This window comes from Sarcophilus harrisii, chromosome 2 (genome assembly GCF_902635505.1).
Source record: "Sarcophilus harrisii chromosome 2, mSarHar1.11, whole genome shotgun sequence".
NCBI classification, from domain to species: domain Eukaryota; kingdom Metazoa; phylum Chordata; class Mammalia; order Dasyuromorphia; family Dasyuridae; genus Sarcophilus; species Sarcophilus harrisii.
In genome coordinates this window covers 74,983,781-75,055,869 of record NC_045427.1, presented here as the reverse complement: position 1 = coordinate 75,055,869, position 72,089 = coordinate 74,983,781, and the positions used below count along the sequence as shown (strand labels likewise).

At 34.7% G+C, this 72,089-nt stretch overlaps 1 protein-coding gene across 1 annotated transcript; it reads right to left on the bottom strand.

Moving 5' to 3' along the window:
• Positions 1-32,581: 32,581 nt before the first annotated feature.
• DYNLRB2 (dynein light chain roadblock-type 2) lies at positions 32,582-62,826 on the bottom strand. The gene is made up of 4 exons (XM_012540674.3): positions 62,114-62,826; positions 59,101-59,176; positions 45,162-45,329; positions 32,582-32,658 (listed from the first exon to the last, which is right to left on the bottom strand). Exons 1-4 carry the CDS (start codon positions 62,114-62,116, stop codon positions 32,615-32,617), a joined length of 291 nt encoding a protein of 96 aa, XP_012396128.2. The 5' UTR covers positions 62,117-62,826; the 3' UTR covers positions 32,582-32,614.
• Positions 62,827-72,089: the final 9,263 nt, after the last annotated feature.

Genomic DNA, 72,089 nt, shown 5'->3' with positions numbered 1-72,089 from the left:
ACGAGAGGGACTCTGTTTCAAGACAATGTGAAAATTTGACCAACTCTTCAGGAGAAGATATTTATTGACCTCTGGTATAAACAGAGAGGTGATAGTTTTTCCTCAGGACAATGCTTATATAGTACCAAGAATCTCTCCCTTAACTGCCCCTACCCAAGCTCTCAGAAAATTATTTCAAGATTCAAGGTACTCTAAATTCCTCTTAGAACCATAGCTCATGTGCTTCTACTAAAATGTTTACTTTTACTAGCCCGAGTAATATTAGTTCAAGGCAAAAGAATTTAATTAAATATGATATAAAATTAAGTGGGACAATCATGCAATCAAAGCCCTATAGGCACTAGAAATGCAAAAAGAAAAAAAAGGAAATGTTATATATATATATAACTTTCCCTTAATATTCTCAAGAGAAATCAGTATCCTCCCATGCACAGATACATATACACTCCCAATGGTTACATATACTACTAACAAGGAAGGGAATTCATACAGAGAACATAAGTGTACATGAAATATACATAAATGTTGAGAAAGATGGAGAGAGGAACATATTCCAGGAATGAATAAAATCAAGGAGAAATCACATTTTTGACTCTGAAAAGTAACTGATGTTTTTCTGGTGATGTTATCAGGATACTTTCTTCAAGATCATCTACTGTTCTTTTACTAACTACTAGAGTGAAGTGACTTGTAAGCCTCTCTCTGACAAAAGTAAAATAAAATTGTTATTTTAATTATATGATCTAGGAATATCAGCTACCACATATATACTCGGTCATATAACAAAAGCTAGCAAAAGATCCCAGATAAAGCTTAAGTCTATTCTTTTGACCTTTGTTCTCCTGGTACTTATTACTAGTCTCTGCTCTCAGGAGACTCTCTCACTTGAGCTTAGAGAATTCCTTTTCATTTAAAAAAAAAACTCATCTTGACAATATGCATCTTTAAAATCTATTTTGAGAGCTCTTTCACCCAAGCCCCACAGGAGCTAAATTGGGATTGGGCTGATAATTCTTTGCTTTTTGCCTGATGGCCACATCAAGAAACTTATTTTGCTATTGCTGTTATTTAGCCGTTTCAATCCTGATCAATTCTTTGTGATCCCATCTGAGATTTTCTTGGCAAGGAGGACAGAGGAGCTTTTTTGGAGCTCATTTCCTTCTCCAGCTCATTTTACAGATGAGGAACTGAGGCAAACAGGGGTAAGTGACTTTCCAAGGGTCACACAGCTAATCAGAGTCTGAGGCTGTATTTGAACTAGTAATATTTGATGCTAATATTTGAACCAGTAAAATTCGAATTTAGATCTTCTTGACTCTAAGTCCAATGTCCACTCTCTCTTCTCTGAAGTGCTCCCTTATAGCTTTTCAGTGCAGCATTTGATCAAAAATACACTTAGATCAGCAATGCAACAACTAACCATTATCTGTCATATTAAAAACATGATATGAAGGGAAAGATAAACTTTAAAAAATACATTCATTCACTTTTAATAATCATTCATTGTCCCTCCCACTGCTCTTCCAATTGAACAGTTTGAAAAATAAAAAATAATAAAGCCTTCACAACAAATACGAATACTCAAACAAAACAAATTCCCATATTGATTATGTTAAAAATTAATTGTAGATATTATTTTTCTTCATTTTAAGTCCATCCCTTTTTTGGAAGGAGATAGATATTGTGCCTCATCTTCCATCTTGAGAATTCATAGTTTATCACTGAAAATAATTCTATACTTTTGTGTTTTTCACTGCCCCCCCCATAATGTTATTGTCATTATACATTTGATTTCCTTGTTTAGCTCATTTTAATTTTTATAATATAGCTTTAGAAATGATATAGCTAGGCTACCCTACTTTGCATTTTTCATTAATTCCCTTGACATTCTTGACTTTTTATTCTTTCAGATGAATTTTTTTATTATTTTTTGAGCTCTATAAGATAAAGTTTTGGTGGTTTGAATGGTATGACACTGAATAAGGAAATTAATTCAGGTAGAATTGCCATTTTTGTTATATTATCTCAGCCTACTCATGAACAATTGATATTTTAAAATTGTTTAGCTCTAACTTTACTTTGTAATAGCGTTTTAATAATACCTGAATTTGTCTTAGCAAGTAGACTCCCAAATATTTTATATTGTCTATAGTTGTTTTAAAGGAATTTATCTTTCTATGTCTTGCTGCTAGGCTTTGTTGGTAAGATATAGAAATACTGATGGTTTATATGAGTTTATTTTATATCCTGCAATTTTGCTAAAGTTGTTAATTTTTCAAAACAGTATTTTAGTTGATTGTCTGGGATTCTCTAAGTGTACCATCATATTATCTGCGAAGAGTGATAGTTTTGTGTCTTCATTACCTACTTTAATTGCTTCAATTTCTTTTTCTTCTCATTTCTATAGTTAATGTTTCTAATAGAATATTGAATAGTAGTAGTGATAATGGGCATCCTTATTTCATCCCAGATTTTACTAGGAAGGCTTATAACTTAATGCCATCACATATAGATACAATTTATCATTTTAAAGAAAACTCCATTTATTCCTGTGCTCTATCATTTAGTAGGAAAGGGTTCTGTATTTTATTAAAAAGTTTTTCTGTATCTAATGAGACTATCATATAATTTCTCTTACTTTTATTATAGGTGTGGTCAATTATGCTGATAGTTTTCTTAATACTGCATCAGCCCCACTTTCCTAGTATAAATTCTAGTTGGTCCTGGTTTATTATCCTCATGATAAATTGTCACAATTTCTTAGCTATTTATTTTATTTAAAATTTTTGTATCAATATTCTCTAGGGAAATTGGCCTAGAATATTCTTTTTCTGTTTTGACTCTTCCCAATATAAGAATTAGCATAATATTTGTGTCATAAAAGGAACTTAGTAGTACACATTCTTTGCTTTTTTTCAAGTAGTTTATATGGTATTGAAATTAATTTTTCCTTAAATGTTTGGTAGAATTCACTTGTAAATCATCTGACTCTGGAGATTTTTTTTCTTAGAGAGTTCACTGATAGTCTGTTCAACATCTTTTTTGTAAAATGGGGTTATTAAAGTATTTTATTTCTTCTGTTAATCTGGGCAATTTATATATTTTTTAAAATATTCATCAATTTCACTTAGGTTATAAGATTTACTAGCATACATTTGGACAAGATAGCTATTCATTATTGCTGTCATTTTTTCCTTATCAGTGCTGAATTCACTCTTTTCATTTTTTATTTGGAAATTTAGTTTTCTTTTTTCCTTTATTAAATCAAATTAACCAAAATTATATGTATTTTATTGTTTTCCATAAAACAAGTTTTTTATTTTATTTTTTAGTTTGTTTTCTCACTTTCAATTTTATTAATCTCTCCTTGAATTTTCAGAATTTCTCATTTGGTATTTAATTGTGGATTTTTAATTTCTTCTTTTTCTAGTTTTCTAGCTTTTAGTTGCATGTCCAAGTCATTCTCTATTTTATTCATTCAAGCATTTGGAATTATAAAATTTCCCCAAAGAATTGCTTTGGCTGCTTCCCATAAATTTTGGTATCTTTATTGTTCATTCTCTTGGATAAAATTATTGACTGCTTTTATGATTTGTTCATAGAACACTCTATTCTTTCTTTAGAGTTATTGTTTTCAATTAATTTTTAATCTATTTTTCCATGGCCCTTTACTACATATAATTTTTGATTACATCATGATCTGAAATAGAAGCACTTCATATTTCTCCCTTTTTTGCATTTGATGGTAAGGTTTTTACAGACAATTTTTGTGTAGGTTCCATATGCCACTGAGAAAAAGACATATTCCTTTCTATCGCTATTCAGTTTTCTTCAGAGGTCTATTATTTCTTTTCTAAATTTTTCTTTTTCTAATTTTTCTTTTCTAAAATTTTATTCACTTACTTACCTTCTTTCTTCTTTCATGTGTGATGATATTTATATAGTTCTGAGAGGGAGAAGATAAGGTCTCCCATTATTATAGTTTTGCTGTCTATTTTTTCTTGTAATTCATTTAACTACTCTAAGAGTTTGGATGCAATAACATTTGGTACATATATGTTTAGTATTTATATTACTTCGTTATCTATGGTACCTTTTTTCAAGATGTAGTTCCCTTCCTTATCTCTTGTTAAAAAATATTTTATTAAAGAAAAAAAAATAAAACAGAACACTATCAAGTGCCCACAGAACATCAGGGAGGATTCAAAATATGTAACAATAAATTACCAGTTCAAAGGATATATAATAGCAGAAGGAATTTTGAGTGTCCATTTTTTGGTTCCGTGTAGATTATTCTTTTGTTCTCCACTGCACACTTTTTTTTTTTTTTTACTTTATTTCTGGTTCCACTTTCCCCTCATGTTCTATCACTCCAGGACAATTTTCTTGTATTATTTCTTGCATTATTGTATTAAGGTTATTTTTTTTTTTTGGTCACAGCTTTAAGGTGGTGCAATTATTCTTATGTTTTCTTTATTTGTTCTCCAAATCTGATATTTTTCTTATGTTTCACATTCTGTTCTATTATTTTATTCTTTATATTCTGTTTTGTTATTTCTTTGTCTCTTATAGCTTCATTGCCTTCTCTTTGTCCAATTCTAATTTTCAATGGATTATTTTTATCTTTAAGACTGTATCTCCTTTTCAAATTAGTTAACTTTTTTTTCATAACCTTCTTGGGTTTTTTGGGGGGGTTATTTTTGTTTTTTCTCAATGTCTGCCATTTGATTTTTAAATTCTTTTTTGAGTTTTATAAATTCTCTCTGGGCAGGGAGTCATTTAATGTTACTCTTTGGGGCAGAAGAAGCTTCTTTTTTTATTTCAGTGGTCACTTTTGAAAATGAACCTGATCTTCCCTATTCCCATAGTAATTTCTTTTGGTTAGGTTTTTTCTTCTTTGCTGGTTCATTTTTTAAAATGAGAATTATTAGTGTAAGCACTTCTAAATGTGGGGCGAGAGGCTATTGCCTCTGGCTTCACATCAGCTCTTCGTCTGACCAGAAATCTCAAACCAAGAGCTCCTCCTTTCTGCAATTGTTCATAGCCAGCAGCATCCCTGCCCTGCTGCTTCTGCACTTACCCGGTGCTGCTTCCTTCTCATTAAGGGCTATGTCTCAGTAGCACAGCTGGGTCTTGTGTTCCTAATCAGCTGAGTTTCACACAGTCTTCCCCTGGATTCCCAGCTGATTGGGAAGTGAGAGTTCCTGTGGTTTCTGCTGAGGCTCCAGCTCACCCCAGGGGTACCCATTTGGTATTTCACTGGAACTAGCCTGAAGGTATCTGTACTTCCCACTTGTTAGTCCCAGCCTGGGTCTTTATTTGGGTCTTTTTGGGTTGTACCAGAAAGATTCTGGTTTTCTGCTCCAAGTCCTCTTGATCTTTCACCAGTCTATGTTCATCCTGGAGTACAAATTTACTCTGTTTGTGGGGAAAATTTGGAGAGTTTGAAATTTATTGACCTACTCTGCTGGACTCAGAATTCTCCCCCTTATTTCTTTTAATTAAATCTATTTTTGCTTTTACTTTGTCTGAGATCAGGATTGCTACTCCTGTACTTATATATTTCTTCATCTGGAGCATAATTTATTTTACTGCAGTCTTTTAGTTTTACCTTTACTCTGTAAGTATGTCTTTGCTTCATTAGTGTTTCTTGTAAACAATGTATTGTGGAATTCTGGTTTTTAATATGCTCTGCTATCAGCTTCTATTTTATGGAAGAGTTCATCTCATTCACATTCACAATTATGATTACTGATTGTGTATTTCCCTCCATTCTATTTTTTACAAAACTGGTTATTCTTTACTCTCTCCTTTTATCCTGTCCTCCCTCATCATTGTTTTGCTCCTGACTTCCTCCTTCTTCAGTCTGCACTCCCTCTTATCAGCTCCCCTTCCCTTTTCTTTCCTATTTCACTTCCTACTTAGGCCCTCCCTTCTATCTGCTGCTTCTGCTTCCCTGTAAGGTAAGAGACATTTCTATATCCTACTGATTGTATTTTGTAATCCAGTGACAACATATGTAATCCAGACAAAGGCTGTCCCTCTTTGACTCAAATCTGATGAGAGTAAAATTAAAACAATGCTCACCTCCTTCTCTACTTTCACTCTACTGTGATGTTTCTTTCCCCTTTCCTCTTCTCCTAGTATGATCCTTTTATCAAACCTTAATTTTTTTTATATCATCAAAATCAACTGACATCCACACTCTGTCTATACATATTCCTTCTAACCACTCTAATACAGATACAATTCTCTGTGAGTTACAAGTATCTTTCTATGCAGGGATGTAAACAATTTAACTTTATTGAATAATTTCTTTTTTTTTCCTTTCTACCTTTTAATACTTCTCTTGAATTGTATTTGAAGATGAAATTTTCTGTTCAATTCTGTTTTTTTTTCATCAGGAAAAAGTTTGAAAGTCCCCATTTTCATTGAATATGTATCATTTCCCATGAGAAATCATGCTCAATTTTTTTTCTAATTATTTTTTGGTTGCAATCCAAAGATTTTTGCCTTCTGCAATATCACAGTTTGCATTCTGTGCTGGAGCTGGACGCCTCACAGTTGGCCCCTGTGCCACTGGTCTGCTGAGTCTGGACATTGGGGTTTCAGTTGCTGTTTGGTGCTGTGGCTAAGAGTCTCCTGCAGACTTGCCAGGACACTACCTGTGCTGGGACGCACTTTTACCCAAGTGAGACAGATGTTTCCTGAAGTCTTTCCAAGTGATCTTAAGTTGGAAAATTGTTTTAAGCTGTTTTTTTTTGATTCTGTCACTCCAGAATCCATTTTGACACTTGGCTTTAATATTATTTCCAAAGTAAACTGGGGAATACTCAGACAACTTCCTGACTTTTTTCCACCTTCTTGGCTCCTGAACCACCATTCCATGCAGGATCGTGCTCAAACTTCACCCCGGCTTGTCTTACTCTTTGAATTTGTTCCCTTCTTCAACATCAGCCTCCTCTTCCCCACTCTTTATATGTTGTCTTCCTCCCTTAGTATCCTGGGGTAGCATTCAAGTCTGGTTCTCCAAATGAGAAACCATTCAAATACATCCCTACTCCACAGTTCTCTTCCTCAGAATGCATGCCTCCTCAAGATCATCAAAAGCTAGATGAAGACAAAAAAGGGAATGCAGTATGGGAACAAAAGAAAAAAACTCTAAAACTGGCCCATCAATAAACATTTACTAAGGCACCTTCTATGTTCCAGGTGCTGTGAGAAGTGATAGTGGTCTTTCCTATCTGAATAAAGAAGAGGAAAGAGGGAAGAGAATATAGAGCAAGAAGAAAGGATAAATAAGAGAGAATGATCATCTCCAATGATCATTGCTTGGCCAGCACCAGAAGCTGGGGTTGATTTCAAACTTAGGATCTCTAGCATAATATATTTCTCTAAGATTTGTTTTATTTTTTCATGTGATTTCCACAACAACCTTGTTGTCACTGGATTACAAAATAGGGGTTGAGAACAGTTAAGTGACTTGCCCAGGGGTTACACAGTTAATATATTAAATGAATCACTTGATAGTAGCAGCTTTCTGCTCCTCGTTATGGAAGGCACTCTGGTTGTTGTCTCTGACCTCTGCCCAGCTCCAGACTCACTAATGTCTTATCTTTTCAGCCCTGACTCTTTCTGTTGAATACACATCTGTTATACTGAGGCAGCTTAGTGACATACTGGACACAGTGAAGGATCTGAGATCTGGAAGATCTGAATTCAAAACCTGCCTTAGACACATACTAAATGAGTGATCTGGGGCAAATTATTGAACCTTGCTCTAGCCTTATTTCCTTGATCTGTAAAATAGGGATTTTAATAACACCTCCTTCAGAGATCAAATAAGATGACTCATGTGCTTTGAAAATCTTGAAATTTTCTGTAAATTCTAGCTAATGTTATTACCATCTGCCATGACTGATTATTTCCTGACTCATTCAAGTGGTCTGTTCTAATAAGGAGCCATATAGTCCTTTCTCTCACATTTTCTGTTCCCACCTTCTTTCTTCACAACCTGAGTAGAATTCCTGAGATTGGTCCCCACTTTACCTGAGCAAATGTTTCCCTAAATTTTGATGAGAGGAAGAAAAAAGAGGAACACTGGGTAACATCACTGAGATAATACTTCCGTTCTTCTTCCCCCAACTACTTACCATTAGAAAGTAGTATTTTTTTTTAGTATTTTTTTTTAGTTTTCCTCTCCCATCAGGTATTTAGCTTCTTTGGATAGATCTAGGCATCACAATTCTTGAATATACCATTCATTATTTCTCTGCCTATTGCTTTTAGGATTGACTTGAAATGGTGGCTTAGAGTAATAAGAAATTTTTCTTTGCCAACTGTTTTAAAAAGTCCATGTCTTTTATATAACTAAGAAATTCTGAACAAAAATGTTTTATATTATTTTTTAAAGTTTTATTGATATATCAGTTATTTCTAGATATATTCATCCTTACATTCCTCAAGGAGCCTTCTTTTGCAACAAAGAAGTAGCAGTTAAGGAAAAGCAACAGACAGTGGCCACATCTATCAAAATCATGCAACCTTTCATAGCTATAGAGTCTCAGCTTTCTAATATAAAGAAAGATATTAATTTCATCATCTTTTCTCCAGAATTTCTGGCTTTTTACTGTTCTTTTTGTTAACATTATTGTAGTCATTGTAGATAGATACAGATATGTCATATTTATACCTACAAATTATATGTGCATACATATTAAAGATCAAGGATTTTTATTAAGAAGCAAATTTCCTTTTTCATAACTCCTAGATTGAGCTCATGTTGTCTAGAAATCTTTCACCAAAAAAAAAATGATGAAGGATTTCTCATTGCATCTTTAGAAAATTGCTGGGCTTGGCAGCAGTAGGTAAACATGTTCAGATAGCATCGCCTTTCCCATCCTCCAGCCCTTACTGACAACGAGCTGCTTTTCAATTTAAACCAAGCATCCTACTGCCCCTCCCCCGCCTCCAGATAGTATCAAATGCCCAGTCTTTCAAAAAGACTCAGAAGAGAGGGAACAAGTTGATGTTTGTGCAGATGAATGTTGTGGTCAAATGTGCTCCTCGGGGGCATTTCTGCATGATCAAGTTGGCACCAACCACTCCCTCGGGGCCGGGAACTTGTCTGTTCCTGCTTGTCCCCTTTGTACTATATGGGGTGCATCTGTGTCTTCAGACACTTGCCTTGTTTTCAGTCCCAGCCTCCAGGCCTCTGGTTGATGAGCCTTTTACAGGGCTAGCCCAGAAGTCTCTCTTTTAGGAAACTTTGAAGTAGAAATCTGCATTAGGAGTACTTTGGAGAGACAGGAAAAAAACTCTGACTTTAATATATTTTATCACCTTAAATTAAAATCACCAAGGGGCAGCTAGATGGTGGACAGAGCAGCAGCCCTGAAGTCAGGAGGACCTGAGTTCAAATTTGGTCTCAGACACTTAACACTTCCTGGCTGTGTGACCCTGGGCAAGTCACTTAACCCCAATTGCCTCAGGGAAAAAAATAAAATCACCAATCAAGGTAAGAAATACATCCACCTCAGAACCCATCTAGCTTCACCATATCATTTTACACAAGGGGAAACTGAGGCCCCGAGATGTTTATTGTTTAAGATGCCTAAGATCATTAAGCATCAGAGATACTGTTTGAAGATAGATCACAGAGTAATCACCCTAGAACTCTGAAGGACCTCAGAGGTGTATCTCAGCTCTACAAATGAAAAACCAGAAACCCTTGACTAAATGACTTGCATAAGGTAAATTACACAGCTACTAAGCATCAGAGGTAAACTCTAAACAGACTCTCTGACCAGAAATCAGTTCTATTTCACTATAAATCTCAAGGTCTATAAAGTGTCAAAAGAGTCTTTTTCTCATGAGAAAAGATTCTACTTCTGTCATTTACTTCCTGCATGATCTTGGACAAGACGCCTCCAATCTCTGGGTCATAATTTCTTCCTTGATGAAAGGAGGAATCTTGGACTAGATGTTCCCTAAGGTCCTTTGTAGTTTTAAATTCTATGATCTACAATGCTGGGATACAGTCTTCTTCTGATTGTATAATACAAGTGGCACAGATAACATCCTCCCCATTTTACAATTAATAAATTGTGGTATCAGGGAATGGGAACTGACTTACTTAGAGCAAAAGGATATAAGATTTAGAACTGGACAAGACCTAAAAACCTATTGAGTTCAATCTTCTCATTTTATAGGTATGGAAACCAAAGTTCAGAGAATTAGTGATGCAAGCCACACAAGAAATCAGGACAGAATGAATATCTAAACCAAGGTTTTCTGGCTCCAGTATTTACACTTTTTTATACCAGCATCCATCTGTTCAGTACTACTGATTAATGTTCATCTTTTCTAGTAGAAAAAATAGACCTGGCTCTCCTGCCCAACAAGATAATTTTTCTAATGCAAGACAACTGAAACACAACCACTAGCCTGAGCCTCTGGGCATCAGTCATATTGAATAACCTTGGGATTCTACCTCCTAACCTTCAGAAGAAGTAAAAAAAAAAATAAGACTCTTTATGTCTATATATAAATAGAGGAAGGGTTTGGTGCTCTTACAGTGGGGGGCAGCCAGATTTATTGAAATCTGCCAAGGCAACCCATAGGGCAGAAATTATTTAGGATACATCAGAGATAGGTGGATCATTTGAAAGGAGAGCCAGATCCCAGCATTTTAGATTTTAGAGTTTAGAATTGATAAGGATCTTAATGATTTTCTAGTCCAAAGTTCTCATTTTATAAATGAAGAAATTAAGTCCCAGAGAGTACTGGTGACTTACCTAATAGGACCATATAAGTAGTAAGTGACAAAGCTGAGGTATGAATGCAGATGCTCACACTTTAAATCCACTGCACCAGTGTGGCCACAGAATGGACTATACAAAACCCAAATGGAATGCCTAACCATTGTTAAAAAGGTACAGAACAATTCTATATTGATTTTAGAAATAAGAATCAAATATAATTATAATATAAAATAAAATACATATATATCAATACTAGACAACCAATAATACAAATATTAATCAATCACAATGTTATACAAATATATTAGCATTAATCAAACAATATATTAATCAATTAATTGATGTTAATATAAAATATAAAAGCATTTTAATAATGTTTTTTCTTTCTATAATGGATAATGTCTCCTTCTCCTAGGATAATTGCCTTGGAGACCTGGTGGAGGAAATGAAGGCAGTGTCCAGAGTTCATCCAAGTTTCTAGGACTTCTGACCTTGGAGGAATTTTCTTTTCCACTGAAAACCCATGCTGAGAAGATGCAAAGAAGCTATTTTGAGACATGGATGAGAAGGAAAAGAATGATCAGTGCTGTTCTCTATCTTGATTCTTCTTCCCTATTGAGCCTCTTCAGAGGTGAGGGATAGGAGGAAAGAGTTTCAACCTCTTTCAAACACATTATAATCTATTATGCCATATATTTAATGCTTATTTTTGTCCATATGTTATTTGAAATTTATATTAAAATAGAAGGTCATTTGTATCATTTTACTTCAAGTAAAAAAGGGAAAACTTGAGATTGAGAGGATAAACTTTGTCCAGCTTAGATTTAAGAGGGATAAATTGACCAGAAAGAAAGTTTCTGTCCTTTTTTAGCTAATCTCTTAGTTTCATCATTCCCAGATTGCTGTTTAAATCTGGAAAGAGACTTGAGTAGGGGTCTATAGCAGTGAAGGTTTAGAGCTGGTGTTGGACTAGGTAATCAAAAAACTTGTACACAACACATAGCCAAACTACTACCAGACTCCAGTTGTTTTAGGTATGATAAATTTTATAATTGCTTTTATTTTTTTCAGCTGTCTGTCTTTAATATTTCTCCTTTTTATGGAGTGACTAATTTCTATTGGGTGCGTTCTAATTTTCTTTTTTTTTAATTATAACTTTTTATTGACAAAATATATGCATGGGTAATTTTTGCAACATTGTCCCTTGCACTCACTTCTGTTCCAACTTTTCCCTTCCCTCCCTCCACCCCCTCTCCTAGATGGCAGGCAAAACTCTAAAATTTAAACATGTTAAAGTATATCCTAGATAAAATATATGTGTGCAGATCCATACAGTTCTTCTGTAGCATAAGAAAAATTGGATTTTGAAGGTAAAAATAACCTGGGAACAAAAACAAAAATGCAAGCAGTCCACATTCATTTTCCAATGTTCCTTCTCTGAGTGTAGCCGATTCTGTCCATCATTGATTAATTGGAACTAAATTAAATCTTCTCTTTGTCGAAGATATCCACTTCCATCAGAATGCATCCTCATGCAATATTGTTGTTGAAGTGTATAATGATCTCCTGGTTCTGCTCATTTCACTCAGCATCAGTTCCTATAAGTCTCTTCAAGCCTCTCTGTATTCATCCTGCTGGTCATTTCTTACAGAATGATAATATTCCATAACATTAATATACCACAATTTACCAAACCATTCTTCAATTGATGGACATCCATTAATTTTCCAGTTTCTAGCCACTACAAACAGGGCTGCCACAAATATTTTGGTACATACAGGTCCCTTTCCCTTCTTTAAGATCTCTTTGTGATATAAACCCAATAGAAACACTGCTGGATCAAAGAGTATGCACAGTTTGATAACTTTTTGAGCATAATTACAAATTGCTCTTCAGAATGGTTGGATTCATTCACAACTCCACCAACAATGCATCAGTGTCCCAGTTTTCCCACATCCCCTCCAACATTTATCACTATCTTTTCCTGTCATCTTAGCCAATCTGACAGGTGTGTGGTGGTATCTCAGAGTTTTCTTAATCTCTCTGCATTTCTCTGATCAATAGTGATTTGGAAGACCCTTTCATATGAATAGAAATAGTTTCAATTTAATCATCTGAAAATTATCTATTCATATCCTTTGACCATTTTTCAATTGGAGAATGGCTTGATTTCTTATAAATTAGAGTCCATTCTCTATGTATTTTGGAAATGAGGCCTTTATCAGAACCTTTAACTGTAAAAATGTTTTCCCAATTTGTTGCTTCCCTTCTAATCTTGTTTGCATTAGTTTGTACAAAAGCTTTTTAATTTGATATAATCAAAATTTTCTATTTTGTGATCAATAATGATCTCTAGTCCTTCTTTGGTCACAAATTCCTTCCTCCTCTACAAGTCTGAGAGGTAAATTAGCCTATGTTCCTCTAATTTATTTATAATCTCATTCTTTATGCCTAAATCATAAACCCATTCTGATCTTATCTTGGTGTACGGTGCTAAATATGGGTCCATGCCTAATTTCTGCCATACTAATTTCCAGTTTTCCCAGAAGTTTTTGTCAAATAGTGAATTCTCATCCCCAAAAGTTGTGATTCTTTGGGTTTGTCAAACACTAGATTTCTATAGTTATTGACTATTTTGTCCTGTGAATCTAACCTATTCCACTGATCAACTAGTCTATTTCTTAGCCAATACCAAATGGTTTTGGAGACCACTGCTTTATAAATATAGTTTTAGATCAGGTACAGCTAGGCTGCCTTCATTTTTCTTTTTTTTTCATTTCATCTTGACCTTTTCTTTTTCCATATGAATTTTGTTGTTATTTTATTCTAGGTCATTAAAATAGTTTCTTGGGAGTCTGATAAATAGATTAGTTTGGATAGTATTGTCATCTTTATTATATTTGCTTGGCCTATCCAAGAGCACTTAATATTTTTCCAATTGTTTAAATCTGACTTTATTTGTGTGGAAAATGTTTTGTAATTTTGCTCATATAATTCCTGATTTTCCTTTGGTAGATTCCCAAATATTTTATGTTATCGACAGTAATTTTGAATGGAATTTCTCTTTGTATTTCTTGCTGTTGGATTTTGTTAGTGATATATAAAAATGCTGATGACTTATGTGGATTTATTTTGTATCCTGCAACTTTGCTAAAGGTGTGGATTATTTCTAATAGCTTTTTAGTAGAATCTCTGGGGTTCTCTATATCATCTGCAGAGTGAAATGTGGTTTCCTCATTACCTATTCTAACTCTTTTAATCTCTTTCTCAACCCTTATTGCCAAAGCTAGTGTTTCTAATACAATATATTGAATAGTAATGGTGATAGTGGCTAACCTTGTTTCACTCCTGATCTTACTGGGAATGGTTCCAGTTTATCTCCATTGCATGTGATGCTTACTGAAGGTTTTAAATAGATGCTCCTGATTATTTTAAGGAAAAATTCATTTATTCTTATACACTCAAGTGTTTTTATTAGGAAGGAATGTTGGATTTTATCAAATGCTTTTTCTGCATCTATTGAGATGATCATATGGTTTTTGTTAATTTAGTTATGGATAACTATATCAATGATGCTAATAGTTTTCCTAATATTGAACCAGGCCTGCATTCCTGGTATAAATCCTACTTGGTCATGGTATATTATCCTGGGGATGATTTTCTGTAATCTTTTTGCTAATATTTTATTTAAGATTTTAGCAACAATATTCATTAGGGAGATTGGTCTATAATTTTATTTCTCTGTTTCCAACCAACCGGTGTAGGTATCAGTACCATGTCTGTGTCATAAAAAGAATTTGGTAGGACTCCTTCAATCTATTTTTTTCAAATAGTTTATATAGCATTGGAGTTAATTGTTCTTTAAATGTTTGGTAGCATTCACATGCAAATCTTTCTGGTCCTGGGGATGTTTTCTTAAGGAGTTGATTAATAGCTTGTTCTATTTCTTTTTCTAAAATGGGACTGTTTAACCAATTTACTTCTTCCTCTGTTAATCCAGGAAAGCTATATTTTTGAAGGTAGTCATCCATTTCACTTAGATTATCACATTTATTGGCATAAAGTTGGGCAAAGTAACTCCTAATTATTGTTCTAATTTCCTCTTCATTAGTGGCAAGTTCTCCCTTTTCATTTTTAAGACTAACAATTTGATTTTCTTCTTTCCTTGTTTTAAATCCAATTTACTAAGAGTGTATCTATTTTGTTGATTTTTTCATAAAACCAACTCTTAGTTTTATTTATTAATTCAATAGTTTTTTTTTTACTTTCAATTTTATTAATCTCCTTTTATTTTTAGAATTTCAAGTTTATTGTTTGGGGGTTTTTAATTTGGTCTTTTTCTAGCTTTTTAAGTTGCAAGCCCAATTCATTGACCTTCTCTTTCTCTATTTTATGCAAGTAGACCTCTAGAGATAAAAAATTTCCTCTTATTACCACTTTGGCTGCATCCCACACATTTTGGTATGATGTCTCATTATTGCCATTTTCTTGTGTGAAGTTAGGGTTAGGGTTAGGAATTATGTCTATGATTTGCTGTTTACCCAATCATTCTTTAGGATGAGATTATTTAGTTTCCAATTATTTTTTGGTTTATTTTCCCCTGGCTTTTTATTGAATGTAATTTTTATTGCATCGTGGTCTGAAAAGGATGCATTTACTATTTCTGCCTTACTGCATTTGAATTTGAGGTTTTTATATCCTAATATATGATCAATTTTTGAATAGGTTCCATGAACTACTGAGAAAAAAAGTCTACTCCTTTCTGTCTCCATTTAGTTTTCTCTAAAGATCTGTCATATCTAACTTTTCTAGTATTCCATTTACCTCTTTGACTTTTTTCTTATTTATTCTGTGGTTTGATTTATCTAATTCTGAGAGTAGAAGGTTGAGATCTCTTACTATTATAGTTTTGCTTCTATTTCTTTTAGCACTCTTAATTTCTCTTTTAAGAATTTAGATGCTACACCACTTGTCCAGATATGTTTAAGATTGATATTGCTTCATTATCTATGCTACCCTTTAGCAAGATATAGTGCCCTTCCTTATCTCTTTTAATTAGATCAATTTTTACTTTTGTTTTATCTGAGATCAGGATGGCTACCCCTGCTTTTTTGACTTTATCTTAAGTACAGTAGATTCTGCTCCAGACTTTTACTTTTACTCTGTATGTATTGCCCTGCTTCAAATGTGTTTCCTGTAAACAACATATTGTAGGAATCTGGCTTTTAATCAAGTCTGCTATCTGCTTCCACTTTATGAGAGAGTTTATCCCATTGACATTTATGATTAAAATGACTAATTCTGTATTACTTGCCATCCTGTTAACCCCTGTTTATGCTTTTCTCTTTTCCTTCCCCCTTCCCCCACTCCCCAGCCACTTGTCTCTCATAGCCCTCCCTTTTTAGAATCCCTTCCCCCTCCTCTTTTCTTATCCCTTTTCCTCACAATTTCTGTATTCCCTTCTGCTTAGCTTACTCCTTCCCTTTTCCCCTCCCACTTTTCAATGAGGTGGGAGAAGTTTCTCTGTAAATCGAATATGTCTAATATTTTTCTCTTTAAGCCAATTCTGATGAGAATAAGATACACACAATGTTCATCCCTCTCCCTTCTCTCCCTCAGATATAATAGGTTTCCTTTGCCTCTTCATGAGATGTAGTACCCTCACTTTACCCTATTTCTGGTACAATTTCCTTTCCACCTCTAGTTTCTTTTTTGTATTATAACTGTAAAACCAAATTATACATGTGTTCTTTATATATCTATATAACAGAAATATAGTTCCCAATATTTCTTTTTACCTGTTTAGGTTTCTCTTGAGTCCTATATTTGGAGATCAAACTTTTTTGTTCAATTCCAGTTTTTTCATCAGAAATAGAAGAAATTCACCTATTTCATTGAATGTCCATCTTCTTCCCTGGAAAAAAAATGCTCATTTTGGCCGAGTAAGTTATTCTTGGCTCCTTACCAAGTTCCTTAGCCTTTCAGAATATCAGATTCCAGGCCCTTCAATCCTTAAATGTGGACACTGCCATATCCTGAGTAATCCTTATTGTGGCTCCTCTATATTTGAATTGATTTTTTCTAGCAGCTTGTAGTATTTTTTCGTTGGTCTGATAGTTCTGGGATTTAGCCACAATATTTCTTGGAGTTTTGATTTTGGGATCCTTTTCAGTAAGTGATTGATGAATTCTTTCAATGTTTATTTTACCTCCTGTTTCTATAACTTCTGCGCAGTTCTCTTTGATAATTTCCTGGAAAATAGTGCCTAGGCTCTTTTTTTCATCATATTTTTCGGGGAGTCCAATAATTCTCAGATTGTCTCTCCTAGATCTATTTTCCAGGTTTATTGTTTTCCCAAAAAGGTATTTGACATTTTTCTTCATTGTTTCATTTTTTTGGTTTTGCTTGACTGATTCTTGGTGTCTCCTCAAGTCATTCAATTCTAATTTTTAATGAATAATTTTATTCACTTATTTTTTTTTATTTCTTTTTCTAATTGTTCGATTGAGTTTTTAAGTGAGTTGTTTTGTTCTATGGAATTTTTTTTTCCATTTTGCCAATTTTATTTTTTAGAGAGCTATTTTCTTTTTTCTAACTCACTAATTGTTTTTCAAGGATTTGATTTCTTTATCCACTCTGTCTTTAAATGAGTGGGATGATGCCCTCTTGCCAAGCTTCCCTTTCCTTTGCCCATTTTCCTTCTAGCTCTCGTGAGAGCCTTTTTAATTTCTTCTATGAGACTCTTGTGTGTTGAGGACCAGATCATATCTTCTTTTGGGGATTCATATGGAGACACTTTGTTTCTAGTCTCCTCAGGGTTAAAGTCTGCTCTCTAACCATATAGAAGTGAGGTCTGCTCAGTGTGCGCTGCCTTCTGTGCTCTCGCTGCCACTGCCTTCAGTCTGCACCTGATATAACGGTCCCCCATCCTTGAGCAAAAGCAGATCTTGTCTGGTGAATTTTGAGGATATCTTCTCTTGGTAATTATTTCTGGATTTTTTTCAATCAAGCACGAATTGGGCCCGTTTTGGTCTGGGATTCCTGTCCTGGTTATTCCACAGCAGGCTTTAGTCTGGGTTAGAGGCTGCAGCTGAGATCCTGTTCTATCCTTAGGGATCAGAACCACACGGGTCTTGTTAACTTTGGAACTTGCTCTCACTGGGTACAAAAGCCTAGTGCTACTTCTCATGTTACAGCATCACCCCTGGTACAAGTTCCTTCCTCAGTCCATGCTGGATCTGGGATCTGGAGGTGGGCTGTGAGTGACAGAGTTGCTAGTTGGAAACTTTGGTCCTATTTCAGTCCTCATGCTATGAAATTCTCTACAGGATGGTGTTGGAATCTTTACAAAGTGTTAAGACATTGGAGTTGATTTGATCTTAGAAGAAGATATTTTGGGCCAGAACTTGAACTAGGTACTAAGTACAACTGATGGAAACAATGCTTGTGTTCACACCTTTAGAGAGCTCTAAGAACTCAATGGAGTTCACAGTTTGGGAGACTTAAGGTCTAGAAAGAGATATCTGAATTCACACCTTCCGTAGGACCTGAGATCACTCTGGGAGATAACCCAGAATCCCTCTCCCTCCAGAAGGTGGAGTTAACCTTTGGGAGATCACATAAATATAGGGAGCTTTTGAAGCTTGAAGTTACTTCTTCTGGTGGAACTGACTGGAGGTACAGAGAGATTCATTGCATCTTCCAACTGGAGGCTGAAGAAAGCAGAGGCAGAAGCCACGGACAAAGCTGCAAGAGCTCAAGCAGAGAGATAGGTCTCTCAACTAACCGGGCTAATTGGAAGGAGAAATAAACGTTTGCATTTTTACCAGCTGGCTGAGATTTTTGGAGTAATTATTTATTTCAACTGAGACTAAGGCTGCCTCCAAGAAAACCTTCACAGGATGATCTTCCCAGCATCCATAGACCTCTGTTTCTCATACTCACATAGTGTGTAAAAAATAAATTGTGATTTTTTTCCCTTAGATTTCCCATTTGGGTTTTATATAATGTATTTTCTAGAATTTTGTGGAAGAGAAGTGGGGGAGAACTCTGCTCTTCTACTTGCTACTCTACAATCTTGGCTCCCAATTCTATAAATACTTCAGGCAATGTGCTTTCATGTTCTTTCTTGCCCTCTTTTCTTGTTGAGTTCTTAATCATTCTTTAAAGTCAACTCAAGTTCCACCCTTTCACTCAGCCCTCTAGATCTTATCCTTCACTTTATTCACATCTCTCTACAGTTGTCAAGTATTATTGTGTATAATATTTATCTGTGAAAGTGTTCACTAGTTACATATATGCTCTTACTTTCCCCCAATCTCCTTTTAAAAATTCACAAGTAGTTTGGGGTTGGGGGAGATTATATATTTTCTTTGTCATTTGCTCAAACCCCACCAACCTTTTCTCTCATATTTGTTAGGGGACAATGATTACTACTTTATTTCCATTTAATCATTTAACAGGGCTTTTATAAAGGGATATGGCCTTTCAAGATACAGCTTTTCCCAGCTATATGGCAAGTAAATCAGAACTCACACAGGCACTTCCTTCATCCTCATGATTCTTCCAGAAGCAGCCTCCACTTGAAGATGCCATCTAAGCAAGCTGATGGGGTCTGCACACGCCCCGGAATGTCATTACAGTGGATTACAGATTATGAGAGACAGAATTATGTCTATCCAAACAGCAGAAGCAGCCGTGGCAGGGCTGAGAATAGCCTGGACAGAGGTGAGAGCCATGTTCCCAGGTCAGACAGAGCAGAGAGACTTTAGCTCTTTCCATCCATTGTCTATGATGGCCTTATTCAGAACCTTCACATGTTAACTCACCATAGGGTTTGGGACCCCTCAGTTACCCTCAAACTGCTACAGCTCATATTGGTCCGATCAGCCACAAGCTGGACACACTATAACTCAAATCTCACATACTGATGTCATTTTGGTCCTCTGAGAACAGGGAACAACAACCATCTTATTTGGAGCACAGAGGAGTGGGACAGATCAGGACCGGGATGAAGATGAGGAGGCAGGGCACCAGGGGGCTACTCTGTAAGGCAAGTACTATAGAGATCATAGGGACAGATGCAGAACTGTGATCTCATCAGTGTAGGGGGCTTGGGAATTGTTCAACCAGTGAAGATCAGTACCTGCTCTGCAATTTTTAATCTTGAGAGAATTGTCTGGGAAATTAAAAGTTTAAGTGATCTGTGTAGGGTCATAAAGTCAGTATGTCAGGGTTAGTATGTGAACCCCCTTCTTATTGATTCTTAGGCTATCTATCTATTGTACTAAACACTACAGGTGTTATTATCCCTATTTTACAGATGATGAAACTGAGGTTCGGGGTGGTGAAATGATTTGCTCTTGGTCCTACAGGTTAGACATGTCAGGGGTAGGATTCAAACCATTTCTCTCTTAATAGTTGTTAATTTTTCATTTATTTTTATATTTAAATAATCAGTCAATAAATATTTGTTAAGTGCCTACTATAGGCTGAGCACATAATATAAAGACTAAATAAAAACACAGTTCTTGTTTGCAAGGATCTTACATTCTGCTAAGGGAATTCTGTGGGAAAAGGCAAATTAATTTGCCTTTATATTCATTTGGGCAAACTGCCTGGCAGAGGGAGAGGAGGGAAAAAGGGAAAAAGTTAGAAAGAAAAATAGGGAGAAAGGGAGGTAGGAAGGAAGGAAGGAAGGAGGGAAGGAAGGTAGGAAGGAAGGAAGGAAGGTAAGAAGATAGAAAAGAAGGAAGGAAGGAAGGAAGGACAAAGAAAGGAAGGTAGGAAGGAAGGAAGGAAGGAAGGAAGGAAGGAAGGAAGAGAGGAGGAACGGAGGGAGGGAGGGAGGGAGGGAGGAACGGAAGGAGGGAGAAAGGGAGGGAGGATCTGTATTACCCAACTGAACTGATCATTGGGGTCTCCAGCTAGATAGTAGGCAGCTCCTACTTTTACAGATTATTGTTTGTCCTTTGTTCTCTAAGACCATGATGTCAGGAATGTGAGGTCATGACTTACAAGAATTACCCATGTGAATGAAGGACTGATTGAGTCTGTTTGGAACCCAGGAGCATCTAAAGGGATAATTAGTTGGAAATTTCAGATTTTTTAGATTTGGGCTTAAGAAATTCCTAACAGTGTGATCTGCCTGTAAGTAGAAGGCACTCCCTTAATCAACAGGGACCTGTCCATCCCTCTAGTGTTTGTCTACTTGTCAGAGATGCTTTCAAATGGATTCTCTTCTTTCTAGTGTGGGGACGCTTAAACCCGGCATCCACAAACTTGTTTTTAAAAACATATTTCAGTGTAGTTGTTCTCCTTTGTGATTCTGTGTATTTCATTGAATGCTCCTATTAGTGTTATTCTAGGAAGGAGTCCATAGTCTTTACTAGGCTGCTGAGAGGGCACATGATGTAAAAGCAACGCAAAACCATCACTAACAGACATTAGCCTAGATGCCGGCTGAGGTTCCAGCTAAGTCGGAACTTCTGTAATGAACAGGGATTCCTTGGTATGAATAGAAAGGTGGTTATGGGAGGGAAAGGGAAAGGACAGATTCAGGAGACTGGGTGCTTTCTTTTCCTGGGGTTGGCAGAGGCTGGATATTGTGCCCTACATCTTCCATCTGCTGGAGAGAGTTTGTAATTGCTCCAGTATCAGTGGGAGGGAAGGAGCCAGCACAGCTGCCCATTTCCTCGAGCCGTGTGATCTTTGGAAGTCAGAAAGTGAGGACACAAGAGGTGGGGTCAGTCCTGTAGAGCGGCCACCGGTCCCTGTCTCTCAGACAAGCATCGTCTCGCCTCCACTCTGGCATCCCCACCTTCAGAGCCCCGGACTCAGGAAGCAGTAATGAGGAGGATACCTAATTGCCTCAGCAGATATTTTATTAAGCTGGCCTTTTCAGGTTCATTATCATTAATATTTATGGTTGGGAGATGTTCCTCCGGGGGCCCTCCCAGCGGCTCTCCTGCTTTAGAGATAAAATTTACAGCAAGATGTTGTGAGGGGGGGCTGTCTGCACAGGCTGCCGGCTTCTCGTGCAGCAGCAGAGTTGTAAATGGTTTTGTATCCGTGTAAGCTATGGGTGTGAGCATACACATCCTTTTACGGCTAATTAACCACATTGTTATTAATCCTGGAAGGAGTGTGACTGTCTGGGCTAGGAGGTTTGGGATTAATTCCTGGCAGCAAATCTTCCTCCTCTGCCACTCTTCTGGTCCTGACCCGAGGGGAAAGTTTCCTGCCCATTGGGAAGGTTCTGGTCCCTAGAGAAAGCTACCTGAAAGGTCTGCCTACAGCCAGGATGCCTTTAAAGGTGCCCAAACTTTCTGGTTTAATGAAACTCCATATTCTTGGCAGGAACGAAGGAAGAAAAAGCATTTACCTCCCAACCGATCCAAGTGTACAGTGTTGGAAAGAGTTCAGTTGGAGAACATGTTACCACCAGAACACTATTAAAGATCCCATTCTCTGTATTATCACTATATTCCTTTTCCCATCACTTCTTTAGGAGACCTTCAAAAGGTCATACTAGCATTTACCAAGTGGAAAGTACTTTATCACCTATTAAAACATCTGATCCTAACCCTTTGAAGTAGATGCCATCATTATCTCTGTTGTAAAGATGAAGAAACATGGTTTTTTGTTAAATGATTTGCCCAGGATTACGCAACTAGAGGATGAGGTGGGATTTGAACTCAGGTCTTGAAGATTTTTAGAAGTTAGCATTAGGAAAATTCATAGAGAAGCCTAACTTTATAAAGTCCAGAAAATATCTGAAAGCAGCCCCAGAACGATCAATGATTAAAAACCAAACAAGCAAACAAAAAAACATAATACAAAAACCATGGCAAGATGATGGGTAAAAAAGACCACTAGAAGGCTCAACTCAGGACACAAACTGGAAAGTGAGTAGAGTCAGGAAAGGGCAGGAAAAGTTGAGGAATTTGTGTGAATTGTAAAAGGCAGTGTAAGAAGTATTCTGATCAAAGGTTTTTAGGAAGATAGAGTTGTAAGTCCAGTTCTACTAATCAAGTGTCTAACTCCAGATCCTAGACTGAAACTAATTCTCCATGGGGGTTAGTATTATGTTCCCTAGAAATTATATTTATATAATGTTATATGTAAGAAACAATTTCTTTTTGCTGATTCTCTTTTTATTATTTCTAATTATTTTTCAAAATAGTTGTTGGACCAATTCATAAATCTACCACAATGTATGAATGTGGTTACCTTTCCACAGCTCTATCTAAAGTTGACTGTTCCTCTTTTGTTATTTTTCCTAAGTATGAAGTAGAACCTCAGAGTCAAATTGATTTGATTTCTCTTATTATTTATAATTTGGAACATTTTTATAATATTAATAATAATTTGTAATTCTTTTGAGAGCCATTTGTTCATATTCTTTGACCACTTATGTATTGTGGACTGGCATATTCATCACCTTTCTCTTATCTTAACCAGGAAAGGAAGATTGAACACATACCCACAGAGTTTGAAAAACTGGTGAAAAAACACAAAACTCCACATGAAAACATGAAAAAAATATGGAAGGCATATAGGGAAAGAAATAAGTATTAAGTACCTACAATGAGACAAGCACTATGATAAATGATTAAAAATATTATTTCATTTGATTTTTATAACGACACTCAGATGCTATTATCTCATTCTTACAGTAAAAGAAATTGAAGCAGATAGAGATTAAGTGACTTACCTTCAATCTTACAGCTTGTAAGTATTTGAGGATGAATTTTAATTCTGATCTTCTTTATTTTAGATCTAGCACTCTATTCATTGTACCACCCACTTGTCTCCAGGACAGTGGAATTTAGGAGGATAGAGTTGTAAGCAAAACAAACCAATTTCAGAGTATGACTATAAATGTGATTAAAAAGAGGAAAAGAAAGTGTAAGAACCAGAGGTCTGGTAAGAATCAAAAAATGACAGCAATGAGGCATTGTACCAAAGCTTTTGGGATTCAACCAAAGCAATCTTTAGGGAAAAATGTAACTCTCTAAACATTTACAATAATAACAACAAAAAAGGAAAAGATAGAGCATTGAGTTGGGAATGTCCATTTAAAAACTTTGAAAAGTAACACATAAAAAAAAAAAACTAAACACAAAAATAAAGGAGATAAAAAAGCTATTGACATGAACAAAGTGAGAAACTTTTCCTGAGAGGAGGGGGTAATATATTCACAAACTATTACCTCATATAATAAAAAGGGGAAGGAAAATAAAATTTCCTATACCAAAATTTAAAAAACACATAATAAATAAAAAAGAAAATTACTAGAAACTTTTTTTGCTCAATTACATGGCTACCAATATAGAAGAGAAATGAATGTTCACAAAATACAAAATACAAAGATTGTCCACAATCTTTGGGACCTAGAAAATTTAGATAATCCAATGTCAGAAAAAGAAATTAATCCAATAATAATTATATTCACAAAGTGAGCAAAATGGGATCAGTTGGATGTACAAATAAATTATATCAAATTTCCCAAAAAAACCCCAATCCCCTAAATTAATTAGCCCCAGTTTGACACAAATTGTTTGTGATAATAAAGATGGCATTCAAAAGAAGTCTTATGAGATGAATATTATTCTGAAATTCAAATCAAGAATGAAGTCAAAGAATGCTATATACCAATATTTCTAGTGAATGTTAATGTGAAATTATTAAATAAATTCAGAATTCAGGCTATATCTGCAAGTTTAAATAAATTATACAATTTGACCAAGTTAGATTGATTGAATGAATGGTTAGGAAAGATGGTTAGCTTACTATTAGGAAAACTATAAATTTAGTAAGTCACATTAATAACAAAATAAATAATTGGAGAGAAAATAATTTCTTTTATATTATAATGTAATAAAAATGACAATATATGTAAATTACACATGTAGTGCCATGCCAATCAGACTTATAGAATAATTAATTTCTAGAATTATGGAAACTATCAAATTGTATCTCTAGTGGTGATAATACAAATTAGTATGACTGTCGTGCAATTTATTCTTCCAAAAGCATACATCAGGACTAATCCTAGATGTTTTCCTCTTTGAATGTGTTTTTCTCATTGAGCTTTATCTTCAGGATGCCAGTAAGTTTCTTAAGAGTCAAGTTGACTTGAGTTTGACTTCCTCTTTTAAATAATTATGGCTGTTGTGGTAAATTATTGTAATGGAATATTATTGTCATTATATATATGTATATACACACAAGTATGTAATATATACACAGATACAAAGTTTTTGTATTATTATTAGGGATTATACTTTTTCCTTCATGACTTTATAGGTAGTGGATTGTGACTGAAGGAAAAGATCTAGGCATTTATAAGAATTCCCTTTTTTAATGAGTTCAATTTACTATTGCATCTCAAATTATTCCACTGCCTTTACTTCTCCCAGAAAACTGGACTTGGCTGCCAGATCTTTGATAGGCTCTTCTTTGATAGGGCAGTTTTGGCTTTATCTGTCTCAATCTAGAACTCTACAACCTTCCTGGCCATTTTGATCCCATGTTGCCCTAAAATATACTTATTTCTCTGTTCCCTTCTCCCCTCATGGCTCCCCTTTAGATCTTACCATCCCCCATTAAAATTAGTCTTTGTGTAAAGGGCCAGTTTTGCTTGTGTTTGTGTTACCAGTGCTTAGCATTGTCCCTGACACATGATTGTTTTGCCTGCCATCCATGCATCCTATCTACTACCCATCTTGTCTCCGTCTCCTTATCTTTCTATCTATCTGTCCACCTGCCTTTCACTTCTCTGACCCTCCTCTATCCATCCCATTATTTATGGTCATGTCCAGTCGTCCTGATCTTTATTTGGCCACAGGACCCTGAGGGCTCGGGGGACAAAGTGAGGTGGGAGACCTTGCCCGGCCTTCCCTCACAAGTCCAGTCCCTTTGTGCGTTTCGCTACCACCTGCCTTCTGAGGATGGAGGACAGACAGTTGCCCCACTAAGTCTGGCTTCTCTCTCTTCCTGTGGGTGCTCTGTCCCAAGGACTCAAAGGCTGGACTTCTTAAGGATCATATCTTAAACCCACATGGTTCTAGAGCTCCTTGTGGCCCACAAAAGGTCCCAGACCAAGCAGCTGGCCGTTATTGGGGCCCTGATCTCAAGTGAATGTGTAAAAGCCCACAAATAATTTAATGGAACATCTTTGATGAATACTAGGAGCAAAAGCAGTAAGTTCGGCAGGTTGTGGTTTGTGAAGGGAGGGGAGTGATGGGAAATAAGACTGGGAAGGCGGGAAGCTGCTTATAACTCCCTCCATGCTCAACATTCTCTCCTCTCCATTTTATTTAACAGTTTTGGTGGAGTGGATAGACTCCTGGGCTTGGAGGCTGGAATACTGAGAACTATATGGTGGAACAAGAATAAATCTTTGGTAAACTTGCCTACAAGTACACAGAACCCAAGAGAAAATATTTTCAAGCTTAAGAAAGCTCTTTTGTGGCTCTGGGGTAATTTGTAACAATGGACAGGATGGAAGACTTTCTCCCTTCCTGGAGTTGTCCTGTAGCTCCCTTGAGGAAACTTCTTCCCTGGGTTCCCAGGGTCTTTCCTGGCTGTGGTGTCCTAAGTTATTGATGAAGATGCTGCCATAACCATGGTTCTATCAGGGATAATCTCACCACAGTGATGGAGTCAATAGCTTTGGTCCTTATGAAGGTAACAGTTTTCTTCTGGCAGTGGGTGTTGGGTGGGATAAGTTTGTATGAAGGTGGAAGCTTTTCCTTTTAAGGGTTTGGATGAAGCTATTCCACCACCACACTGACCTGCTATTGGAATCAGAATTGGCAAGCCCCACAAGAAATGGTTCTCTTCACCCAATCCAGAATGCTGCTTGTGTAGAGTCACTCCATTTTACCAAATGTTCAAAGCATTTCACTTCTCCTGAACTTTTCAGTCTCTCAGTAAAAGCAGCTAATAATCATTCTCACCCATTTTCTACCTCAGGTTTAAAGATTTTATTCAATTGAAGAAACATTCTTACTTAAAAAAGGTACCAGGGATTGTCATTTCTTGTTAGAAGACACAAATTTCTTACACAATGATATTTACTACCATCAAATTTTATTGTATTACACAAGATGTCCTGCTCTAGGGGTTGACAAACTATAGTCTAGGTAGGGGCCTGAGAGCTAAAAATAATTTAAAAAACCAGCTCAATAGCTTTACAAAAACAGGCAACTGGCCAGACTTAATCCTTGGGTCATAATTTAACATTCCCTATTTTATTAGAAGGGTATCAGAAGACTGGGAAAAATTTTTACATCCAAGGGCTCTGCTAAAGGCCTCATTTCCAAAATATATAATTGATTCAAACTTAGAATACAAGCCATTCTACAATTGATAAAGGGTCAAGGGTATGAACAATTTTCAGATAAATTAAAGTCATTTCTAGTCATGTGAAAAAAATGCTCTAAATCACTATTGATTAGAAAAATGCAAAATAAGACAACTCTGAGGTCCACTACACACCTTTAAAATTGGCTAAGATGACAGGAAAAGATAAATGTTGGAGAGGATGTGGGAAAACTGGGACACCAATACATTGTTGGTGGAATTGTGAAATGATCCAACTATTCTGGAGAGCAATTTGGAACTATACCCAAAGGCTATCAAACTGTGCACTCTTTCATCCAGCAGTGCCTCTATTGGGTCTATATCCCAGAGATCATAAAGGAGGGAAAGGGACCCACGTGTGCAAAAATGTTTGTGGCAGCCCTTTTTGTAGTGGCAAGAAAATGGAAACTGAGTGGATGCCCATCAGTTGGAGAATGGTTGAATAAGTTATGAAATGTTATGAAATAAGAATGATTTTAGCAAGTCATGGATATGAACTTATGCTAAAGTAGAACCAAGAGAACATTGTACACAGCAACAAGATGATTATGTGATGATCAACTCTGATGGACGTGGCTCTTTTCAACAATAAGGTGAGTTCCAATAAACTTGTGATGGAGAAAGCCATTTGCATACAGAAAGAGAAATATGGGGACTATATATGGATCATAACACAGTATTTTCTCTTTTAGTGCTTGCTTTCTTATTTTTTTCCTTTTTGATCTGATTTTTCTTGGGCAGAATGATAAATATTGGATATATAGTTATAAGAACTGCACACGTTTAACCTATACTTGCTATCTAGGTGAGGGGGATGGGGGAACGGAGGGAGAAAAAATTTGAAACATAAGATTTTGCAAGGATGAATGCTAAAAACTATCTTTGCATGCATTTTGAAAATTAAAAAGCTGTTTTTTAAAAAAATGTCCTATTCTACTTTATGAATATCCTTAATGATTTGTCATCCAATATATTTACTATGTCTTTGTTATCTGCAGATTTAATAAGGTTTCAAATGTGACTTTGTTAATATAAATATAAAACTGAATTTTAGAAACTTCAATAAACAGGAATACTTTAATACACAAGAGAAAAATTTATACAAAAGTGGGAACTTCTGCTCCACAGTTTTCTTACAACTACATTAAATTTAACATTATAATGACCATTCAGCTTATTCTTTTCTGCAATTTTGACCAAGACAGGAAACTGGACTCATAATGGCCAAGCCCCCATTCTCTGTCTCAATCTATGGCTTCCACCTCTATCTCCTGATAATTCAATAACAATGTCCTTGGCTTTCTTTTTTTCCTCACTTCCTAATGAAAGGAGTGTCCTACACCACTCCATTGCCCAAATAATGTGACTAACAAGATGCTCTCTGCCCTGGCACTTTTCTCAAGTGGAAATGGCTCTTTTACTATTATAGAGTTAATCAATAAATCACTAAAACTAGATATAAGTTGTAGATACTTCCAATTACTTCAGGGACAAATATAGAATGAATTTTGTTCCATACTAGCACTTCGCAGACTCGGGCTGACTCAGTCCTGTCTGGTCCTTTGCTCTTGGGTTTTCTTCTTCAGTCATTATCATTCTTTTTTGGTTTTCTTCACCTGGAGCCATTTTCAGCTTTCCAGGGAGCTGAAATTAGCTATTACTTTCATATTGCCATTGGTGATAGTCCCATTATCAAGCAATCTTCTTCAGCCCCACCCCATGGGGTGGAGTGGATTTCTCCCTAAAAGGCAACAACACTGTCCCTGGGGCTTGAGTCCTTGCCTTGAGAAAAATTTTTAGTGACTTCTGTTAGTACTGATTAGTGACTTATTGGTTACCTAAGGGCATAAAAGACCAATTGATGTGGAATTGGGGCCCTACGGACTTTGGAGATGTCCTAAAACCATATTTATCACTACATCTTGCCCTGAAGACCAGAAAAATGTTTATAAGGAGATAAGGAGAACAATTTCCCGCCAAGCTGAAATGCTGCAATAATTTATTGAATATCATTTATATACTATGGCTAAGTAAACCTTCTTTGGTTTACTTTTGAATGGCTTATGAGTATTTCATTCCAACACTGAGCCCTGAATTTCAAAGATGTGAGTTAGACTTGTCCAAATGCCATCTTTGCCAGAAGTCCCCTCTATGTTTTTAAGTTAAAAAAAAGATTAACTCAAAGTCTGGCACAGATGTATAGGGCACTCAATGAGGGGTCACATGCTAATTGATATTAGTGATCTAAGTAATCTTTTGCAATATTAGGTGTCAACTTGTTTAGTTATCAATTCCTTATTAGTCATTTTTTGGTTTCGTTTTGTTTTTTTGTCCATAGGTTTTATCTTGGCATGTAAAACAGTCCTAGGTAGCTCTTAAATTAATGGCTTGTGTTAATAGATGTGGACATGATCAGCACTATCAGAATTCACAAAAGCCATTATTCATAAATGACCATGAACTCTCACTGGTTCCCACTACAAGACTGTGCTGAAACTAAATTCTGGCTTATTTTGAATAATCTGTTAGGATTGGGAAAGTGATGGATGTCACTTTCAAGATATTTCAAGAGATATAAAGGACCTTAAAAAACATCTAAACCCTGAGCAGATCTTTGCCCTCTATCCTCTACCAGAACCCCAAGTGAATATGTAGCCTCTGTTGACAAAGAATACTTTACATTGATCAATTTTTATTAATAAGATGCTGAAATAATTTTGAGTTGAGTTGCTGAGGTTCTGCAGGACTGGAAGATAATCTTGTTCTGATTTTCATTGAAGAAATAAAGTATGGAAAGTAAAGCAATGAGTCTCACATCTATTCCTGACAAAATTCTAGGACATATTAAGGGAATGGTTTGTGAAAACTTATAAAAAGAAAGCAGTAAATAGTAGCCAACATGGCTTTGCTAAGAAATTCATGTCAGAGAAGTCTGACTTCCATTTTTGAAAGTATAACTAGAAAGATAAAGGAAATACTTTTAACACAATGTACTTAGAATTCAGCAAAAGAAAAAAAATGGCAAAGTGTGTTGGGATGTTGAGGTCCATAGGTGGAATGTGGAACTAAGCTTAAGCCACATACTACACACACAATCAGTCAGCATCTTGACCCCTCATTTAAGAAGAAAGAGAGATTTTACTTTTTTTATGAGCAACCTCTAAAATAGAAGTTCTTTGATTTCATTGCTCAAGAAAAAACAAATAGGTCTTAGAAGGGTCAGTTTTATTTTAGGGCTAAAGCTAAAAAGTGGAATAGACAAGTTTTGCGTGTTGGTTATGGAAAAAAAACATGGAGATGTCTGAGTGTGGTCAGCATCATCAGAATTTGGTTCTAATCATGCCTCTGAAACTACCTGTGCAAGTACATATGGAAATCCTTTTAGCTTTCTAGTCCTCAGTTTCCCCATTTGTAAGAGCAATAATCCCTATAGCGTCTATCTTCAGAGGGTTTCTGTGAACTTCAAAAGTATTTTGGAACATTAAAGTGATGTAAATATCAGCTGCTATTTTTCCATATGTAAGCACAGGTTGGAAAATTCAGAGTAAAATACAACAGGAATTCCATGATTCTACATAATTTTACTCAACTCATTCTACATTCAATGAGTCCTGAGTGTTCAGTGTTGTGTTAAATGTAAAGAAAAATAAGAAAGGAGGAAGTAGCAGGATTCTCCTCAAAGAGCTCAGAGCCTCTCTGGAGAGGCAGACATCTTTCAAAAGTTAAATCACAATGAGACAGGAATGACAACAGTGCAAAGTGCAAAAAGTGCCCACAGAATGCTGTAGGCGAGGGCACCTCAGGAGAGTTCATGGAGACTAAAGGTTAGGGAAGCTCAAGGAAGCCATGAGGTTTGAGGTGTGCTGAAGGGTGAGAAGATTTCTTTATTTGGGAAAAGGGTTACTCTAGATTATTATTAGGGCAATGGCTCAGTGGGGAAGGTGGCACAATGACCAGTGTGCTGGGTCTGGAGTCAGGAAGACATCTTCCTGAATTCAAATCCGGCCCCAGACACTTACTGGCTGTGTGATCATGGGCAGTCATTTATTTCATCCTGTTTGCCTCAGTTTCCTCATCTGTAAAATGAGCTGGAGAAGGATATGGTCAATCATTTCAGTATCTTTGCCAAGAAAACCCCAAATGGGATCATAGGGAGTTGGACATGACTGAAATGTCTGAACAGCAGCAACAACAAAGATGATTCATTCAGACTGGCTAAGATGATGGGAAAAAGCAAATGATAAATAATAGTAAAGAGGATGTGGGAAACCTGGGACACTGATGCATTGTTGGTGAAGTTGTGAACTGATCCAACCATTCTGGAGAACAATCTGGACTATGCTCAAAGGACTATAAAACTATGTATATACCCTTTGATCCAGCAGTGCCATTACTGGGTCTGTATCCCAAGGAAATCATAAGGGAAGGAAAAGGACGCATATGTGCAAAAATGTTTGTAACATTTTGGAAATTGGAAAAGGAATGGATTCCCATCAATTGGGGGATGGTTGAATTGGGGGATGGTACATGAAGGTAAAGGAATATTATTATTCTATAAAAAATTATAAGCTGATTTTAGAAAGGCCTGAAAAGATTTACATGAACTGATGCTGAGTGAAATAAGCAGAATCAGAAATACAGAGTACCCAATAACAGCAAGAATGAGCAATCATCAACTATGAACAATTTGGTTCTCTCCTCAGTAGTTCAGTGATCTAAAATAATCCCAATAGACTTTGGACAGAAAATGCCATCTGCATCCAGAAAAAGAATTAAGGAGACTGAATATAAATCAACAAATGCTATATTCAATTCTTTTTTCTATTTTTTTTAATCTCTTCCATGGTTTTTCCCTTTTGCTCTGATTTTTTTTTTTTTACCAACATGATTCATAAAGCAATGTATGTTAAAATTAAAAAAAAACCCCAACACAGATGATTATAAAATTCAGGAATAAGTCTCACATTTGCAGGACAACAGATATAGATCTGACTGTAGCAGATGGGAGCATCCTATAGGGAGTAAAGTAACAAACATATATAGGATGCAGTCCATCATGAAAATCCAAGGGGTTAAACAGTAGACAACCAGTAAGCAGGGAACACTTCTGAAATGAGACATTTTAAATATTCATCAACTTTACTTGATGAATGTTAAAAATCTCAAATAATTGTTACGACTAGTTACTAGAAATAGTTAAATTCTAAATATTAACAAAGAATTTAGGGAAAATATTCTCTGTTAATTTTGTTATACCACACCTATGAAATAACACACCAGAAATTTGATAAGTGCAATATATTGGTTATGAACACTTTTGAAATATAATAAAAAGAAAATAAATGTAATAAGTAGAAATAGGTTCAATATAAAAGCAGCTAAGTATATTAAAATATCTATAAGGAAGAATACAATTTTAGTAAAAAGAAGGAATTTGTTAAAAGCAGTTTGGGTTCATTGTCAAATTTGTAATCACAGGTTTATTCAGTTGGATTCTGAATGACAATCAGTAGATATTCTTTATCTGTAAAAGAAAAAAAAGATAAATTTTAATTAATCTTGAAAACAGTATTAACTGCCAATGACTAGTTATACTATTTATTTGACTGTTATCTGGATTACTGCAACTTGAAAAACTTACCTATATCTAAAGAATAATGGAACAACTTAATAAAATGTGAAAATCTCAGCTAATCCTCTGCTATATTTACAAAATGTATTTAGAATCATCAGGATTATGGAAATTTAAGTCAATACATACTTGTCATCTGAATATAAAATTGTATAGCAATAACCTTGGCTAACACTTAACTTTGGTTTTACAAATATATGCATTTCTGAAATATAAGATAAATTCAATCAAAATGATACATATTATGAAACTTGAAATGTTTCTCCATGACCAAAAATTCTCCAACTGACTGAACTGAAAACTTTTAATTAAGAAGGGAATCAGGAACTCTGGGCTCCAGCTTCAGCTCTGCAAATTATCATTTTACCAGCCAAAAATTTCCTTTCCTGTAAATTAGAGGATTGTGATAGAATATCCTGTTTTCCAGGAACAGAATGGTGGCCAACTATGAATCTTGATGAGTACTTTACATTCAGATAGGGTTCTTCTCTCCTGGGAATGCTCTGAGAATGTTTCTTTTTTTTTTTTTTTTTTTTTTTTTTTTGGTGAACTCCTCTATTCTCTTTTCTCCCGGTTAAATACATTTCATTTTGCCTTTGAAGTTTTATATGTTAATTTCACTTAAAATGAGGGAGAGTCCATATATTTGAAATTTATTAACAACATTTCTTACAACAAAATGCAACTGAGAAAAATTTATACTACTAATCAAAAACTAAAGTTCACTGAAGACTTCCTAAACTCTTTGAGCTGAAATGAAACATGAAAGCTTGAAGACAAGTGAGACAGTCTAATGCCTTTCTATCACAGAGTGAGAAACAAAGACCTATATGAGTTAAATGATTCCAGAGGTAGCAGAAAAGAGATCTTGGAGATCTACACATTTAATCAAAAGGGCTTTAAACTGAAAAAGGGGAAAACTGCCTAAGTGTATTCACCATACTACCTACCATAAATACCATGTAGATCTTACATAGAAAGAGGAATCTAAACAAGACTCCCAGAAGTTTATAGCAGACAAAATCCAAAAAGGGAGTCATCAAAATGGCCTTGAATGTCTCTCCATAGAAATAAATGAGCTATATTAAAAATATATATAGAAAAAATAAGATGACCATTGTTTGTCCTTCATTCTTGAAGAGGACCATAACATAGGGAGGTGATGTCATGACATGCAAGTGCATTGGATTTAAGTGAGGAAGGGCTGTGCAAGGTCACCTGCCACACTTTCCCCTCCAGAGCCATTTGTGTTCAGTGGCCAGATATAGAGCAAGACTACTGGAAATGGCCCTGGAAGAAATGGTAGACCTTGGCCTTTTTTAAGTTAAGGTCCTCAACAAGACCCACACAGAGGTTCCTTAAAAAAAAAAAAAAAAAAAGGTAGATTTGATCTTACTGATAAAATTACTGGGATGACATTTATAACTGGGACAAATAACTTATTCAAATGAACAGAGGTGTAAAAGTAGAATTGTGATAGGCTGAAGCTGAGCAAATACACTGAGGTCCAGTCCCAGCACTTCAGGCTAATTAGCAATTGGACAACACTCTATTACTATATGCTTGGAGAAAGAATGGCCCGGTCCACTCTCTGTGGAAGTTTGATGTGTTGTATAGTAGATTGGGTAGAGGATTAGGTGGGTGGAGTGTGAGAGCCAGAGGCACTGCTGGCTGTGTGGCTTTGCTCTCACTTCCTATCGCCATTATTCCCCTTTGCCTAGACAAAGAATAAAGATCAAGGACTTTCACTTATCCTGACTCTGGCTGATTTTAAAATACCCTGGGTGCTAAACGCAGTCATCACATAGAGTGGATGGAATAGCATTGTATATATAGAAGACCAACTTCTGTGAAGAAATTTAAGAACTAAAGGAGGAAAACATATTGGTAATAAATTGAGATTGTCTTTAGAGTGTGACATGGACTACCTGGACAGAAAGAAACAATAGAAAACATCACAAACTATTGAATCTTCTTTTAGAGCATTTTGACAAAACCAGAATAGCTTCTTGACTTGCATTAATGTGTATTTTATCTAAGGAAACCAATAAAAGTTATTGTTTTTTCGGATGTGATTTCATTAATAAAGAGGAAGTAGTTGCTAAAGTACAAATGGTGAAAATTTGGGGGATAAGCAACCAGTGGATTTTAGAATTTAAGACAGAAAAATCTGGGTATCATGGATTCATGGAATGGCTAGACAGATATCATGGACTAAAATTCTATAAGGAATTCAGTTCAGAAGGGATAGAAAGGCCTCAAAAATAAAATTCTGAAGTCATAAGAAAAGGAATTCTAACAAGAAGGAGAAGATATTTAAAGATATCAATATGGATTCAAGGAGCATTTATCTATGAACTTAGATTTTAAAATATTTTGTACAAAAGATGAAGGCAAAGACAAATAAAAAGTTGAATACAAAAGCATGGAACAAATGCTAAAATGAAAAGTGATGTGGAAAGCTAAGGATAGGGAAATTGTTTAAAGTTAATTGAGAAAAAAAGGATCAAAACAGAAATAGAATTATTGCTCAGCATAAATGGGACAATATTAACAATAAACAATGTAGATAAGGTAGAATAGCTTAGTCTGCCTTTGGTTTTCTATGCTAAGTGGAAAGATCCTTGAATTGAAAAGGACAAAAATGGCTAATGGGAGGTTGATACAAATTCAATATATGAAAAAAGATAAGAGTGAGTGATATTCAAGTCAATAGGGTCTATGATACTAAAAGGATGAATAGATGTGAATACTGAATAATATAGTCTGTGATCTTTGAAAAATTGGAGAGATTGTTAGAGATACTATAAGACTGGATCAAAGAAAATGTCCTTACTTTCAAATGAGAAAATTTTGGATTTTGTAAACTAAAGACCAGTGAAATTAATTTCTATTCCTGGAAAAAATTCTAGAAAAAAAATATTTTGTTGTTCATTTGTTTCACTCATGTATGACTCTGTGACCTCATTGAGGTTTTCTTGGCAAAGAAGCCGAGTGATTTGCCATTTCTTTTGCTAGTTCATTTTTTAAATGAAGCTGAGGCAAACAAAGTCACAGAGCTAGTAACTGTCTGAGGTCAAATTTGAACCCAGGTTTTCTTGACTTTAAGCCTGGCTTCCTAGAAAAAGTGATTAGACAAGATGCTTATCACTACATATAATAGAATCTATCTGAAATATTATGTCCAATTTTTTAGAAAAGACTCACTGATAAATTGGAGAGCTGTCAGAGGAGGATAATGAAGATGTTTAAAGGCTTTGAGATCTTATTTTGTATTTACTAAAAGAACTTAGAATATTTAACCGAAAGACCAAAAATCTTATCCTGATAAGCTTTTAAAATTTTTTTTTATAAGGGCTGCCATTTGGAAGAAGGATGAGATTTGTTTTCTCAAGACCCAGAAAGCAGGACTAGAAACAATGTGTAGAAATTGTAAAAAGACATAGTTAATGTTGATTGATGTCAAGAAACCATCCTAACAATGAGAGTGACTCAAAAGTAGAATGGATTGGCTCAGGAACAAAGGCTGGATATGTCTTAATTGTTGGGATATATAGAAGGAATTCTTGATCAAATAATTTGGTTTGGACAAAATGTCCTCTGAGATCCTTTCAAAATATAAGAATTATGTCATTCTGTGAGTGTACCCGATGAAAGTCAATAAAACATATATCTTTGTCTGGAGTTTTTTGAATCTTATCAAAATATTTTTAATTTAAAAAAACGTTAGTAAGGGAGAAACCTGCTCATATACATTTGACAACTCTGATACCATAGGGAGTAGAAGGTACAATATAAAAAATGATAGCAGATGACAAGTTGAATAATTCATGTGGTTGGCAAAATTCAGGAAGAAAAATTAGAGACAAAGAGACAGAGGCACAGAGAGAGAGAGGCAGAGAGAGAGGGACAGAAAGAGAGAGAGAGAGAGAGACAGAGAGACATAAGGAGAGGCAGACAGAGACAGAGAGGCAGACAGAGACAGAGAGAACACAAGAGAGAGAAAGAGAGGGAGAGAGGGAGGAGGAGGGAGGGAGAGAGCGAGATAGATCTATATGTATATGTGTATATTAATACACAAAAGATTTGTGATTTCATCATATGGGAACCTACAATTGTGAGAATTCCCTTTGGCAACACAGATCAAACCATTTGTAAATGGCTTACATATATATTCTAGGGATTTGCCTGAGGCAACTTTGGAAATGAGTTAGTCATGAACACATAACTAGTAAATTTCAGGACGCATAATTTCACCACTGTTACCTATTTTGAAACAAAATTATAGCTACTAACTTGCAAAACTATGACAGCATTCTCACTAAAAATTCCTAAATGAATTTCTGGGGGTGAAGACAAGATGGCTGTGTAAAGGATACACTGCAGCTAAACTCTCCCAAAATTCTCCTCCAAACAACTTAGAAATAATTTCTCAAATCAATTTCTGAAGCTTTGGGGCTCAACAAAAGTCAAAGTAAGACATTTTTCCAAGCCAAGATAACTTAGGGGGTTGGAAGGAACGTCTGTGGGTGGGGATTAGCCCAGAGAAAATGCGGCAGCAGCCCCAGTTGTGGGACTTGATATCAACAGCAGCTTTGGTAGCTTTCAAGTCAGAGTCTAAAAAGGGATGGGGCAACCATTGGTCATAAAAGATTACTGGATCCCACTGGGAGCACTGGGTCAGAGCATTATCCATAACCACTTCTGGGCCCTAGTTCTAGGGTGGATAAGAGCATTATCAGGGGCCCTTCCTGCATAAGGACCCACCACTGATCAGGAAAACAGACCACAACTATCCCCAGATCACATCCCTTAGGAAAAACACGTCTTCTAAATACCCAGAACTGACATTGAAAATAGCAGCACAAAAAAGCCTGAGGCAAACAACAAAAACATAACTTGACCATTAAAAGCTACTATGGTGAGAGGGAAGATCAAGACAGAAACTTGCAAGAAGAAAACAATATTATAATAGGTATAATAAAAGCATAAAAGAAAAAAATGCCAATTGGACACAAGCCCAACAAGAATTCTTGAAAAAAAAAAAAAAACTTAAATCAAGTAAGTGGGGTAGAAGAAAAATTAGGAAAAGAAATGAGAATGATTAAAAACAATAAGTACTACTATTCTATTGTAAGCAACACAAGAAAAGACAACTTGGTAAAAAAAAAAAAGGTACCAAATATGCTGGAGAAAATAGTATTTTAAAAAACAAATTATAACCAAATGGTAAAAGAGACACAAAACTTCAGTAATGAAAATTACTTAAAAGCAGAATTGGGCAAATGGTAAAATATAAGTAGAAAAACTTATTGAAAACTACTTAAAAATTAAAATTGGACAAGTGAAAGCTAATGATTCCATAATGGAAAAAAAATTAAAGATAAATATTTTTATCAGAAAAACAAATGACCTCAAAAATAGATTGAGGAGAGATAATTTGCCAACTATTGGACTACCAGAAAGCCATGATCAGAAAAAGTCTAGACATTGTATTCCAAGAAATTATAAAGGAAAATGGTCCCAATATCTTAAAATCACAGAATAAAATAGTAATGGAAAGAATTTACTGATCACCTACTGAAAGCGATCTTCAGATTAAAATTCCCAGGAATATTATGTCCAAATTTCAGAACTTCCAGGTTAATATTTCAAGCAGCAAGAAAAAAAATCATTCCAATACCAGTTTAACAACTTTCATCTTAACAAGACTGGAGAGTTCCAATATAAAACTCAAGACAACCATAAAAATGCAACATGAAAAAGAGAACTTAATAAGGTTAAAAATATTCATTCCTATAAGTGAAAATGATATATATAATTCTTAAGGATTTATCATTATCAGGGTAATTAGAAACAGTCTACAGAAACAGATGGTATGGGTGTGAATTGATTATGTTGAAATTAGCTTAAAATGGAATGGTAAGAAGGAAGGATGCACTGGAATAAAAGGGAAATAAAAGGGAAAGAAAGGAAGAATATAGAAAAATCTCATACAAAAGAGGTGTACAAGGAAGAGTTTTTATAGTGAAAAAAAATGATAGGGGAATAAGCAATGCTTAAACTCCACTATTTCAAAGAGAAAACATATATGTATATACATATATGCATGCATGTATGTATTTGCATATTGAAATTTATTTATCCAATTGGGAAGTAGGAGGGTAAAGGGATAAAAGAAAGGAATACGGGCAGCTGGGTGGTGCAGTGGATAGAGCACCAGCCCTGAAGTCAGGAGGACCCGAGTTTCAAATCTGGCCGCAGACACTTAACGCTTTCTAGCTGTGTGACCCTGGGCAAATCACGTAACCCCAATTGCCTCAGGAAAAAAAAAGGAAAAAAATGATATGAGTGAGGACAGATTAAGGGATCTGAAGCAAAATAAACTCTTGATGAGGGAAAAAGGTTTTTTTAACCTTTTTTCCCTCGTCAAGAAGGAAATATATATATATATATATATATATATATAAACAAAAAAATTAGGATAGAAGGAAATACATAGCTAGTACTCATAAATGTACATAAACTCACCCCCCCAAAATAGAAGCAAATAGCAGAATGGATTAGAAACCAGAATCCAAAAAAAATATTCTTTATAAGAAACACACTTGAAATAGAAAAACAGAGTTAAAATAATGAGCTTCAACAGAATTTACTATACCTCAATGAAGTAAAAACAATGGAAGGGTCATAATCATGATCTTAGAAAAAGCAAAAGGAAAAATAGATTTAATTAAAAGAGATAATCAGGGAAATGACATTTTACTAAAAGACAGCATAAACAATGAAATAATATCAATACTTAATGTATATCTACCAAATGGCAGAGCATACAAATTCTTAAAAGAAAATTTAAACATTGCAAGAGGAAACAAACATTAAAACCATACTTGTGAAAGACTTCAACTCTCCCCTTTCAGAGCTAGATAAATCTAACCATAAAATAAATAAGAAAGAAGCTAAAAAGATGAATAGAATTTTAGAAAAAAACGAGATTATGAAAAACCTCTGGGGGAAAAACTGAATGGTAACAAAGGAATAAATCTTTTCTTCAACTGTACATGACAACAGCACAAAAACTAAACATGTATTAGGATATTAAAAACCTTACATCCAAATGCAAAAAAATAGAAGTCTTAAATATACCCTTTTCAGATCAAACTGCAATAAAAATTGTACTTAATCAAGGTTTGTAGAAGCAGAGATTAAAAATTTATTGGAAACTAAATAATCAAATTCTAAAAAATTTGTGCACATCCCTCAGAAAGGGAAAGAACAGATCAATGAATTTAGGCATGCAACTCCCTCCCCTGAAAAACAAAATAAAATTAGAAAAACATCAAAATAAAAATCCTCAAACACCAAAATGGAAATCCTGAAAAATCAAAGAAAAAGATTAGTAAAATTGAAAGTAAAAAAAAAATTAATGGACTAATAAATAAAACTAGTAACTAATTTTACGAAAAAATGAACCCAATAAAATAAATAAGTCATTAGTTTGGTTAAAAAAGATAAAAACAAATTACAGAATAAAAAATGAAAAGGATAAATGCACCACCAATGAAGATGAAATTAAAACAATTATTAAGAATTATTTTGTCCAATTATATGCCAGTAAAACTGATAGCCCTATCAAAATGGATGAATTTTACAAAAAATATAGATTGCCCAAATTAAAAGAGAAAATAAAATATTTAAATATTAAGGAAAAAAGCATTACAGAAATTTTAATCTTAGAAAAAGAAACTGAACAAGCCATCAGTGGACTCTCTGAGAAAAAATCCTATAAGGTATGGAGAATGGGGGGGGGGGGAAGGAGAGAAATGGGAAGGAGAGAAATATATAACAAATAACTATAGCTTAAAATATGAATAGCCTCAATTTACCCATAAAAATAAAAAAAGCAGATTTAAAATTTGAATTAAAAATATGTTACTTTCAGGAAACACAATAAAATACACACAAAGAGTAGAATTTCATATGTTAAAAAAAAAGCAAGGGTATTAATCTTCATCTCAGGCAAAGTGAAAGCTAAAATACATTCAATAAAAAGAAAAAAAAATAGGGAAAACCACACTATGTATCTCCAGGTATCATTCAATATTGTTTTAGACCTTTTAAAATAATCAGGTATTCTGAAAAGAATTACATGAATTGATACTGAGTGAAGTGAACAGAACAAGGACAATATGGTACACAGTAATAGTAAGATTGTGTGATCAACTGTGATGGACTTGGCTCTTCTCAGCAATGTGATGATTCAGACAATCCTAATAAACTTGGATGGAAAATGCTATCCTCAACCAGAGAAAAAAGTGTGGATTGAAGCATAGCATTTCATATTTTTTGTTTATTTGCTTGTTTGCCTTTTCTTTCTCAGTTTATTTTTCTTTTGGTCTGATTTTTCTTACACAATATGGCAAACACAGAAAAACGTTTAAAAAGACTGCATGAGTTTCACCTATAACAGATTGCTTGCTGTCTTGTGGAAGAGGGAGATAAGAGAGGGAGGGAGAAATATTTGGAACACCAAGTCTTACAAAAATGAATGTTGAAAACTATTTACATGCATTTAGAAAAATAAAATACTATTGAGAAAAATATAAATTATAAAATTTCATTTTATTATAATTTATCATAATAATTATTATAAAATACCTAAATATTTCTGCATAACAGAAGGACTATATGAACATATAGTTTTTTAAAAAAATTTTTTTTAGTTTTGTATTTAAGTTTAAAATGAATAAGCAATTTATTAAAAAAAAAAAAAAAAAAGAGGGGGAAAAAAGAAAGAGAAAATCCCCAGGACCAGATTGTCAAGTGAATTGTACCAAACATTTAAAGAACAATTAATCCCTTTAATATATAAACTATTTGAGAAAAATAGTTAAAAAAGAAATCCTAACAAATTCCTCTTATTTTTCTTTAACTCTTCTTAAATATGGTTTTGATAACTAAACCAGGGAGAAAAATCACAGAGAAAGGAAACCAATTTCTTTAATGAATATCAATGCAAAAATTTTAAATAAAATACTAGCAAGGAGCAAAGTAATACATCACAAAGACCATATACTATGATCAGGTAGGATTTATATCAGAAATGCAAGGCTGGTTCAGTATTAGGAAAACTATCAGCATAATTGATCATATCAATAATCAAAAATAATAAAACCTATATGATTATCTCAATAGATACAGAAAAAAAACTTTTGACAAATACATCACCCATTCCTATTAAAAACAATAGAAAGCATAGGAGTCAATGGAGCCTTTCTTAAAATAATAAGCTTATCAGCATGGGGGCTGAAGTCATGAAGATCTGAGTTCAAATTCAGCCTCAGATACATAATAGATGTATGACCCTGGGCAAGTAATTTAACTCTATTTGCCTCAGTTTCTGTACAATGAGCTGGAGAAGGAAATGGCAACGTATTCCATTATCTTTGCCAACAAAGCCCCAAAGAAGGTCACAAAAGTGGGGCATGACTGAAACAACCACACAACAACAAATCTATCTAGAATCAAGAGCAAGCTTTACTCTTTGTAAAATGAGTAAACTAGAAGTCTTCCCAATAAGATTGGGGTAAAATAAGGATAACCATTATCACTACTATAATTAAATATTGTACTAGAATTGCTAGCCAGAGAAAGGAAATTGAAGGAATAAGAATAGACAGAGAAACAAAACTATCACTTCTTTCCAAAGGATATATGATAATATGATTAGAGCACTCTATAGAGAATCAACTGAAAAACTAGTTTAAACAATGAACAACTTTGGCAAGTTGAAAAATATAAAATAAAACCATGTAAACTGTTAGAATTTCCATAACTTAGCAATAAATCAGAGATAAAGAAATTCCATTGAAAATAACTAGAAAATATGAAATAATCTACCTTCCAAGACAAATCCAGGGGCTAGGAACACAGTTACAAAACACTTTAAACATAAATAAAGACCTAAACAACTGAAGAAATAATAATTGTTCATGTATAATCTGAGCCAATATAATACAAATGAGAATTCTACTGAAATTAATTTACCGAGTGTCATACCAATCAAGCTTCCAAAGCAGTATTTTATGATCCTAGAAAAATAACAAAATTTATCTGGATAGCCAAAAAGTCAAGAATATCAAGGGAAGGCATGAATACCAAGCGAGATGTTTTAAAAGGTAGAGGCAGAGTGGGGGAAAAGAAAAGGATCTATATGTACAAGTATTTTTGCAACAGCTCTCTTATCAGGGCAAAGAACTGGAAAGTAAGGGAATGCCCATCAGTTAGGGGATGGCTGAATAAATTATGGTGTATGATTGTCCTAGAATATTATTGTTCTATGGGAAATGATGAGGAGAAAACTCTTGGAAAAAAACCTGGTGTAATGGAAATGTTCTGGGATGAATAGCTATAAATGACTGATATTTTCAGTACAATGACACATGACCACTAATGATGAAAAATCCTATTCACACCTAGAGAAGAAACTGATTGTGTTTGAATACAGATTGAATCATACTTTCCCTTTTTTAAACTTTATTTTTCTGGAGGGGTTTTTAATTGGGGGAGAAGACCTATGTTTTCTTTCACAACATGACTTTTATGGAAATGTTTTTGTATAATTTCACATGTGATTTCTTACTGGGGGCTAGAAGTGGGGATAAAGAAGAGAATCTGGAACTTGAAAGTTGAAAAAATTGTTTCAAATGTAACTGAGAAAATATTATATACATAAATTAGAAATTAAGACTATAAAAAAGAATATTAAGGGAATTAATTATGTAAAATGTGAAGGAAGACAACTAGCAGTATCACATTTTAAACTATATTACAAATGGTCATCATCAATCAAAATAATCTGGTATAGGTTAAGAAACAGAATAGTGGAACAGTAAATGACTATAGTAACCTGGTGTTTAATACACCAAGTTTTGGGAGCAAAATGTTACTATTTAACAAAAATTGCTGAGAAAATTGGAAAGCAATTTGGTAAAAACTAGGCATGAACCCATAACTCAAATGTATACCAAGATAAGGTAAAAACTGGTGTATAAATTAAAGATAAAAAGTGATATAACTAAATAGAGGAAACATGGAAAACATCCTGTTTGATCTATGGATAAGGGAAGATTTTATTACCAAAAAGGAATAGCAAGAATCATGGGAAGTAAAATGGGTAATTCTGAAATTAAACTGTATGTAATTAAACGTTTTTTTTCTACAAACAAAACCAATGCAGAAAAAAATCAGAAAGAGAGCAGGAAACTGGAGAAAACTTTACAGGGAGTTTCCAGGATAAAGGCCTGATTTCTCAAATCTATAGAAAATTATATAAAGTCAATATATATAATATATTGTCAATATTGTTAATATAAAGTCAAATATGTAAAAATGAATCATTCCCCAACTGATAGATGGTCAAAGAATATGAACTAGTAGTTTTCAGAAGAAATCAGAATTATCAATAGTTCCTTGAAAAAAATCCTCTAATACTACTAATTAGAGAAATGCAAAATAAAACAATATTGAGATACCATTCCACACCTACCACATTGGCTAACATGATTAAAAAAAGAAAATGATAAATCTGGAAGGAATTCATACACTAATGTATAGTTAATGGAATTGTGAAATAGTCCAATCATTCTGAAGAAGAATTTGGACTACATCCAAAGGGCTATCAAATTTTGCATACCCTTTGACTCAACAATACCACTACTAGGTGTGTATGCCAAAGAAAACAAAGAGAAAAGTATTTTTGTGTACACAGATATTTATAGAATCTTTTTCTAGGGGCAAAGAATTGGAAACTGGAGGGATATCCACCTATTGGAGAATGGCTGAATAGGCCGTTTGATAGTGATAGAATTCTATTATACTATAAAAAATGATGGGCAGTATAAATTCAGAAAAATCTGGGATGACTTATGCAAACTAATACAAAGTGAAGTGAGTAGAACCAGAAGATTGTACAAAGTTAGATAAATATTGTAACAATGATCAATTGTGAAAGCCTTACCTACTCTAATCAATACAATGAACTAAGACAATTCCAAAGGAATCACGATAAAAGATGCCATCTATTTCCAGAGAAAGACAACAGTACACACTAAAGCATATTCTTTATTCTTCTTTCTTTTGGAATATGACTAACAACATGATTTATATATATATATATATATATATATATTTGATATCAAATTGTTTGTCTTCTCAATAGGTAGGAAGAAAAGAATTTGGAACACAGAATGATGAAGAAGATGAAGAAGAAGAAAATTGTAATGATGAAGAAGAAGAGGAGAAGGATGAAGGAAAAAAGAAAAAAGGGAAGGAGGAGAAGAAAAAAGTTAAGAAAAAATAGCTAAAAATTAAAAAAAATTCTGAATTGATATTACCTGGGGCTACCATGACTTCATGTTTCTTTGATCTGATTCTAAGAAAAGTTAGGTCATTCTGAGGATCAATATCTCGTACTGTACTCTTGGCTTTCATAGTCAGCTGATGAAGAAGACCTGCATACTGAACTGTTGTAGAGTTATCTAAGGTTGTTCTGATGGGAATACCTATAAAATAAGGTAATTATTTGTTAGGCTCTAAAATTTTAAAATAATGAAACATTAAACTTCATTATTTTACTTTAAGTATACATACTTTGATAGTTCTATGATTTTATCAATGTTAGTACTTCTTTTGAATGATATAACAGATCACAGGCTATACCTATTAGCCCATCATATGGTACTCTTGTTCATGAATTCCCATATATTCTCCAAAGAGCATCCCCCCAAGTTCCTAGGTACTCTTTTCTAAGTCTCTTAATATTGTACAGAACAACAACTGATAAACTGTCTACTGGCTTTGTCTCACTTTCACTATGTGATCAGCTTATTTTTTCTAGGCCTAGATTTCTGATCAAGTCATAATTTTAATTATTACTCACTAAGCAAAACTGTCACATAACAAACAGAGTTAGCCTACGTTGGCCAAAGTCCTGATCTTTCCTGACTTCTACACTAAAAAGTCCAACAAAAAGAGCTTTTAAAAATTTGAATAGTCTTTTTCCCCTTGATTTTACATGTTTTCATAGATCTCTGTATGATACTTCTCCCATCACTGCAGTACTGTTCTGTACCCTTCTGTACTGTTGGCTACTTGTCCCAGTTTTCCATAAATCCTTCATAAAGTATCTTATGGAGACCTTTCTTCTGAATCTTTGAATTTTTGGTTGGTATGATTTAGTGCTATGCTCTGGGAGTCTATCCTTAACTCTTGCAACATAACTATCTCAACTTCTTTTATAACTATGCATATCATTGAAAATATATTCTATTTAACTTCTAGTGTGTAATTTGCTGTTGATATTTTGCAGGCGCTTGCTTCAAAGGGTTGTCTGAAAAGTACTATGAAAATACACACTATAGAAAATGTTAATTCCTATTATTAACACCAATCATACCTAATTTGAGGCAATATGAAAATAGGCAGTGAAAATAATTCTATACTTTCAGTTAAAAATCTAGTTAAAACATTTACTAATTGGGTAACTTCATGAACAGCACAATTTTTTAAGCCTATAATTTAATAGCAACTAACATTTATAAATATATATATATATACATACATACATATATATATATATATATATATATATATATATATATATATATAATTTAAGCCCTTCTTACAACAATCCTGTGATAAAAGTACAATATTATTAGTTTTAATCCCATTTTACAGATATATGATCCTAAAACTTGTCCATTGCCATATAATATCAGAACATGGATTCAAACACATTTTTCTTGGTTCCAAGGTTGGTGCTTCTTCCTACTGACTTTACTGATGTGTTGTGAGGAATATAATTTATACAACTTACTTATGAGTTCATTTTACTATTGTCTTTATTTTTGAGTCACCTGTGATTGTGATTATTCTGATATTATGGTGTTCAATGATTTACAGACATTTCAGAGGGAGAATATTTCTGTTTAAAAGATGGGCCTCTAAAGCATTAAGTAGTTTAGAATCTTTGAAAGTGCTGTCAAATTTCTTAAATGCCATTCGATATTGCACAATGCTTTACAATTCTTAAATTTATTTTAGTAAACATAAAAAACTCATTTTAGATATATTTGCCCTTGATCTGTTCCTTTTCCTTCTTTTACTTTCTCTTATTCTTTCTCTTCCTCAACTTTTTTATTTTTACTGACTTCTCTGCTTACAAATATGTTTGGGTGTCTCCCATTTTAAAAAGCAAAAACAAAAACAAAACCTTGTACTGACCACAACATTCCCTCAATCTGTCATTCCAAATCTTCTCTTTATTTTACTGCCAGAAACTTTGAGAAGTAATCAACGGCTGAAATTGCCTCACCTCCTATTCACTTGAAATCTGGCTTTTAACTACTACTTTTTTACAAGTAAGATGCCATTAACAGCTGAAATATTGGATCACCTTAATCTTCATTTTCTTTGACTTTTGTATATTTTATGACATAGTCACCCCCCCCCCCCAATACTCTCCTCATCACTTGGCTTTCTTGACTTTCTTTCCTGATTCTATTTTCTAATTGGTCTTGTTAATCTGTCTCTGTCTCCATTTCTCTGACTTTGTCTCTGTCTTTATGTCTCTTTCCTTCTGTCTCTGTCTCTCTCTTTTTCTGTTTCTCTCTAATGCTCTCTGTGACTATCCCTCAAGGCTTTATCCCTCAAGGCTTTATCCTAGGTTTCTAGATGCTATCTTCTTGTTTAGTGATCTTATATAGTTCCACAGATTGAATGATCATTTTTATGTAAACCACATATATATGCATATGCGAATATATATTTATGATATTACTTATTTCCTGGAATTTCTCTCCTACATAACTTGTCCTATGTTACCAAATATATATTATACATTTTCATCTGTATGTTCTATCAACATCTCAAATAATATTTCTAAGGCAAAGGTCTTTGTCCTGTTTAATACCCTCCAATATTCTATTTTGGTTCTAGGATAAAATTTAAGTTCCTCAGCCTGATATTTAAGGACAATGTAGCTCTAATTTCCCCTTTTCAATCAAACTGGATTGCACCTGCTCTCCAAATGTGAAATTTCTTCTCTTGCCTTCTATGCATGTGTACAAGCTGTCCCTGATTCCTGGAATGTGCTCCTTTCTTATTTCCTGAATTTCAGAATCAGTATTTTCCATTAAGACTAGGTTCTATCAAGACCTTATAGCTTTTATTGATACATCAAAAGTTGTTAATGTTCTATCCCTTTAAATGATTTTGCATGAACTTATATTCACACATGTATATCATACAACAGAACGTAAAATACTTGAACACTGGGTCTATTTTTAATTTATATTCCCAGCATTCAGTAGAGTACCTTACATATAACAAGCATTTTATAAACTTTTTATTTAATTTGAAATAACTTAAATAACTAAATTACTTAGTAATCTTACTCCAAATATTCTTATTTGTAGATGACCTAGTACTGAAAGCATGAAATTATTGAGTGCCTCAAAATCTTTTCAGTAAAATTCACAACGGTATGAATGGTTTATGTATAACCATCCACACTAAGAAAAATATAAAAACACTTATAATCTAGATTATGAAATCCAATCATGAGCAATCAATCAAGTTAGTCCACCAATCTATAGAGCATAGACAAGTGCTTCATATAGATAATCATCTGGGCCCATAAATCAGAAGGAATAGGGCAGGCTACATTGTACTTGGAGGAAAAATTCAATGTTTTCAATAACACCAAAGTTTTTAGGCAAAAAAAAACAAAAAACAAAAAAAAACAGTAAGGAAACATCTCTTAACATCAATATTATTTCTGTGATACTATATGATTGTAGCAAACAACAAAAGAGAATAATAGAAAGATACACGTTGAGTTTAAGTAGGCTCTAGCATATTATCAATGATGACCTGATCTCAAGAAGGGGGTTAGTTATGTAGTGAGAATGAGAGGCAACAACAAACTGAGTAGTACCATATTGGCTTTCCTAATATACTAAAGTGAGAGAAAGTCCTCTCACTGGATTAATAATTATGCATGATTAAATGAAAGATATGGGAAAGGATGGATTAGGATTAGAAACCATGTAAAGATTAAAATGTGAATGGAAGAAATTAGTACCTACAAAGGTAAAATCAAATTCCACCAATGTAGTATTTAAACTATTTTATTTTCATTATATGTATTCAAAATAGCTTATTAATTTAATAGAAAAATTCAAGTCTGATCAACTATAACTGAAAAGTGTTCTTAAATTATATATATATATATATATATATATATATATATGTATGTATTGCCTAGAGAACTAAGGGATATATAGATACATAGGGACATTTTTGGGACTTAAGTTTGCACATAGCATTTAGCCCTTTGCATATAACAGAAGGACATATAAAGATGAATTTAGAGTAGCAAGATTTTTAGAAAGAATTGAAAATCTTGATAGGATATGACTAAGAAGGACTATAAAACTAATATTGAAAGCATAGACTGTGATAAAAACATTAACATTTCTACACCTTTTTAAGGTACAACCCTTTTAATTTTAAATTGTATATTTTTAGGATTACATACTACAGTTTCCATAATGTTTTTTAACCAAATAATCTGACATTACATAAAATATTTTCACTAAAATTTAGCCAACTACAGGAACATGAAAGGTATCTTCAGCTCTTGGCATGGTCACTGATGACACTAAATGATTAACTACATATGCTTCTTTAAGGTATAAGTTTTAGGGCATTTTGTCTTCTATCGTTTTTCCTATGGTATTTTTAATCTATTTTTATTTTGTACCTTTACAACTATTTTGAACTCTGAAATGTCAAGAATGTCAAAGAAAAAAGTTAGATAAATTATCTATAATCTAAATGTATAGGATTATGATTCAGATACTAGAACTACTTTACTAGTTCCCTCTGGATCACAGTTAATAAATGAAATAGTGGCTTTTGTGAATAAAACCTGTACTTTTGAGATATTTCAGACACTTGGTTTCATGCCAGTTGCAAGTGTGATTTTAGAAGACATGAATCTTCATATCGTTTTGGTGAGTTGCTTTCCATTATTTTTAACTGAACATTTAAAAAAAGAAACAATAAAAGTATTTGTTTGTCCTTGACAAACAAGGACAAACAAAATAGTTTGTCCTTGAAACTACCACATTGTATACGTGTGCATGGACATATATATGTGCATAATACATGTATCTACTGCTTATCACAGTGCCTGGCACACAGTAGTTGCTTAATTAATGTTTCTTGATCAATTAATATATGCGATACTTCATAGAAACTATAGCTACATAATAATTCATAGTACCTTGCTCTAAATTGAACAGAAGAGAATGATCTACATTGCATTTCTGAAACTGTACAATGCTATTTAAAAATGAAGAAATAAATTTATTTTTCAGTTATTTTCTCTACCTTTTCCCAAAGAGCTATTCCTAATAATAAAATACAAAGAAAAAGTCTCCCAAAATTAAACAACATATCACAAATATCATAATATTATATGCAATATTTCACAGCCAGAATCACCCATTTTTCTAATGGAGCAGTGGCAGATATCTTATCTCTCTCTTTTGAGGGCCAAGCTTGGTCATTGTAATTTTGAAAAATACGTCTATTTGCTATTCTTTCATTTTATTATTGTAGATATTTGTGTTTATCATTTACCCCTTTTAGTTCATTTTGCATCAGTTCAAACAAATCTTTCATGTTTATCATGTCTTATCATGTTCAAAATCTGCTATAACACAGTAATACTACAATACATTTATGTTCCACAGTTTGTGTAGTTGTTCCCTATCACATCCCAATGTTGGGCATCCCACTTCACTTCTGGTTGCTAACTATTCCCAAAAGTGTTGTAAATATTTTGAGATAGGGGACCTTTCTTTTTCTGTCTGACTTCCTTGTGGGTCTTTGCATAGTAGAGGAATGTCTTGATCAGAGGTCATGGACATTTTGTTTGCTTTCTTTTGCATTGTTCTTTCAACAATTCTCTTGCACAAAACTATGACAATTTATCATGGAATACTATAATCTCTGAAGAATCAATTCAATTAAGTAAGCATTTATTAAATATCTACTATGTTCTAAGAGGAGAACCAGAAACTTAAATAATATAGTGTATATAATTAGGCTGTAGTAAATTGTTAATAATGATATATGCAAGATATAGCAAAAAAAAAAAAACCATCATGCAAGCCAAGTATAATAGGAAAATGAGGTAGGCTGGGTATTTAGAAGCCATGAGGAGTAACAGATGGACAAGAATCACACAGGATGGGTTGTAATTTTAGAGCACTGCAAGGAATACTCACATTAATGAAATCACAGATTTACTGTAGTAATTAGTAACAAAATTCACTCTAGTTGATAAATATTGTTGCTAATTCCAGAGCTCTGTGTTATGGCTGTACATGTGCTTTGTGATATTGCACTTGTTAAAACAAATTTGACTATCCGTCCCCTGTGAGGAGGGACAAAGTCGGGAAACATCTCTTTTATGAAATACTATATAATTTTGATAGATGCAGACTAGGACACCTTGTTGGAAGTGTTCTTTAAATGCCTTTAAAGAAGTATACTGCTTTATTGGATTAAAAGTATTTTAGAAAGTCGACAAAGAAATAAGTGTTATGTAGAGAGGATTCTGGGGGAGATGGTGGAGTAGGTCAGAAAACTTTTAGGTCTCCAAATTTCCTCCAAAGAGACAGAACATTTCCTGCGAGGAAATGCAGAGTAGCTGAAATAGACCAAAGTCAGGGGAAAAGCTGTGGTTCTCAGACCAGGGAGGCAGAGAGTCAGCCCCAAGGAAGGGCTACTATCTGGGGCGCGCTCTGTCAGTGGCTGGCAGCTCACAGAGAAACTCTCTCCCGGACAGTGGGAGAGGGTGGGGGGGGAGTGGAAGGGTGGTGAGGGCTAAGTGGGAGAAGCCTGAAGGACCTTCCCAGGGGAAGAGCATCATGCACAGCTGTGCTAACAGAGCTGGGCTTGCCAAGGTGGGGAGGACATAGAGGGCTGGGGGGCACTGGCAGTAAAGCAGAGTCCCTGATTCAGCTTTAGGGAAGAGAATGTAGCTGTAACTGGCAGCCATCGGAAGGACTGCAGGGAGCAAGATCATTTTTGAGACAGGGCACCAGGGCAAGCTGAAGCTTACAAGGGAAGGGGGATCTCAAAGGTTGAGCCTCTGAACAGACCTCAGAAAATAACAGTAAGAACTGAAGCTTTGGGCACATTTGCCTATCCCTCAGGACTAAAACTTGAATGAACTAATAGCTGCTAAAAATTAAATACAAAATAAAAATGAACAATCAAAAGGAGAAAGAACCAAACCCAGACAGCTATTTATGGGATAGGGAGGATCTAGCTTCATGTTCTGAGAAAGATAATTGAGGGGGAAAAAGTTACTCCTTTTTTCAATAAGAAATATCAAATGGTTCTAGCACAAAAAAGATTTCTTAGAAGAACTTTTAAAATGACTTTAAAAATCAATTAAGAGAGATCAAGGAAAAATTAGAAAAAATAAGAGCAAATCTAAGAAAATCAAGACAATTATTTAAAGAAATTTAACCAACTTGAAATAAAAAAACAAAAACTTAAAAAAAAAAACTAGACTTGGGCAAATGGAAGCTAATGTACTTCTGAGACAATAAAAGGTAGATACTGTGAAACATCTCACTAGAGAAAACTGATTTGGAGAATAGACCAAGAAAAAATAATAAAACGGTAGTCACAATGCCTGAAAATTCGGATAAAAAGGAATCTTAATACAATGTTATGAAAAATTATTGAGAAAAAATGCCATGGAAGTGCTATCTAGAACAAGAAGGCAAAGCAAAAATAGAAAAAAATCTATTAATTACTATCAGAAAGAAAACACAGGAGGAAAATTTATAGAAATATCATAGCTAGGTTTCAAAGCTTTCAGGGTAAGAAGCAAAACTTTAAAAATTAGCTATTATAATATTACATAATGTTATGTAATAATGTAAGAAGTATAGTGTGAAAAAGTAATTAAAGTTTATCATGTAAATGGGATAAATTTACCTGTAAAATGGAAACTGACAGATTAAAAATTGGAATTCAATAATATCACTTTCAGGGGCAATGAGATGGCACAGTGGATAGAACAACAGCACTGAAGTCAGGAGGACCTCAGACACTTAATACTTCCTAGCAGTGTAATTTTGGGCAGCCATTTAACCCCAATTGCCTCAACAAATAATAATAGTATGTCACTTTCAGGAAAAACTATAAAAATGAGAGATACATACAAGCATAAAATAAAGGTCAGGAATAGCGTTTACTAATATAAATATAAAATACTTTTATACAAATAAAGTTAGTTCTAAATAATTGAAATATAATATTTATGTCCATGGGTGAGTAAAGTCAATTTAATAAAAGAATGAAAATTTTACTTAACTAGTTTATTTGTGTACTCCAATTAAATTACTAAAATATTATATTAGAGATAGACAAAATAATAACAAAGTTCATTTAGAAGAACAAAAGATCAAGAACTTCAAAGAAACCAAGGGAGAAAAAGATGTAAAGGAAGTAGATTTAGTAGTGTAAAACCTTAAATAATATTATAAAGTGAGAGCATTTTTGAGGTATAAAACACATAATTTTGATAGTCTTAAACTAAATTTTTCTTATATAAATAAAATCTAAGCAACAAATAGAAGCAATGAGGAAAATTGGGGGAAAACTTTCATAAACAATCTCTCAGAATGTGATTGGGTTGGAATATTGTTGTAGTATGAGGAAAAATGAGTTGATGTAGAAAAATATTGAAAGATTTGGATTTATGAAAGAAGATATGATCCAACTTTAGAGAAACAGATAACAAGTGGAAATAAACATATTGTGATCTTACATTATGTGTATGAGTATGCACGTTCATGCATATATATATATATATATATATATATATATATACACGTGTATATTTTATGTATGTATGCTATCTATATGTGTTTTTATATCTATATATGTGGGTATATCTGTGGGTATGTGTGCGTGGATATATGTATCTACACTTCTGTGTAGCTTTCTGTGGAAGGAAGAGGGGGAAAATAAAGTAAAAAGTACACAGTAGAAAAAAGAAAAACTACAAAGAAGCAAAGGAAAGCTGAATAATTTTGAACACAATGTATACACAGGTTTTCTTGAAATAGAAATCCATTGCTTTATATTGAATCCTCTCTGTTTTTTGGGTACATGGCAATTTTTTTTCTTTTCTTTTTTTGTTTTTAAGTTTAAAATAAATTTAAAAATTAAAAAATAGCAGTGTAGTGGTATCTTATATTTTCTATCTCTTTCAGTCAATTATATGATGGTAAAAAAATCCAGTTTACTAGGAAATGATACTTGCAAAAATCAGTCTATTACCTTTTATACCTTCAGAAGCCCTCAATGCATATTTAAATTTTTTTAAAATAGAAAGTTGGATATGTTCTCTTGGTTGCCTTTTTTAAAGAGTACTAATTTTCCCTACAATTTCAGCATTTAGTCCTTTTTTTTTAAACCATGAAAATTAATACCTAAATGCCCTCAAAATTTTGGCACCAAAGAGCTCCTGTGTATGTATATACTTAGTGCAATCCAGCTATTTTGTTCCCCCTTTGTCAGATAACATTCCCCCTTCTTCAAGAGGCACATTTGAGTCTGTGATGTTAGATGTGTAGGTGGTAGTTCTGCTCTCTATATTTTGAAGAGTTGGTAATGGAAGTCTAAGGCTTTTGTTCCTGTGTCCTCTCTGACATGCTGAATCCAATTTCATCCTTAAATGGTATTGAGATTCTTGCCAAAATTTCTTCAAACTTTTCTTCTCTTTGTCCCCATTTTAAGAGGAAATGCTTATAAACTTCCATCATTATGTCCTTAAGATATTCAAATGATTTTGTCTCAAAGAACTGTTGCCTAATCTGCCAACTCTTTTTGGCACATAGATGGTGTTTATGGATCATGGTAATTTTTATGTTCTTCTAATCTCTTCACTATGGCATTTCATTAATGTTAGTTGAACATTTGTATGAAATTTTTATTATCAATGTCAATGGCTTTTTTCCCACTCATTTCCCATTTTTAGAATTAGTAATTTGTTTAAAAAGCTCAAACTTGGCATTGTTTTAATTTTGTCATAACTTTCTCATTTTCATTCTCCTAGTTTTTGTATTTATTGTCTTTGCTCTTACAAGTTGGTGCTCAAAATGTAGATAAAACTGATTAAGGAATGATTCCCCTATCAGTAATGAGCCAAATAATCAATTTCATTTTGGGGTTGTTAATTAATGTTTAGCAAATCCCTCATCTCCCAATTTTCTTCTTAGAAAATATTCATGGTTTATGAGTGTAATGTTTCTGTTTAGCCTACAGGTCTTTGAACTCTTTCATGTCTTCCTGAACCATATATATATTTTTGTCCTTACTATTTATCTATTTATTCAATGAAATCCCCATTGAAGGAAACAGGGAGGAAATAGTTGAATTCTTCGTATAATTTTGTTACTTTTCATCCTCTGCAGTGGATATTGGCATAATTTCCTCAGTGGTCCTTTTGCAAATAAATACTTGTTATGATCATGGTAATATAATTTGACCAAATATTCCATGTTTCTTTTGGATATATAATAATGCCACTTTTATCAGGTCCTTCCTTACTTTCTGAAAAGAACCTATGAGCCAACTTTCTATTTAGTTGCAACTTTTGTTTGCCTTCTGTATATAATGATCTCTTGGCCCTGCTTGTTTCACTCAGCATCAGTTTGTGTAAGTCTCTCCAGGCCTTTCTGAAATCATCCTGTTGGTCATTTCTTACAGAACAATAATATTCCATAATATTCATATACCACAATTTATTCAGCCATTCTCCAATTGATGGGCATCCATTCATTTTCCAGTTTCTGGCCACTACAAACAGGGCTGCCACAAACATTAATGCACATACAGGTCCCTTTCCCTTCTTTAGTATCTCCTTGGGGTATAAGCCCAATAGTAACACTGCTGGATCAAAGGGTATGCACAGTTTGATAACTTTTTGAGCATAGTTCCAAATTGCTCTCCAGAATGGCTGGATGTATTCACAGTTCCACCAACTATGTATTAGTGTCCCTGTTTTCCCACATCTCCTCCAACATTCCGCATTATCTTTCCCTGTCATTCTAGCCAGTCTGACAGGTGTGTAGTGGTATCTCAGAGTTGTCTTAATTTGCATTTCTTTGATTAATAATGACTTGGAGCATCTTTTCATATGGCTAGAAATAGTTTCAGTTTCTTCATCTGAGAATTGTCTGTTCATATCCTTTGACCATTTATCAATTGGAGAATGGCTTGATTTTTTTATAAATTAGAGTCAATTCTTTATATATTTTGGAAATGAGGCCTTTATCAGAACCTTTGACTGTAAAAATATTTTCCCAGTTTATTGCTTCCCTTCTAATCTTGTCTGCATTAGTTTTGTTTGTACAAAAACCTTTCAGTTTGGTATACTCGAAATATGAATATTAAATTCTAACTTTGAATGACTCAAAATCAAATACTATATTGAATATAATATAAAAAGAAATAAGAATATCTTAACATGGGAAACTCCTGTTGGATATCTTTTAAAGAAATAGTTTGGATCAAAAGTTACTGGTAACATTAAAAATCTGGGGGGAGGGGAATTTGTGGGAAATAGTACATAGAGTACTAGACTTGGAGGTATGAAGTCTTGGATTCAAATCTCCCTTCTGAAATGTATTATCTTATGCAAGTCACTAAATTATTTTGAGCATTGGGTTCCTCATCTGTACAAAAAGGGTACTGGACTGTCTCTCAAATATTCTGAAGCTCTAAAGTTATGGTTTTATATGACCCAAAAGATTATCAAAACTCTCATAAGTTATCATTATATAATATAATTTAGCTATAGTTAACCTGGCTATTATAATCATTTGAATATTTTATTTCTTCTAATATTCTTGTCACAAAACCTTTAACACCATCTTGTTTATTGTTTAAATGGAGTGTTTTTATACAATTAGACATCCAGACTGAGCATTCACAATCTTATCATAAAATAAAATCATCCTTGGAAGTACTACTTCACAACTCTCAGATTGACTAAGATGACAGGAAAAGATGATAAATGTTGGAAGGTCTGTATCCCAAAGAGATTTTTAAAGAGGAAAAAAGACCCACATGTGCAAAAATGTTTGTAGTAGCTCTTTTTGTAGAGGAAAGGAATTAGAAAGCAAGTAGATGCCCATCAATTGGGGAATGAATGAATAAGTTATGGTATATGAATATAATGGAAAGTTGTTATTTTATAAGAAATAAGTAGTCTCACTTCAGAAAATCCTGGATAAATTTACATGAACTGATGCTATGTGAAGTGAGTAGAACCAAGAAAACATTGTACATAGTAACAGCAAGATTATGGGATGATCAACATCTTCTCAGCAATGTGGTGATCTAAGGCAATTACAATAGACTTGGAATAAAAAATGCCACCCGCATCCAAAGAGAGAACTATGGAGACTGAATGTGGGTCGAAGCATAGTATTTTTACCTTTTTTGTTTGCTTGATTTTTCTTTCTTGTAATGACAATTCCTTTTGATCTGATTTTTCTTGCACATACAAATATGTTTTAAAGCACTGTACATGTTTAATCTATATCATATTGTTTGATATTTGGGGAAGGGAATAAAGGAAAGAGGGAAAAATATGGAACACAGAGTTTTATAAAAATGAATGTTGAAAACTATCTTTACATGTATTTGGAAAAATAAAATACGATTGAGAAAAAATAAAATAAAATCATCTATTTGGGAAAATATTTATCTAGATTTCAAGCAATACTTCAAAATGTCAAATTTTATGAATGTCCAATGATTCTTGATAATGATTATTATATTTTCTTGGAAGGATTTAATTTGGCAATACAGAGTATCTTTTTTAAATGTTCTTTCAAACAAAGATATAATAGTAGCTATGAAAGTCAGTGGTATTTATATAAAATCTTATCTAGCTAAATTTCAAGGTGCATCTCAAATTCAACTCCTCTAAATACTCTAGCTGATAGTACTTTCTCCTTTATGTAAATTTCACATAATGATAATTGATTTGCTTATTAAGTCAATTATAGTTCAGTGCTTTTCACTATTATTCACTTTTTCAGCTATCTTTTCACCTCAACTAAATGTTAACTTCTTGGAAAACAATTATCATTATGCTTCATGGCAGCGAGGACAATCATGCTACATACATAATGGGGCTTTGATAGATATTTAATTTGCTCTGCTAGAATAACTAGATATAAAATCTTATGCTCAATCACTTGGTTTCTTATACCAATTCCTTAATGATTTCATAAGTTATCTAGAGTAGCATGATTTTATTCTAACTGGATGGTCTGAAAGTCTTGGAACCTCTTGACCATTAAAAAACTTCAATAAAATAAATAGGGCTTATCAGAAAGGGATTATCCATAAATGGTAAAGAGATGTCAAATAAATTGTTTCACAGACTCCTCAAATGAGAGGTGAGTAGTCTTGATATATCAAGGTACAAATCAAAATCCAAATTTCAGTTGAAAAGTCCTCCTTCTGCTATACCTTTTATAGTAGGTGATCTTAAAATGATTTCCACATCTTTGAAATATCTATGTAAAGACAAGTCACTTAACCTTCTAGGTGAACTAGGGGTGAACAAGTGAATCAATCATGTCAATTATTGTAGAAGCCCAGAGCTCTACTGAATTAATCAATCAAAGGTATAAACTAGATCTTAATGCAGGAGATGTATTGGCATTGATTGAAAGAATTATATATACTTCTGGGTTTCAGTATTTGAAAGGAGATTTCAGCAGCTGCTTCATATTGCTTTTCAAAGACAGATCCCTTGCTCAGGATCAGAGGCCTCTGGGATCCCTCCCTAGTCTACTGCACCTTTGCTCCTTCTAGTTTGGGCTTTTTGTATCTGAATTAATTGGGATATAATGATTGATTGACTCAGGAGAGAAATTCAGGAAGTATCCATGCCTCATCTATAGTCTAGGTGGCTCCTACTCTTCCCTTATTCAATAATAGAGATTTTTCAAAATGGTAGGGGACAAGATTTACTAAATTATTAATAATTAGTTTAGTTGGGATAAATTTTAGGGAAATACAAATTTAAATTACATAAAACGTGCTTTTAATTTCAAAGTGTGAGATGTTTTTGTCTTAAAGCTTGTCACAATGTACAACAATGTACAAGTCTGTACTTGACCTATGCTAAGAAAACATGCTGTTAATATTTACCTTCAGCATTAACAACCATTGTACCAATAACCCCTTTATGATTCTGAATTCTCTTTAGAGTTTCCTCAACTTCTGCCTGTAAGAGAGAAAATACAGAGTTAATTTACCAAAATGAATTTTTATCATGCATTGAAATCTTCATGAACAGAAATATCTTTGAAATGTATAACATTCTTTTTCTCCATTAATCTAAATAATACTTTATTAAAAAAATTAATTCCCCAATCTGTATAAATGTTTACTATGTCCTACAACATTATCTTTTTTAAATACAGATTATACTTCTCATTATGACGTGATAGTTCAGACTTGAAAAAAAATACATTACAGTAAGGATTCCTCACATTTGTGTACTCTGGCACAATTTACATAGATCTTTAACATATGCATTACATGAGAAATATTCATATACTATGATACATTTTGAAGTAGTTTGCTTGTTTGCAGAATATAAACAGCTTAGGATCTCACTTTTCAACAAGTACAGAAAGTGCATCTTCTAAATAAACACATTTTTCAAGGATATACTTTTGCACCTGACTGCTGGATTATTTTAAAAATATGTATCAATTTGCATGGGGATATAGAGTAATTTTTGTTGTCATTTAAACTAGCACTGAAGAACTGGTATACAAAACTTACGTTTAAAACACAACTCTGACCTTGAAAGGCAAGATGCCTGGCCTTCACCTTAATGGAATTCTATTCCATGATACTGGATATAGTAACTTTGTAAAAGGCCCCTTTGGGTAATAAAGAGCAGCGATCTCACTCTGGAGTCAGGATATCAGTTTCAAATCTCTAACATTTTCAAGCTATTATGATTCACTGTTTTTATTATATTTTCGCACCTGTAAAATGGGAATAACACTAGAGGTTTGCTTACCACCTGGGTCACCTAGTCAACAAAGTATGTTCTGGGACACTTATTAAACACTGGAGATTTAAAGAAAGGAAAATATAACTTCTGCTTTCAAGGAGCTAACTATCTAATTGTTACAAAAATCCTACAGAATGTCAGCTATTATGTCAGAAAAAACTCTATTCATTCTTATGCTTAACTTCATCCAGCGTTAGCTTCCCCATTTTTTCGGGAGGGTTACAGTTTAGTAAAATATGATGCCTGGTGTTAAAGGTAGGAAAAGGAGAGAGAGGGGGAAAGGAAAAGGCAGAGGGAAGAAGAGACAGAGAAAGAGAAAGAGACAGATACAGAGAGTCATAAAGATAGACACAGAATGCAGAGAAAGAAAGATACAAAGACAGAGAGAGAACCAGAGAGACAGAATGCAAAGGAGAGATAAAGAGAAAAGACAGAGAAATGGAGAAAGAGAGAGAGAAATTCAAAAAAATCTAGAATTCAGAGAAAGAGAGATAAAGAGAAAAGACAGAGAAAGGGAGAAAGAGAGAGAGATTCAAAAAAAGGCAGAATTCAGAGAAAGAGAGATAAAGAGAAAAGACAGAGAAAGGGAGAGAGAGATTCAAAAAAGGTAGAATTCAGAGAAAGAGAGATAAAGAGAAAAGACAGAGATGGAAACAGGGAGAGAATGAGAGACACAGAGACAGAATCATAAAGATAGAAACAGAATGCAGAAAAAGAGATAAAGAGAAAAGACAGAGAGATGCAGGGAGAGACAGAGAATACGAGAGAAAGAGAGAATGAGAGACACAGCCACAGGCAGAGCCAGACAGACACAGAGAAGAGAGGAAAGAGGGAGAGGGAGAGGGATAGAGTCTGGTTTGGACCTGAGTTCAGATCCTTGCTCTGCTACATGTTAGCTGGAGGTCCCTTGGCCAGCTTTTCCCCGTCTCTGTGCATCAGTTTTTTTTTCTGTAAAATGGGAGAATTAGAGCACGTGTGCTCTGGGTTGGAACAAGTTCTCTTCCAGCTCTGACATTAAAGGAGGCTGGGATTCCAGGTGTACCGGTAAGAGAGGCTGAATCGGCAGTAGCGGAGAGGACTCGGAGAAGGTGTCGCCGCTACCCTTCCCGACGCGGAGTTCCGCTCTGAACCCCCTTTCCCCCCACTTCTCCCTCTCCTTTTCCCCAAACTGTCTGACATGGTCCTCCAGCTGCGACAGGGAAGGAGGGAAGGAGGGAAGGAAGGAGGGAAGGAGGGAAGGAAGGAGGGAAGGAGGGAAGGAGAGAAGGAAGGAAGGAAGAAGGAAAGAAGGAAGAAGAAAGAAAGGAAGAAGGGGAAAAAGAAAGGGTGAGAGGAAGAAAAGAAGGAAGGAAGGAAGGAAGGAAGGAAGGAAGGAAGGAAGGAAGGAAGGAAGGAAAGGAGGGAGGGAGAAAGGAAGGAGAAAGGAAGGAACGAAGGAACGAAGGAAGGAAAGGAGGGAGGGAGAAAGGAAGGAAGAAAGGAAGGAAGGAAGGAAGGAAGGAAGGAAGGAAGGAAAGGAGGGAGGGAGAAAGGAAGGAAGAAAGGAAGGAAGGAAGGAAGGAAGGAAGGAAGGAAGGGAAGAAGAAAGGAAGGAAGGAAGGAAGGAAGGAAAGAAGGGAAGAAGAAAGGAAGGAAGGAAGGAAAGAAGGGAAGAAGAAAGGAAGGAAGGAAGGGAAGAAGAAAGGAAGAAAGGAAGGAAGGAAGGGAAGAAGGAAGGAAGGAAGGAAGGAAGGAAGGAAGGAAGGAAGAAAGGAAGGAAGGAAGGAGGGAGGAAGAAAGGAAGGAAGGAAGGAAGGAAGGAAGGGAAGAAGAAAGGAAGAAAGGAAGGAAGAAGGGAAGAAGAAAGGAAGGAAGGAAGGAAGAAGGAAGGAAGGAAGGAAGGAAGGAAGGAAGGAAGAAGGAAGGAAGGAAGGAAGGAAGGAAGGAAGGAAGGAAGGAAGGGAAGGAAGAAGGAAGGAAGGAGAAGGAAGAAGGAAGAAGGGAAGGGAAGAGGAAGAAGGAAGGAAGGAAGGAAGGAAGGAGGGAGGGAGGGAGGGAGGGAGGGAAGAAAGGAAGGAAGGAAGGGAAGGAAGGGAAGGAAGGGGAAGGAAGGAAGGAAGGAAGGGGAAGAACGCGGACAAACGGAGAAGTTACCATCGCTGGAGGCTGAACTGGAAGATCAGTCTGCTTTCGACGCTTCCAGAGTCAAACAACCCAAGCTAGCCGCGGTTGCTAGGAAACCAGCGGAGGAAGTGACGACAGCGGCGTAGGCCGAGAGGGGCGTGGGCCTGAGCTGGGAGCTTTTCGCTTCTCTTCTAGGCCTTAGGGAAATCCTGGTTCGGGACGGTCAGGGAAGGATGGAGGGCAGGGGCGGCCCGGGATATCGACGCGGCATTGCGGACTGGCGGGCAGGCGGGCTGCAGACTGGCAGGTCCGCTCTGATGGCTCACGTTGGTCCCCGGAACCTGCCACGGTCAGGGTTAAAAGTAGCGGTCTCCGGTTGCTAGGAGACGGCGGACGGAAGTGACGACGGAACCGGAAGCGGGGGCGGAGCTGGTGGGGCTTCTGTAACTGGTGCCCTTCTTCAGTCCCTTCTAGGGGCGTCCCCTTGTGCCGGCGGTGCAGACCTCTAGTGGTCACAAAACCGGCATCTAGAGGAAAAGTAACAGATCATTAGGCAACCGCGTCACAGACGGAAAAGGGAGCGCGGTCTAGTCAAAACCGTGCCATTAATCCTCGTGTGTGTGTGTCCGCTGACGCGGCTGCGCGGGGCAGGTCCTGCCTTGGAGGCGCTTACAGTCTGGGCGCAGACTTAGCTGTGTGACGTTACACGGACGGGCCATAGACCGGGAAAGTGGAAGTAACCGCCTGAGCGTATCCGGGAGCAGATCCCAGGGATCCCCGGGCCGAATAACGCGCTCCTCTACTTCCGTTTTCCGGTCTGTGAAACGGCGATAATAACCTACCGCTCAGGGGCGGCGCCGTCGTTTTGAGGATCCAGGGAGATCCGTACTTTAAAACACCATATAAATGCTAGAGAGACGCGTTAAAGGGTCATAAAGGAAGCCAGCTATCCTGAGACACGTTCTTCACTATAATTACCTTGCCACTATAGACTTGTGGCTCCTGAGAGTCCCCAATCCCCAAATTCACTGCGGATCATTGAACAGATTCTTTTGTAGGTGATTTTAGAACAGATTTAAAGCGGAATGTTGGAGGTGAAAATGATCTGAGGTAAATATTCCTATAAAAATTCAACCTTGCAGAGAGACCTTGCTTAAACTTTTAAAAATAAAAATTATAAAAAAAAATCTTTAGTTTTATTTTTTAACATTTTATCGAAACTTCATTTTTTAAAAATATCATATTTTAATGTATTAATGTCCCCATTCCATGTATCCCTAGAACCAAAAGAAAGCACATTTAAGCAACATCAACACCAACTTATATAGGGACTGCAATAGAGAATATAGAATATATATATAATAGAATTTGTAACTTTTTTCTCTCCCTTTCCAATGGAAAGAAAGAAGTGATAGAATGATAAAGTATCACAGATTGGAAGCCAGAGAGACTTAAGAGGCCATTTACTTTAGCTACTTCATTTGACGGTGGGAAAACAGGCTCAGAGAAATTGAGATTTTTCCAAGTTTACAAAGCTAATATAAGAAGTGGGATTTGATTTTTACAGTCAAAGGTTCTGATAAAGGCCTCATTTCCAAAATATATAGAGAATTAACTCTAATTTATAAAAAAATCAAGCCATTCTCCAATTGAAAAATGGTCAAAGGATATGAACAGACAATTCTCAGATGAAGAAATTGAAACTATTTCTAGTCATATGAAAAGATGCTCCAAGTCATTATTAATCAGAGAAATGCAAATTAAGACAACTCTGAGATACTACTACACACCTGTCAGATTGGCTAAGATGACAGGAAAAAATAATGATGATTGTTGAGGGGATGCGGAAAACTGGGACATTGATGCATTGTTGGTGGAGTTGTGAACAATCCAACCATTCTGAGAGTAGTTTGAACTACGCTCAAAAAGTTATCAAACTGTGCATACCCTTTGATCCAGCAGTGTTACTACTGGGATTATATCCCAAAGAGATTATAAAGAAGGGAAAGGGACCTGTATGTGCACGAATGTTTGTGGCAGCCCTTTTTGTAGTGGCTAGAAACTGGAAACTGAGTGGATGCCCATCAGTTGGAGAATGGCTGAATAAATTGTGGTATATGAATATTATGGAATATTACTGCTCTGGAAGAAATGACCAACAGGATAATTTCAGAAAGGCCTGGAGAGACTTACACGAACTGATGCTGAGTGAAATGAGCAGGACCAGGAGATCATTATATACTTCAACAACAATACTATATGATGACCAGTTCTGATGGACCAGGCCATCCTCAGCAACGAGATCAACCAAATCATTTCCAATGGAGCAGTAATGAACTGAACTAGCTATGCCCAGAAAAAGAACTCTGGGAGATGACTAAAAACCATTACATTGAATTCCCAATCCCTATATTCATGCCCACCTGCATTTTTGATTTCCTTCACAAGCTAATTGTACAATATTTCAGAGTCTGATTCTTTTTGTACAGCAAAATAACGTTTTGGTCATGTATACTTATTGGGTATCTAATTTATATTTTAATATATTTAACATCTACTGGTCATCCTGCCATCTAGGGGAGGGGGTGGGGGGGTAAGAGGTGAAAAATTGGAACAAGAGGTTTGGCAATTGTTAATGCTGTAAAGTTACCCATGCGTATATCCTGTAAATAAAAGGCTATTAAATTAAAAAAAAAAAAAAAAAAAAAAAGAAGTGGCATTTGATCCCAAGGCCTCTAATTCCAGATCCAGTGCTTTATACATTAACGCCTTTCTTCTCCAGCAAAGATAGTCCATTATAATTATGCAATTATTTTCAGCTTCATGCTATCTTTCTTTTGCTTTAGGTTATTGTAATCATTGTTTATATTATTTTTCTGGTTCTGCTGAAGTTGGTGAAAATTCAGCTCTAAAAAGAAAAGCATTTTTACTAGCGTTGATGAAATTATCAATATATATATATATATATATATATATATATATCACTGCAGTAAAGGAGAGCATCGCAAAATATTGTGTGGATAAAAAGCATGGTAAAATACTGCATACCCTAAGGCGCTAGTGGTTTTATGATGATGTTTCCCCATTAACGATTATGCCCTTTGTAGATGGTATGCTCTCAGGCACAAAAGAAGACCAATAATAAGTGGTTAATGAGCTGATAAACATTTCTTAAATTATGATTGTAAAAGACAACCAAAACTATTAAAACATTATGGAAATAGCTTTCAATTCTATTTCTGAGCCTACATGCTAGACTATTTCTCAAACCCCATAACAAACCCAAATTCAGATAACTAAGTATGTCCTGAAGCCTAAAAACTAAAGTTAAAGGGGTGAATGTGATAGAAAACATTGCAAAGAGTTAATGAAAGAATGTACTGTCTTATTCTGTAATAACATCTTGAAACATCATCAGAAAAATTGCTGCTTCAGGCATTCAGCCATCTGAAAGACAGAGTTCTATATTGTAAATAACACTGAATTTGGAATCGGAGGACCTGGTTCTGAATCCTTAGAGCTTTTGCCTCAACCTCGACCCAAGTGACTTTGAGCAAGTAATTTCCTTTTTATGAACCTAAAAAATAAAGTGATTAGACCAACTAGCTTCTTAGATTCTTTCAAAAATTTAGATCTTAGTGATCCTATACTTGAAGACTACTTAGAAGGAACCTACCATCCCATGGAAATTTATTTTACTTTTAGAACACTCCAATTGTTAGCAATTTTTTTTCCCCTTAAAATTCTCTGAAACTTTCAGTTTGAGGAGGAAATATTACAAGGTAAATCCCTGTTTCAGGGAATGCCTTTCATATATTTAAAGATAACATAACTTTCCCTCAAAGTCTTCTCTCTGCCAATGATAGCATTCCCATCTCTTTCAACCTATTCTTGTGTGACATTATTTCATGGGCTTTGATCATTATGGATGCCCTTCCTTAGATGCTCTCCATCTTAGCAAAGTGTTGTTCCTAAAATATGGCTCCCAGAACTGAACGTCATATTCCAGATAGGATCTTACGAGGGTAGAGTTCTGTCCCCAAGCTCTGAATACAATGACAGATCACATAATTTTTTTTTCATTACCACATTATACTATGGATTCATGTTATGATTGCAATCCATTAAAAAAAATGCTATGTCTTCTTAGTATGAAGCGTATTTTTTTAGCTGAGGTAATTAAATAGTGTAATACATAGAGTTTTGATCTTGTAATGAGGAAGATTTGAATTAAAATTCAGATACTTAGCTGTGTGACCATAGACATGTCACAACCTCTCTGAGCCCCAGCTTCCTCATCTGCAAAGTGGGATTAATGCTATCAGTTCTTAAGAGTTGATAGGATCAAATGAGGTTAACACATTTAAAGTGTTTTGAAAACCTTAAAATATACAATATAAATACTAGCCATTATTATCAACTATGCTTCTTCATTTTGTATTTGTGAAGTTATTTTACTGACCCCAAGTATGAGGCTTTACATTTCCCTCTTTTAAATTTCATCTCATTAGATCTAAATCAACATTCAAATTTGTCAGGAACTTTTTGGATCTTGACCTAATCATCCAAAATATTATCCATCTCCTTCAATTTGAAACATGGAATTTAGTGAAGCAAATTCCATGCTTGTAATAAAGCTCTGTAAACCTTTACATTATTTAAAAGGAATGACTAGGTTGGTGCAGCTAGAGGCCTAGTATGATCTTGGCAAGTCACTTAATCTTGTTTTCCTCAGTTTCCTCATCTATAAAATAAACTGGAGAATGGAACGGCAAATTGCTTCAATATCTTTGCCAATAAAATGTCAAATGGGATCAAAAAGAATCTGACACAGATGAAAAATGACTTAACAACAAAGTTAAGGAAGGACAGAGGGTAGAAAGCATTTAGGTAAAGATCAGTGGGAGCACAAGCAGATCCAGTAGTCATCAATCTATAGTATACACCATGTGGATAGAAAGAAGAAACAGATTTTAAAAATCTGGTATATCAGGCATGATATAGTAATGATGGGGAATTTTAATTATCCATATTTGAATAGTTAATAATTTCTTCCTTTGCCTTAATGGTAGTTTCAAACTGATAATTTCAAAAGATGGAGGAACCAGACAGGGGAAACGTCTATTTTGTGTCTAATTCTCATCTGCAATTAAGAACTGATACTTGCTGAGAAAATGATGAGAATTTGGGGAGATTTGTTTTCTCTTTGTCAAGCCCAAGCCTCTTTACATATGCCCTTGATCCTTCCCATTCTTGGATTCTGCAATGAACCCTCTCTTATCTCTGATTTTTTCTGCATGTTGTCTTTTAGCTCTATTTATTGGTTACTTCTTTATTGCCTTAAAAGATGCCTGACTCTCCCCATCCTTAAAAGTAAAAGCTTCACTGAATCCCCTCATCCCCTCAACCCTCAAGTTATCATCCTGCATCTCTCCCGTCTCTCTCAGCCATCTCTTAGAAAAAAAGCTGTCTACAATCATTTCCTGTATTTTTTTCTCCTAGCCCTTTGCAATCTCATTTCTGATTTCATCACTTAACTGAAATTGTCACCATTAATCTCCGAATTGGCAAGAAATGATCACATCTGTTGGCATTTTCTCAGTTCTCATTCTTAATATCTTTACTGTTTTTTGCACTGTTAATCTCCAGCTCCCTAGGATAATCTTTCTTTTTTGAGTTTTCATCATATTTCTCCTCTGCTTCTTTTGCTATTTGTCTGATCATTTCTTCTTAATCCTCTTTGTTAGCTCATCATCCATATTATGGTCCTTAACTAGGAGTATTATCCAAATCTATATCCTAGGCCTTTTTTCTTTCTCTATCCTCTCATGGTGACTGTCATTAGCTTTCATGAGTTTAATTATCATCTCCATTACTGTTTAGGATGGTAAATGGTCTTGAATCTATGTCATATGAGTCATATGAAGGAATGGACATGTTTAGCCTAGAGAAGAGTCAGAAGCATATGACAACTGCCTTCAAGGTCCATGAAGTTGAAAAGATATTGTGTTTATTCTGCTCAACCCCAGAAGGCAGAACAGTGGGGGAAATTTGCAAAAAAAAAAAAAAAAAAAAAAAAAAAAAAAAGAAAGAAAGAAAGAAAGAAAGAAAGAAAGAAAAAGAAAAATTGAGCTTGATATAAGGAAAAAATCAACCACTTCCTAACAATTAGAGTTATCCCAAATGAAGTAGACTCCTTTAATGTGATAGGTTTTCCCTTTGTGGAGGCCTTCAAGCACTAGACAGAGAACTACTTTTTAGATACATTATAATGGAAGAAATTGAAGAAACAAAACATTTATTAAATATTTGCCATGTGCCAGACACTGTACTAAGGACTGAGGATACAAATTATAGCAAAAAGAAATAGTTGCGTTTTTTTACTACATGTCTACCAGAGAGCAAAGGGTGAAGAGGTGGGATGTTGAAATTTCTTTCTCTTTTCCTTGCCTTCCACCCTCCTTCTATCATGGCACTTTGAAGCTTTGTGCCATAGCTTCTTGTTCAGGAAGTGATAGATACTGTGCCTAGCAGGAAATAGAAAATAAACTGAGGTAACTCTGATTCTTTTTTCCTAATACGTGCATACATTTTTATGCAATTACTTGCTGCACAAGGAAAATCAAATCAAAAAGAAAAAATGAGAAAGAAAATAAAATGCAAACAAACAACAAAAAGAGTGAAAATGCAATGTTGTATTGTTGGTGGAGCTGTGAACGAATCCAACCATTCTGGAGAGCAATCTGGAATTATGCCCAAATAGTTATCAAACTGTGCATGCCCTTTGATCCAGCAGTGTTTCTACTGGGCTTATACCCCAAGGAGATACTAAAGAAGGGAAAGGGACCAGTATGTGCCAAAATGTTTGTGGCAGCCCTGTCTGTAGTGGTTAGAAGCTGGAAACTGAGTGGATGCCCATCAATTGGAGAATGGTTGGGTAAATTGTGGTATATGAATGTTATGGAATATTATTGTTCTGTAAGAAATGACCAGCAAGATGAATACAGAGAAGCTTGGAGAGAATTACATGAACTGATGCTAAGTGAAATGAGCAGAACCAAGAGATCATTATATACGTCAACAACGATACTGTATGAAGATGTAATCTGATGGAAGTGGATTTCTTTGACAAAGAGACCTAATTCAGTTTCAATTGATCAATGATGGATAGAAGCAGCTACACCCAAAGAAAAAACACTGGGAAATGAATGTAAACTGTTTGCATTTTTGTTTTTCTTTCCGGGTTATTTCTACCTTCTGAATCCAATTCTCCCTGTGCAACAAGAAAACTGTTTGGATCTGCACACATACATTGTATCTAGGATATACTAGGACATATTCAACATATATAGGACTGCTTGCCATCTAGGGGAGGGGATGGAGGGTGGGAGGGAAAAATTGGAACAGAAGTGAGTGCAAGGGATAATGTTGTAAAAAAAATTACCCTGGCATGAATTCTGTCAATAAAAAGTTACTATAATTAAAAAAAAAAAAAGAAAAAGAAAATGCTATGTTGTGATCTCCACTCAGTTCCCACAGTTCTCTCTCTGGGTGTAGATGGCTCTCTTCATCACAAGATCATTAGAACTGGTCTGAGTCATCTCATTGCTGAAGAGTGCCATGTCCATCAGAATTGATCATTGTATATTTTTATTGTTCCTTTGTACAATGATCTCCTGGTTCTCCTCATTTCATGTAGCATCAGTTCATGTAAGTCTCCCCAGGCCACTCAGAAATCATCCTGTTGATTGTTTCTTACAGAACAATAATATTCCATAACATTCGTATACCATAACTTATTCAGCCATTCTCCAACTGATGGGCATCCATTCAGTTTACAGTTTGTAGTTTGCCACTACAAAAAGGGCTGCAACAAACATTTTTGCATATGTGGGTTCCTTTCTCTCCTTTAAGATCTGTTTGGGATGTAAACCCAGTAGAAACATTGCTAGATCAAAGAGTATGCACAGTTTGACAGCCTATTGGGCATAATTCCAAATTGCTCTCCAGAATGGTTGGATCATTTCACAATCCATAAACAATATATTAGTGTTTCAGTTTTCCCACATCCCCTCCAACATTCATCTTTATCTTTTCCCGTCATCTTAACCAATCTGAAATCTGTGTAGTGGTATCTCAGAGTTGTCTTAATTTGTATTTCTCTGATCAATAGTGATTTAGAGCATCTTTTCATATGACTAGAAATGGTTGTAATTTCTTCATCTGAAAATTGTTCTTTTCCTTTGAGAATTTATCAATTAGATAATGACTTGAATTCTTATAAATTTGAGTCAATGCTCTACAAAATGTTAGAAATGAAAACCTTTGTAAAAGTTTTCCCAGTTCATTGCATCCTTTCTAGTCTTGTCTTCATTAGTTTTGTTTGTACAAAACCTTTTTAATTTAATATAATCAAAATTGTCTATTTGTGTTCAACAATGAATTCTACTTCTTCGTTAGCCACAGATTCCTTCCTTCTCCACATATCTGAGAGGTATATTATTCTTTGTTCTTTTAATTTGGTTTTTATATTACTTGTTATTTTAAAATCATGAACCCATTGTGATCTTATCTTGGTATAGGGTATATCCATGAGCACTTGATATTTCTCCAGTTGATTAGATCTGACTTTATTTGTGTGAAAAGTGTTTTGTAATTGTGTTTATATAGTTCCTGACTTTTTTTTTTATTTAATAGCCTTTTATTTACAGGTTATATGTATGGGTAACTTTACAGCATTAACAATTGCCAAACCTCTTGTTCCAATTTTTCACCTCTTACCCCCCATCCCCTCCCCCAGATGGCAGGATGACCAGTAGATGTTAAATATATTAAAATATAAATTAGATACACAATAAGTATACATGACCAAACTGTTATTTTGCTGTACAAAAAGAATCAGACTCTGAAATATTGTACAATTAGCTTGTGAAGGAAATCAAAAATGCAGGTGTGCATAAATATAGGGATTGGGAATTCAATGTAATGGTTTTTAGTCATCTCCCAGAGTTCTTTTTCTGGGCATAGCTGGTTCAGTTCATTACTGCTCCATTGGAAATGATTTGGTTGATCTCGTTGCTGAGGATGGCCTGGTCCATCAGAACTGGTCATCATATAGTATTGTTGTTGAAGTATATAATGATCTCCTGGTCCTGCTCATTTCACTCAGCATCAGTTCGTGTAAGTCTCTCCAGGCCTTTCTGAAATCATCCTGTTGGTCATTTCTTACAGAACAGTAATATTCCATAATTTTCATATACCACAATTTATTCAGCCATTCTCCAACTGATGGACATCCATTCAGTTTCCAGTTTCTAGCCACTACAAAAAGGGCTGCCACAAACATTCGTGCACATACAGGTCCCTTTCCCTTCTTTATAATCTCTTTGGGATATAATCCCAGTAGTAACACTGCTGGATCAAAGGGTATGCACAGTTTGATAACTTTTTGAGCATAGTTCCAAACTACTCTCCAAAATGGTTGGATTCGTTCACAACTCCACCAACAATGCATCAATGTCCCAGTTTTCCCGCATCCCCTCCAACAATCATCATTATTTTTTCCTGTCATCTTAGCCAATCTGACAGGTGTGTAGTGGTATCTCAGAGTTGTCTTAATTTGCATTTCTCTGATTAATAATGACTTGGAGCATCTTTTCATATGACTAGAAATAGTTTCAATTTAATCATCTGAAAATTGTCTAGTCATATCCTTTGACCATTTTTCAATTGGAGAATGGCTTGATTTTTTATAAATTAGAGTTAATTCTCTATATATTTTGGAAATGAGGCCTTTATCAGAACCTTTGACTGTAAAAATATTTTCCCAATTTATTGCTTCCCTTCTAATCTTGTCTGCATTAGTTTTGTTTGTACAAAAACTTTTCAGTTTGGTATAATCGAAATTTTCTATTTTGTGATCAGTAATGATCTCTAGTTCTTCTTTGGTCATAAATTCCTTCCCCTTCCACAAGTCTGAGAGGTAAACTATCCTATGTTCCTCTAA

Coding starts and splice junctions, on each gene's coding strand:
- DYNLRB2 (XM_012540674.3), bottom strand. Junction 45,330..59,100: donor AATGGTTGTTAATGCTGAAG/GTAAATATTAAC, acceptor CTTATTTTATAG/GTATTCCCATCAGAACAACC. Junction 32,659..45,161: donor TGAAGTCATGGTAGCCCCAG/GTAATATCAATT, acceptor TTTCTTTTACAG/ATAAAGAATATCTACTGATT.